Raw genomic sequence first — 72,089 nt, 5'->3', positions numbered from 1 at the left:
GATCGCACTGCTTTTGGGAGGTTCGTGGTTTTGGCAGAGGGTCACGCGATGCCACAAATTGAATGACATGTAGCATCGGCAAAAAGTCAAAACAACTTGTATCGGGTGGTTAACGTTCGACCAAAAGGCCCGCGCGATATGAGCAAGAGTCGTTGGATGAGGGAAGGCAGATCGAACGACAGTCGACAGCAGAAAGTGTTAGGGAGTTAATGGAGGGGGCCTAATGGCATAATCAACATAATTAAAATGACTTTAATTATATCAGGGATGATTGTATTGGCAGAGAGGCTATTAATTAATCCAGATGACTAATTAATCCATTTTTAACACGTCGGGGGTTTTGGCTCTTAATTAATCGTGGCTCGATTAATTAATCCAACTTAATTAACTTTATTATGGTTTATTTTCCAAACCATCAGGACAGGATATTTATTTATTTTGGGACTTTTATTAATAATACGGGAAAGGGTAATTTGTTCCGGGAGTTAAATAGATAATAAGAATTAAAAGTTAATATGACCATGGAAAATAAAATGCGCTAAGTAAATGTTTCCGAAAATACATTCATCAACCAACATTATGACTTAGGCTAAAATGTGTTTGGGGGAGTTTTTATGAAGAACCATTTATTTTTCCTAAGTAAAAGAGTGATTTTATCCTGGGAAAAAGATTTGAAGGGAATGAATGAATTATGGAGGGGTGAATTTTGATGAAGGAGCTTTAGCACTTAGGCATTACAAGTTATTGGGCCAAGGGTCCGGTCCCTCCAGAAGTCAGAGAAAAGCTATGAGCCCCTTTAACTTTCAGGTTGTTGGTGCCTTTAGTACTTATGGGAAATTAGTAAAATTTAGGGAAAAAATAAGTGAGGAGGTTAATTAGTTTGACTTTTGTCTATGATGTAAATGTCTTCATTGTCATCCATATCTTTAAGTGCTTTTGATTATGAAAGTATATGGCTTGATATTTGGATAATCATTCATCATACATAATTCTGCAACCATTCATTTACTTACCCTACCTACTTATCCTACCATTTTTTCTTCTTTTATTAGGGTGCACTTAAACTAGCAAACCCTTTTCAAAACCTTTTCTTTTCTTTTACAATGGAAATCTGTATAAGTCTATCCTTATTACATCCAAGGGCTCAGATTAAACTGTTGAGCTCCTTTTATTCACTCTACCTATCTACTTATCTGCCAAGATTAAATAGTTGGTCAGATTTTATTCTCTATCTCTAAGCATGAAATTGAAAACATGGAATAACCAAGATTAAACTGTTTGGTTACCATGGATTGTGGCATAGATAACAAGTTGCACACAATCATTATTGTACAAAAATAAAATAGTAGTGGCATTTGGACTTGCACACTTTCCTAGTCTTTTTATTTTTCTTTTTCTTTGGGGTTCATTTTCATCTTTTTGTCCTTTTATTCTTTTTCTAGGACATAACCTCTTTACATTTTTTAATTTTTTATTTTGAATATGGAAAACATTTGCAACAAGCAAAGGTATGTACATATTTCAGAGCTAAACCAAGTCAATCATGATATATGACACCTATTGGTATAGGAACATAACAGTGGCTCCACTTGGGGATGGATTTTCCTGGTGGAAAGTCAAGAACTGTAGATCAATGGCCTTTGAAAGACTTTGATTATGCTCTGCAAATCTCCTTTTCCCTGCTGCTTTATTTGTATGTATAACAATAATACTTCTGAAGCTTAGGGCCTTCTCTTTGGGCTTCAACTTCAAAACTTTTACCATCCAATCAACACTGAATTGTAAAAGGATATAATATATATAGTTTAAAAACCTAGTAAGATTAGAAACTAGGATCAATGTAGTGTTTTAACATTCGACCATTGACTGGTCCTCCTTCGATCTCTGCACCATCTAATTCTTTAAGAAAATATGAATTATTTCCTCTGAAGGCATATATTATGTATGGACCTTTCCATAGGAATTCAAACTTCCCATGTTTCCCTTTGTCCTCTCTTCTTGAATCCCACTTTAACACTTTGTCTCCCAGATAGAAGTCTTCTACTTTGGTCCTTTTGTCAAAAATCTTCTTAAGTTTTTCTTGCAGTACTTGGGTTCTGTTGTATACTTCCTCTCTGGTTTGCTATAAATGGATAGTCTGGTTAATTCTCCTTTGTATATCATTTGGTTCCACTTGGGCTTCTTGAAGTAATTTCATGACTAGAACTCCTAAAGATGAGGGGAAAACTGCCTCCATTCCATATACTAGCTCATAGGGACTGGTTCCAATGGATTTCTTAGTTGTAAGCCTATCTTCCCACAAAGAATTGGTTAATTTCTTGTTCCAAGTTTTCTTATTGTCTTCCAATAGTTTTTTGATAATATTCATTAGACTTTTATTGGAGGATTCTGCAAGTCCATTCCCTTGAGGATAATAGGTTGTGGAATGACCGAGTGTTATATGATACCTGTGACAGAAATCAATCATTTTCTTTGACTTGAAGGCTGCAGCATTATCTGTGATGATTTTGTTAGGACAACCAAACCTAGACAGAATATTGGCCTCTAGAAAGCCTATTATTACAGTATCAGTGGCTTATCTAGAGGGAATAGCTTCTATCCATTTGGTAAAGTAATCAGTTGCAGTGAGTATCCATTTATGCTGAGCAGAAGAGGGTGGATGGATTTCTCCAATGAAGTCAAGACCCCATTGTTGAAAAGGTTTTTCTGTGGAAATAGGTTTCAAAGGCCAGGGTAAAAGTTTTCTTTTGCCTTCGAAGATTTGGCATTTATGGCAGGAAGTTACAAATTTTTTAACATCAGAAAACGAGGTTGACCAGTAAAATCCTACACTTAGAATTTTGTCAGCAGTTGATTTCCAGTAAAGATGTCCATCACAATCCCCTGCATGAAATTCTTGGAGTACTTTGTCAGATTCTTCTTTTAATAAACAGTTCAACAAAATACCTTCATGATTTTTCCAAAACAAATTATTATCCATAATGCAAAATTTTGAAGCTTTCATTTTCAAAAACCTACTCTCAGTTCTAGATAACCCTAGAGGAGCCCGCAGGTTTTGTAGAACATATATAATATCAGCATACCGGGGAGAATCTAGAAAGGGTTGGCTGATCTGTGGAGACGCCATCTCCTGCTCGTTATCCAATTTTGCAATAAAATTTATGTCTAGGGCTTGGCAATTTGTTTCTGCCATAAGTTTGGCCAACCCCTGACCTTTAATTAACTTGTTAGGTTTTATCTCTATATCATATTCTAAAATAGTAGCTATCCATTTTCCCCTCTTGCCATCCACTCCATCCTGTGTCAAGATATCTTTGACTACAACACTGGGAACATAAGCTATTACATGAGAATACAAAATATACACTCTAAAATCCTTAATAGCTTTTACCAAAGCAAAGCTTGTTTCTCCATTATTTTATACTTTAATGGGGCATCTATAAGAGCTTTACTAAAAAAGGGTATTGGTTTTTCACATCCTTGATCATCCTTTTGTAGTAAAACTGCAACTATGGTGTGTTCTGATACAAAGGAAAAGATCATGAAGTCTTTGTCAAATTTTGGGCTTGTAAGGACTGGTGTTCGAGTTAAGGCTAATTTTATTTCTTCGAATGATTTTTTAGCCTCTACTGTCCACTTAATAGCCAAATCTTTTTTCGACATATTATTCAATAATCTAATTAGTTCAGCTAAAGTAGAGATGAATCTTCTTTAAAAAATTATTTTCCATAAAAATGCCTAAAGTTCTTTAATGTTTCTTGGGTGAGGTATTTGCAAGATAGCTTCAATCCTGGTTGGGTCAATCCGGATTCCATCTTTAGAGATAACTTGGCCTAACATTTTTCCTTCTTCCAATCCAAATAAAGATTTCTTTGGGTTCAGAGAGATGCCATATTTTCTACATTTAAGAAAGACTTGCCTAAGATGATCTAGGTGTTGTTGATCTGACTTAGAAAACACTGTAATATCATCAAGGTATATAACCAGGAAGTCATGGATTTCCTTTGCAAAGGCAATATCCATTTCCCTTTGAAAGGTGGCTCTTGCATTTTTTAGTCCAAAAGGCATTTTAACATACATGAAGGTGCCCCATGGGGTTGTGAATGCAGTTTTTGCTTGGTCATCAGGATGGACTAAAATTTGGTTGTAACCCGAGAATCCATCTAAAAGTGAAATCCTTGTAGAACCTACTACCCTTTGCAGTATGTGATCCATTTTAGGTAAGGGATAGTTGTCTTTGAGTGAGACTTTGTTCAAATTTCTGAGGTCAACACACAGTCTGATTTCTCCTATTTTCTTTCTTGTAGGGACAATATTAGACACCCAATCTGAAAACCTAATGGGGGCAATGATTCTTGCTTCATACATTCGTTTGATTTCTTTTTCAATGGAAGGTAATAAAACAGGATTGATTCTTATTAACTTTTTCCTAAAAGGTTTATGATCTTCTTTCAAAGGGATAGTGTGTTGTATAATGCTAGTATCATAGGCTTTTAAGTCTTCATAACTCTAGGCAAAAACATCTTGGAATTCTTTTATTAGCTCAATATATTTCATCTTTTCATCAAGGGGTAATTATTTAGACAATTTTATTAGCTTAGGATTATCTTGAGTTCCTATGTTGCATTCTTCAATGTCTGCTTTAAAGGGCTCCATCTTAGGCTTTTTGGGGATATCATTTGAGTCGAACAAGAAATTATCTTTGAGGTTTATGACTTCAGTTTTATCATCAATTATTTCATCAATTTCCATTTGTTTTAAATCTTGAATCTCTGTTTTTGTGAATTTTGTAGGATGAAGTCTATCTTTTATTTGATCTCCTTCTAGCTCATTTATTTCTGTTTCATTAGAGTAATTAAAATCTACTGCTATGTCAGTATCTATGTTTGTATTTACAAATTCATTATCTAAAGTTAAAAAATTATTGATTTGCTGATCATTCTCAAATACTTTCCAGTTCTTTAAATTGTCAGGAATTGCAGGTCTATGCCTGACCTCAGCAGTATACTGATGATTAGGCTCGAAAGGCAACTTACAAGTACTAGCAAACATGGCTAGGCTATGAGCCTACATGTTGTGTTTTCTGGGGATAACAACAAGTTTGGTTTCTAAAAAGGTATTTAGTATTTCTATGACTGTTCCTCTATAAATTCCTAATCTAGGATCCTTGGTCATATAAATAGCTTTAATTTGTTTGATCACTAACTCAGAATCTCCCATGATAGAAACTTTGATGGCTCCTAACCTTTTAACCAGTTTCAGTCCTAACAGAAGTGCTTCATATTCGGCTATATTGTTTGTACATTTGAAGTTTAACCTATAGGCATGACCTTCTGCATGATCATTCTCTAAATTGTAAACCCATATGCCTACTCCTGCACCTAGCTTGTTTATCGAACCATCAAATTCCAGATGCCATAGGATTTCATGTTCATAATTTTCATCTGGGGTAGTGGAATCTTTCTTAACTAGGGCATCTAGATTTTCTTTGTTATCTGATATCTCATGAATTTGGACATTTGAATTTTCTTTTGCAATTTCTTTTGGTTCTGCTGTTATATCAATTGGAGTATCTTCTAGATTGGTTTCTGCATTATAGAGAATAAAAGAATCCATATCAAAATGCACTAAATAAATAAGAAAGTTTTGAGGCTTTTCCTGACTACTCACTACATACTTCATCAAAGTTTCTCTATACAATTTCTTGGGATGTCTGAAGACTGAAATGGTAGCATAAGACATATCTAATTGCAGAGATCCTTGGAGTTTAGCACCCCAAGATCTGGATAATAGCATGCCATACTTGGGTGGTATATCAGCAACAACAATGTCCATGAGTATAGTTTTGGCAGGATACTAAACTAGAGAGACACACAAATATTTTATGAGACCTAAGCATTTAACCTGGCTTGAATCAAAGGAAAAAAGATCTTTATAAGGTTTGGTGATATCCAAGTTGAGTTTTTCCATTACAAATTTTGGCATAAGATTCTGTGAGGTTCTAGAGTCTAGCATGGCATTGTGTAGGGTTTTATTGTGGATGTTAAGGCTGATATAGAAGGGTGGTACCCCTCCTTCAACTGGCTTTCCATTAACATCTGAACCAAAAAGTAACTTAGGTTGATCATCAAATAGATTTACAGAATCTTCATTTTTAACAAGGTTCAAAGATTTACTAATTTGAGATTTGTAAGTTTCATTTTTTACCAATTCTATCAAAGGAACTGATATTTTAAGCTTGGCCACCTTTGCTCCAAGATTAAAGGGTAGGATTACTTTGTCTGTTTGAACTTTTGGATTTCTGGCAGCAGTGTTTTCATATTTTTCAGGATTTGGGACATCCTTTGCTGATTTTTCTAATTCGATCTTTGAAGACTCTTCTATTGTTTCCTTGGAGGGAAGTGAAGTGGAAGGTTGTTCATTGTTGTGTTGATTATCAGACACATATTCTATGGTGGGGCTAGAGGGATTTTGATTAGTTGTTGAAAGGATCTGAAGTATTTTTGTCACTAGAACTATTTTACCCTTTTTAGGTTGATTAGAACCTATTTTCTGGTTTGGTTCTGGGGTATCAGTACTTTTTCCGCTTCTTAAATTATATTGCTTATGTACCTCAAAAATAGCATAGTCATATCCCTGTCTGAAATCAAATGACTCTCCTATTTGGGTTTGGAATTGTTGCAGCACATGGGACTCTTGGTCGTCCTGAGTTAGGAAGACATCTTCCTCATCATCTAGACCCATTAAATTTATCTGAGTGTCTTGTTCAGGGTCTTTTGAGTGGGAGGCCTATGCATAGTTTTCTTGGAAAGGTGGTCTAATGTTCTGGTCAGGAATATTCTTTCCAGCATTTTGGTTTTGATTTTTTCTAAAATTAGGATTTCTCCCTGAATTAGCCTGTTGGCCATCCCAAGGAGATTTTCTTTCAATTATTTCAACTCTTTCTAACAACCTATCCATTCCTTTAACTATAGCATCCATCTTTTGTTCAAAGGGTGTATTCTTTTGTTTGCAGGTATTCTTCTCTCGTTCCTAGCTTTGGCTCTTTTGGAAAGTAGGTTAGCCTCAACACTTACTGCTACACTCTGCATTTCTTCCAGAGTGGGGGGGTTCCTTTCCCTTAACTGGAAAGCCATATCTTAATCAAATCCATCAGGAAATTTGATCAAGGCTAAACCAGGTGGGGGTCTAAGGTCGAGTGGAATGGCACTATAAAAACTATTGAACCTAGTACAATAGTCCTGAACGGTTTCATGAGGTCCCCTCTTGAGGTTCTCATATTCAGATAAAATCTGCAGGGGTCCTTCCTTTTCTCCCACCTATTCAAGAATTGTTGGTAGAGAACTCTTAAGCTATCTATACTTTGGGGGGTGTTAGCACCTAAATCTTCCTTAGGCTGAAGAAGGCAAAAATTAGGGTAACCACAAACCACACTCAGTCTCGTAGCTAGCCCTACGAGAGCAGGAGAGGGCTCTCTCCGAGTCACACTCAGCAAATGGATATGCAAAATGGTCTGAGATGATTTACAATACTATGTTTACCTTAGGCTAGTAAGTGAAAAAGGATTTTGGAAAATATTTTTGAAAGTGACTGAACTTCTGAGATGTATATGGGACTGGCGCTTAGCAAAGAACAGAGAATTGAGAATGAAGGCACAGATTATTCCATGAGGCAAGGTAGGCGGGAAGCGCAGCAATTTTAACTTAAGGTGGCGTGGAATGGAAAGATCGCCGAAGATAGTGAAAAGGGCATGGTCGCGTGAATCCTTTTCAACAGAAGAATAACATTGCACATGAAATTTTCCCACAGGCAGAGCAATATAAATTGAATTCTACCTAATATCACTTAGAAAATTTCACTGAAATGAAACATGAAATGAATTATGAAACATAACAAGATACATATGGAACATAAGAACACATTTGCTACACTCACAACCACAAGAATCTCATGAAACAGAGCCGCTGCCTTTCATTAAACTCTCTGTCAAAAATACACAGTGCAGAAACAGAGTTTCTTTCCCACAGTCTCTTAGAAGTTACAAGCCAGATAACCCTTTGCAAATAAAAATGCATACAATATATAGAATGTGTGGAGAAGAGATGGAATGCCCAGGGGTTGGGAAGTTACTCAAATCATTTTGAAATGGAAATGGAGAGCCAACCATCAGCTACAGGTGCAGCGCTCTCAAGCATGACATTTGGCGTGTGGTGACCCTTTGCATTCTTTGCCACTTGGATAGATGCCCACCTGGAGAGGAAACTCTTTAAAAGTCGCCTTTGGTGCCAAAAAACCGAAGAGTGGATGACCGGGCCCACTTGGAGAAGTTGCGACCCGAAATTTCGCGAAACAGGAGCAAACTGGGCAAAATTTCCTCTGTGCATCGTGCTACTTTGGGGCTTGTTGGAAAGCTTAGTCTATCTACTTTCTAACCCCACTAGAATTTCTCAATTTGGTGCTCATTTTCCCCTTCAAATCTTCATTCTCCCAAGACTGCTTTCTGTGTGTCCAAAAAGTGGCAGAGAGGCCATTTTTGGATGTTTTTTGACCTTTAGGAGACCCAAAACTTGCCAAAATTTCTTTCCCGGACACCAGTAGACGTATTTTTTGATGCTGAATCCAAATATGCAAACCTTTTCTCAATTGGAGTGCTAGAATTTTAGCACCGCGCAGGGTGCACGGCGCACAGGGAGAAAATCCCTGTTTTTCACCCAAAAAATTTCCCTGTGACCAAAATTTGCCCAAAATTTTTGAGATTTGGGCTGGAAGTTCTCTATGGGGTGCCTTGCTAAGCCAAGGAAGCCTCAGCCAAGATTCTGAGCCTATCTTTATCTTTTTCCCTTTTTGCCCTTTTTGTGGCTTTCCTCAGTTTTGCTTTCAAACTCCTTATTTGGGCTCTCAAACTCAAGTTTCGTGCCCTATAATGACGAGCCATGTGTCTCAGCAGTGTGTTGTCTTCATCGGCCTTGTTCAACATGTTGTCCAGGTGCATGTTGACCCTCTCGAGAACAGACTCACGATCATCCATAACCTGTCGCTCTAATGAAGTGAATTCAATCCTCCTCTGTTGGGCAGTTAGGCGATCCTCACGGATGTTCTGCAGCTCCATGATCACATGCTGGTCTTCCAGCTGTTTGTTCCTCTGCTCCAAATACCTGATGTTCCACTTGGCCATCTCCAACTTGAGTGTCAAGGAGTGAATCTCTATCTCTTGCTCCTGGAAGATCTCTTTCAGCTGTGCATTTTGTGGACGTGTATCTGTATCATCATCATCACGAAGGAGAATGAGTCCGGTCTTTCATTCACCTGGTGGCACACCTGAAGGCCCCTCCTCATGCTTGGGCATCTTGCCCTTGTCCCGTACCTGTATTGCCGATGTAGGAAGCAAGGCCCCTTCCACCCCAGGTGGAGATAACACTCGCTTTGCTGCTGCAAACAAAGGCCTGGTGCCTTTCGGATAGCCTCTCTGATATGTGATGGAAAATGGCACCACAATGGTCTCATGGCCCTCATGCTGATGAGAAGGACCACCTACCTCATGCTTGACCTCCGATACTACCTGTGGAGCGCTGAAGAAGTCACGGGAGATGAAGTCCTCCCAAGCAATGCCCTGCAATCCCAACTGATGATCCACCAAAATCTGGATAAGAGCAAAGTGATATACACTGTTGAGCTACTGCCGAGGGGTCTTGTGCTGCATGAACTTTCTCATCCTCTCTATGTTTCCACAAATGAAAAATGGGAGGTTCATCATACGCACCCTGGTGAAGTGCATGAGTAACCTGATGTGATAGGCATAAAGGCGAGAAAACCTCCCCTCACAACTGAAGTATTTCATGATCAATCTCATGAGCGGAGCATAATCATCTCTCAGAAATCTGAATGGGAAAACTCTTGTGAGCTGACTCAAACAACTGGCCTTTATGTAAGGCTCATAAAGTTCCCTCTCCACCTTCATCTTCTTGTGCCACTGTTCTCCAACATTCGGTATGCCTGTTGCCACTGATATGGTTTCGGGTGTCAATGTGAAAGTGACCCCTGCCAAGATAGACTGTCCTCCATGTAGGTGAAGTGCAAAAAGGTGGGCCAACTCATGATGAATTCTGACATTTGCCACCCTCTGACAAAATTCGAAACATGCCAAGTGCTGGAAACAAGACATAGCGAGAGGGCATGCCTGCAACTCAGTGAGGGTGTTTGGTTCATCCCTGACATGTCTGCCACTCCTAGGTCTCCGGGGAGCCTATTCTCCTGAGGCTGTGTCACTGTGAGTTTCCCCCTCATAATCTGATGAAACTTCTGATGCCATTTCTGCCGCTTGTACCCTGAATTTCTTCGCTGCCCTCTGAATCCAATGACACTAATGAGTGCTCTGAAAATCTATTACCAAGGGGACAATAAAACAAGGGAGTGTTAGGAGGGGAATGATGAAAAGGGGAATAGGGGTTTAAAGGGGAAATTTATCAGGGATTTGGGAGTGTTTGGGGTGTGATTTTGATGGGGTAGGGTTAAGGAACTTTTGAGCTATATGAGTAAAGGGGACAAAGGGATAGGACCGCACTGTAGCTAGGGTAGCTATTAGGAAAACTTGCTCCAGGAGAGTTTGACAGATAGAGATAGGATAGGAGTATGTCAAGCCATTATGTTACTGTAGCAAAACCCTAGCTCCTTGTCCCTCTTTGTGTCATTTTGTGTTTGCTTAAAAAAAAATTGCTTTTCGATTTCATGGCCAACATAACATGTTTCTCTTTGAATTAAATGACAATGATGAAGGTATTAGAGCCACTTCTCCAAATATGAGGGCCATACATAAGAATTTGGGCGATTTGGTGGTTTTTTAGGCTTACAAGCCTGTGCACCGCGCGCTTTGCCCAGTGCGCCGCGCGCTGGGTATGCGTCGCGCCAGTGTAAATTTAACACTGTGGTCGGGATGCTAGTGTGCCGCGTGCCCTGAGTGCACCGCGCACGGTCAAACAACACAATCTGCTTGGAAAAATAGGGGATGGGTCTTAGTGGAGGTTTTTAAGGGGTTTTCTTAGGAGATATGGGGGATATGGAGGTGAAAACGATGAGGAGTGAGAGGAAAAGGAGAGGGGAAACAAAACCTTAGTGGATTCTTCAGATTTACAAACCCCCATTATCATTTTTTCTTTGAGGATGATTGGAATGAATGGCCAATATGTTTTGGATCTCATTCAACCTCTTCACAAATAGCATATTCTTGACAAAAATTTGATGGGCGGGGATGTCACAAGGCCTACCTATCGATTTGGTCGCTTTCCCCAACTGTTGAAGCGTTTTGGCACCGTTTTTGGGCCGCTGGACTGTGTGCACCGCGCGCTCTTCCCAATGCGCCGCGTGCCTTATATGCATCACGCCCTTGCAAATTTTCCACTATAGGCTGGCTGCCAGTGTGCCGCACGTTGTGTGTGCGCCGAGCCACCTGGTGTATGCGCCGCGCTCACTGAAACCGGCTCTCCCTCACTCAAATTCTCCCAATATCAACTTCGCCTTTGCAAATGTAATTCTCCATGTCATGCAAGAGCTCAATGCCATTTGATTTGGGCAAAAACAAGTATATATAGGCTTGGAGGAGATGGATTTGATTTTCTCTTCCTTGTAAACCCATTTTCTAATGTTTTGTGTTCTGCACTATTTCATTGACCTTTAAACACATTGATTTTCACTTTTTCCTTGAAATTTTGGCTCAAATGATGAAATATTTGGCACATCTTTGCAGGGACTATATGACGGAGCATCTGGCTTTGAAATCCTTGACTACATCTGAAAATGTCAACTGTCAATTTTTGGAAAATTTTGTCATAGTTGACCTTGTTTGACTTTTCTTCAAAACTGAGTTTTGAAGAGGAGTTGATGTCTCTTGCGGTGATGATGAAGCTTTCTGCACTATAGGTGTATAAGGTCTCCCTCTGGCCTACATGGCTTGTTTTGGACATGTTTCCAGAGACCAAACTGATGAGTTTCTAGACCCAAACCATAAAAAAATGACTCTGTCCTGTAACGGGACCACACCTTAACTATCATGACTTTGATTGATTTTGGACCAAGACCTGAACCAACAGAGGCCAGACATGAGGGAAAATGAGTAGCATGACTTCCTCCGTCAGATCATGACATGTCCCTAACGAAATGCAGCTGAGTGGATGAAGCGGGACACCTAAAATTGAAATGCACAAAGAGCTTTGATCTCTGACGGAGGGTTGACCAAACCGACTCTAACATTGGCTCCAATGGGGGATGGTAGCTCCTTGGAGGTGCCAAGAACAGCAGATCTCTGGAGGAGCTAGACAGTGCCTCTTGGTCCATTGGGCTATGGAGTCATCATTTTGATAAACAACACAAGACTCTGACTTATTTACAAAACAGGAGTAACCAAAAAATTGACTCAAACTTGACAATTGGAATAACAAAAACTGACTGTACATACTGAAACCAAACTGAAATAGAAATGGTATTTACAATGACAATGGAAGCAGCGTTAATAGATCAACAATGATACCGCTTGAGCAATCGACCATTGATCAGCCCTCCAGGACAGTCTTCCCCGTTCATTTCCTTCAAAAGAAAGGCATTTTGACCTCTATATGCTGCGATTTTGAAAGGACCTTTCCACAAGTTTTTGAACTTTCCATGCTTGCCTTTCTCTTCATTCCTTGCATCCCACTTCAGCACCAAATCATCCAACTGAAATTTGTTTGCTTTAGCTTTTCTGTCATAGATTTTCTTTATCTTCTCCTGCAACTTGGATGTATTTTGGAAAACTTCTTCTCTTGTTTGCTGCAAGTGGATCATTTGATTCAGCCTTCTCTGCATGGGATCTTCCTCACTGCCGCCCTCCTGAAGAAGTTTGACCACCGGGGCAGCAAGGGAAGTGGGAAATACTGTGTCCACACCATAAACCAGCTCAAACGGTGACATGCCAATAGACTTTTTCTGACTGATTCGATCTGCCCAAAGTGCATGAACCAGCCTCTTGTTCCTGCTCTTCTTATTAATTTCCAACAGCTTCTTGATGATGTTGACCAAAGATTTATTCGAAGATTCCGCCAATCCATTTCCTTGTGGATGATAGGCAGTTGAATGCCCCAAAATTATATGATATCTATGACAAAATTCTACCATCCTTTTCGATTTGAAAGCTGTGCATTATCAGTGATTATTTTGTTTGGACAAGCAAAGCGAGACAAGATGTTATTTTCGAGAAATGAGATGATTACCGTGTCCGTTGCTTGTCTGGTAGGTGCTGCCTCAATCCATTTTGTGAAGTAGTTCGTGGCTGTAAGGATCCATCTATGATGTCCAGAAGATGCGGGATGAATTTCCCCAATGAAATCCAACCCCCACTGCTGGAATGGAGTGCTCACTTCGATAGGCTTGAGTGGCAAAGGATGTAATTTCTGTTTTCCTTCGAAAATTTGACACTTATGACAACGCTTCACCATCTTATGCACATCAGCAAACAAAGTAGGCCAGTAGTACCCTGCTCTTAAAATTTTGTTAGCTGTTGATTTCCAAAAAAGATGACCACCACACTCTCCTCCGTGGAAATCTTCCATGGCTTTCTTTGCCTCCTCTTCCACCAGACAGTTTAACAAAATGCCACCTAGATCTTTCCAATACAATGCAGAATTCAAAATGCAAAATTTGGCAGCTTTCAATTTAAGTGTTCTCGCTTTGTTCCTAGCCATGTCGGGCGGTGGTGATAGATTTTTCAGCACATATATTATATCAAAATACGATGGGGACAAAGCAAACATTTTGGATACCTGAACTGAATTTCCTTCCTCATTCTCATCGGACATGGCAGCGATCAGATTTATGTCCAATGCATGCAAATTTGATTCAGCCATTAGTTTCGCCAACCCCTGTCCTTTGACCAGCTTTGTAGGCTTTATCTCCACATCGTATTCTAGCAAGGTTGTGATCCATTAGCCTCTTCTCCCTTTCGGATCAGTCTGCACCAAAACATCTTTTACAACAGTATTAGGAACATAGGCCAGAATGTGAGAGTGTAGAATGTATACCCAGAAATCCTTCAATGCTTTCACTAATGCTAGAGCTTGCTTCGTAATGATGTTGTTCTTTAACGTTGCATCTCTTATAGCTCTGCTAAAGAATGCAATGGGTCTTTCATGATCATCTCTTTTCTGCAATAATACTGCTGCCATAGTGTGTTCAGAAGCGAATGAAAACAAGATGAAATCTTGAGTGTAATCCGGGCTGACTAGAACTGGAGCTGAAGAAAGGGCCAATTTGACCAAGTTGAAAGATTTTATAGCCTCATCCATCCATTTCATCTGGCTGTCCTTCTTAAGCATGTTGGTCATTTCTTTCAAGTGTTCCGCAAGATTAGGTACAAAGCGACGCAGAAAATTCATCTTACCGTTGAATGACTGTATCTCCTTTTTGTTCCTAGGCAGATCGATTTGCTGAATTTCTTGGACACGTGCTGGATCTATGCGGATTCCATCTTTTGAAATGATATGCCCATGTAATTTGCCTTCCTCCATGGCAAACAAGCTCTTCTGTGGATTCAGCGATAAACCATATTTCCTGCATTTTTGAAAGACAATTTTTAGGTGATGCATGTGCTCTTCATTTGATTTGAAAACACCGTCAAGTCATCCAAGTACACCACCAAAAATAAATCCTTCTCATTTGCAAACGCCAAGTCCATTGCACGCTGAAATGTGGCACCTGCATTCTTCAAACCGAATGGCATTTTGGCATAGTGAAATGTTCCCCATGGAGTTGTGAACGCTGTCTTATCTCTATCATCTTCATGGATAGAAATTTGGTTATATCCGGAATAACCAACAAGCAGCGACATACGAGATGCCCCCACTACTCACTGAAGTATATGGTCCATCTTGGGCAGTGGATAGTTGTCCTTCAATGAGACCTTGTTTAGATTTCTGAAATCAATGCATAGTCGGATCTCACCGGTCTTCTTTCTTACGGGTACCAAATTAGAAATCCAATCTAAAAATATGATGGGCACAATGATACCTGATTTGTACAACCTATTTACCTCTTTTTCAATGGATGGCAGCAACTTTGGATTGATCCTTCTCAGCTTTTGTCTAAATGGTTTTTGATTGGGCTTGATAGGTATGGTGTGCTGAATGATATTTGTATCATAGGTCTTCAAATCAAAATAATCCCAAGCAAATACATCTGCAAATGAAGCCATCAAACTAATATATTTGTCCTTGATTTTTGGCGGCAATGCTTTGGACAATTTCACCAATTTTGGATTTGCAGCTGTACCAATGTTGACTTCTTCCACTCCTTTCTCTGTCAGCTGCAATGTTGGCTTGCGGGTTACATCATCCTGATCAAAAAGTTCCTCTAGGGGTATCAAGCCTTTAGGAATGATGTTATTCTTCAACTGTAATACGTCCATTTGATTGATCTGCACTTCTTCTGTACCATTCCCTTTTCTTTCATCATTTTCCACATTGATTAAGGTTTCTTTGAACTTGCCTTGGTTAAGCAGAAAGTCCTTAATCTCTTCATCATCTTGGAACACTTGCCAATGTCACTGATTGTCAGGAATGGTTGGACGGTGCTTGACATGGATTTCAAATTTGTTGCTGGAGTTCATGGGGATCTTCAAGCTGCTCGCTGCCTTGGCAAGAGCATCAGCAATACTATTTTGGATTCTTGGCACACATGTCAAGGTGTATTTGGAAAATAGTTTCAAGATGTCCAAAACTGCATTTCGATAGGCCCGCATCCTAGGATGTTTTGCTTGATATTCACCTCTGACCTGTTTTATTACCAACTCGGAGTCGCCATATACTGAAATCCTCTTTGCATTCAGCTTTCTAAGAATTTTTAGGCCAGCAATCAAAGCTTCATATTCAACCTCATTATTGGAACATTCGAAGGCCAGCTTGTAGGAGCAAACTCTCACGCTGCTAGGTACTTTGTTTGGGGCAGAGAAAGGACTGCATACCCAAATGCCAATACCAGCTCCATCATTCCCTACTGCTCCATCAAAATCCATGGTCCATAAGCCTTCTTCTTCTTCTTGCAAGTGTTGAAAATCCTTTTGTTGTCCATTGTTTGTTTGTTGTCCATTGTTTTCAACTGATTGCCCAATCTCTTGTTGCTTTTCTTGTCTTTCTTTCTTCAAAATCTCTCTAAAATTTTCTGTTATCTCTGGAATGTCATCTGCTTCTACTATCTGACTATCTATTTCATTTAAACTATCTGAAAACAAAACAAAAGACTCTAAATCTGTATGTACATAGTTTACAGGATGATTGATCGGTTTCTCCTTGCTTGTGATCATATACTTCATCTTTTGTTCCCAATATAGCTTCCTCATTTGTCCAAACACCGGGATTGTCTCATAGGAGAAATCCAGCTGTAGTGTCCCTTTCAATTTTTCCACCCAAGACCTGGAAAGAAGCATGCCAAACCTTGGAGGAATGTCTGCTAACACTACATCCATCAGAACATTTTTCATAGGACGCTGATCTAAACTCACAACTAAGTCTTTAATGAGCCCTATACACCTTACTCTGCTAGAATCGAATGAATAGAGATCATGATATTGCCGGGTGATGTCCAGACCAAGCTTATCCATGATAGACTTGGGCATGAGATTGTGAGAGGCTCCCGAATCGAACATGGCGTTGTGTAGCACAAAGTCATGTAATCGTAAACTGATGTAGAAGGGTGGCACCTCACTCTCGGGAGACTCGCCATTCGTTTTTGGCCCAAAAATCATTTCAAGTTGATCATCTTCCACATTTACCATGTCAGATGTTGGGTCCAAGTTCAACATTTTGGAAATCTGTCCTCTATAACTGTTGTTTTTCATGATTTCAGTCAAAGGGATGGATACCTTTAGCTTAGAAATCTCATTCTCTAGGCTGAAAGCGGGAGTTTTTTCTACCTCTTTGACCGGGATCTCTTTTCTTTCCTTCTCTTTTGATGTGGCTGATGGCTGTGATTGTTCTGCTGATTTCGATTTGCTGCTCTCCGGGACCACTGCCTCCTTTCCCTTTCTTTGTGTAGCTGATGGATCCTTCTTTGTTGTTTCATCCTCCTTCTTTTTCTGAATTGTTTTGACTGGCACATCTCTATTCCTCAGTGAATATCGCTGCTGTTGGGTGGATAGAGCATTCATATAGCCTCTTTGGTATTCTTCTGACTCTTCTTCCAACACGGTTTCATTAGCTAGAATAAAATTAGTGTCTCGGTGTGTAGCTGAATTTACTGCACATTCTTCTTCTTCGGTGATGTAAGTAGGCAACTCATCTGGAGTGAAGAGGTGATTTTCCTCGCCTATTACATTCCCTTCCTCATCTGATTCCGGTCCATGCACAAAATTCTGCTGCAAAGGTGTCTGTATGGGCTGCTGCGCTGCCTGCTCTTGGTTTCGCTGATCTCCTTGTCTTATCCTATATTGTGGCTGCTGCTGTTGACTGCGATAGTTAGGATTCCTAACTTGTGGCTCAGGCTTGTCAATTTTCACTCTTTCCAGCATCTGTTCTACCTTCTTGAGCAGCTGATCCATGGAAGAAGATTCTTCTTTCACCATGGTTTTCTTCTCTGCTTTCGCTCTTGCTCTTTTGGACAGCAGGTTAGCCTCAACGCTGACTGCAATTTTCTGCATATCTTCGATTGTAGCCCGTTCTCTCTCTCTCAATTGGTACGCCATGTTAGCATCGAAACCATCTGGAAACTTCATCATTGCTAGTCCCACAGGTGGCTTTAGATGATCTGGGATGTCGTTGTAGACTACATTAAATCTAACACAGTAATCTTGGACCGACTCACCTGCATTCCTTTTGATTTGCTCATACTCGGCCAGAATTTGAAGGGGATTCTTTTTCACTTCCCATCCGTTCAAAAATTGTCTCTGTAGCTCAGCTAAGGTGGTGATACTTGCAGCTGTCAAACCTCTTAACCATTTCCTCACATCACTTGCAAATGTTTGTACAAAGAGCCTCATTGCCACGTTCTCCACATCGATCTCATGAAGTTCATAGAAGTCTGCCATTTTGTCTACATGTTGTTGAGTTGTAACACCGTTAGGAGTGCCATCGAAAAACAGAATCTTACTTTGATAATCATTTGGCATGCCATCTAGGACTTGGGGGAGAACAAGAGGAGCAAAACGGGTAGCCATCATTCTGGGTGGATTTGGCCTTGGAGGTGTTGGAGGAGTGTGCACAGTCTACAAGGGGCTTGCACTTGGAGTTTGGGGCTGTGTGGCAATGTAATTATCAATTAATCTATTAGCTCTTTCTGTCTCAAGGTCTACAAGAAATTTAGGATCGGGGACGATGTAATCAACAGCCCTTTCGGATTTAGATTCAAACAAAGATATCTCAAATCGTTCGTCAAACTCAAACTCTTCAAGGTATTCAAAAATGTCGGGACATGAAGGGAATTTGAATACGGGAGTGAAGGTGCTTTCTTGACGAAGGATTTTTGGGATCAAATTGGGATTTTCGTAAATGTGAGGAGGATCTGGATCCGGATTCGCTCTAGTATATCGTCTTGAAGCCAGCGTGCTATTGAGAAGAATTACGGGACACAACCAACTTATTCAGCCTTTCCAATCCTAAGCCCATCATCTGGGAGCCTAGAATTCTTATGAAACAAGGGGATTTGATTTTCAACTTGTAGCTCTCCAACGGAGTCGCCACTATGTTAGCACCTAAATCTACCTTAGGCTGAAGAAGGCAAAAATTAGGGTAATCACAAACCACGCTCAGTCTCGTAGCTAGCCCTACGAGAGCAGGAGAGGGCTCTCTCCGAGTCACACTCAGCAAATGGATATGCAAAATGGTCTGAGATGACTTACAATACTATGTTTACCTTAGGCTAGTAAGTGAAAAAGGATTTTGGAAAATATTTTTGAAAGTGACTGAACTTCTGAGATGTATATGGGAATGGCGCTTAGCAAAGAACAGAGAATTGAGAATGAAGGCACAGATTATTCTGTGAGGCAAGGTAGGCGGGAAGCACAGCAATTTTAACTTAAGGTGGCATGGAATGGAAATATCGTCGAAGATAGTGAAAAGGGCATGGTCGCATGAATCCTTTTCAACAGAAGAATAACACTGCACATGAAATTTTCCAACAGGCAGAGCAATATAAATTGAATTCTACCTAATCTCACTTAGAAAATTTCACTGAATGAAACATGAAATGAATTATAAAACATAACAAGATACATATGGAACATAAGAACACATTTTCTACACTCACAACCACAAGAATCTCATGAAACAGAGCCGCTACCTTTCATTAAATTCTCTGTCAAAAATACACAGTGCAGAAACAGAGTTTCTTTCCCACAGTCTCTCAGAAGTTACAAGCCAGCCAACCCTTTGCAAATAAAAATGCATAAAATATATAGAATGTTTGGAAAAGAGATGGAACACCCAGGGGTTGGGAAGTTACTCAAATCATTTTGAAATGGAAATGGAGAGCCAACCATCAGCTACAGGTGCAGCGCTCTCAAGCATGACATTTGGCGTGTGGTGACCCTTTGCATTCTTTGCCACTTGGATAGATGCCCACCTGGAGAGGAAACTCTTTAAAAGCCGCCTTTGGTGCCAAAAAACCAAAGAGTGGATGACCGGGCCCACTTGGAGAAGTCGCGACCCGAAATTTCGCGAAACAGGAGCAAACTGGGCAAAATTTCCTCTGTGCGCCGCGCGCTTTTCTCTGTGCGTCGCGCTACTTTGGGGCCTGTTTTGGGGCACTTGAAGGTGTCCAAAATGTGCCCAAGTTGGATTGTTGGAAAGCTTGGCCTGACTACTTTCTAACACCACTAGAATTTCTCAATTTGGTGCTCATTTGCCCCTTCAAATCTTCATTCTCCTAAGACTGCTTTCTGTGTGTCCAAAACGTGGCAGAGAGGCAATTTTTGGATTTTTTTGACCTTTAGGAGACCCAAAACTTGTCAAAATTTCTTACCCAGACACCAATAGACGTATTTTTCGATGCTGAATCCAAATATGCAAACCTTTTCTCGATTGGAGTGCTAGAATTTTAGCGGGAGAAAATCCCTGTTTTTCGCCCAAAAAATTTCCCTGTGACCAAAATTTGCCCAAACTTTTTGAGATTTGGGCTAGAAGTTCTCTATGGGGCGCCTTGCTGAGCCAAGGAAGCCTCAACCAAGATTCTGAGCCTATCTTGCTCTTTTGCCCTTTTTGCCCTTTTTGTGGCTTTCCTCAATTTTTCTTTCAAACTCCTTATTCAGGCTCAAACTCAAGTTCTGTGCCTTGTAATGACGAGCCATGTGTCTCAGCAGTTTGTTGTCTTCATCGGCCTTGTTCAACATGTTTTCCAGGTGCATGTTGACCCTCTCGAGAATAGACTCACGATCATCCATAACCTGTCGTTCTAATGAAGTGAATTCAATCCTCCTCTGTTGGGTAGTTAGGCGATCCTCATGGATGTTCTGTAGCTCCATGATCACATGCTGGTCTTCCAGCTGTTTGTTCCTCTGTGCCAAATACCTGATGTTCCACTTGGCCATCTCCAACTTGAGTGTCAAGGAGTGAATCTCTATCTCTTGCTCCTGGAAGATCTCTTTCAGCTGTGCATTTTGTGGACGTGTATCTGTATCATCATCATCATGAAGGAGAATGAGTCCGGTCTTTCATTCACCTGGTGACACACCTGAAGGCCCCTCCTCATGCTTGGGCTTCTTTCCCTTGTCCCATACCTGTATTGCCGATGTAGGAAGCAAGGCCCCTTCCACCCCGGGTGGAGATAACACTTGCTTTGCTGCTGCAAATAAAGGCCTGGTGCCTTTCGGATAGCCTCTCTGATATGTGATGGAAAATGGCACCACAATGGTCTCATGGCCCTCATGCTAATGAGAAGGACCACCTACCTCATGCTTGACCTTCGTTACTACCTGTGGAGCGCTGAAGAAGTCACGGGAGATGAAGTCCTCCCAAGCAATGCCCTGCAATCCCAACTGATGATCCACCAAAATCTGGATGAGAGCAAAGTGATATACACTGTTGAGCTGCTGCCGAGGGGTCTTGTGCTGCATGAACTTTCTCATCCTCTCTATGTTTCCGCAAATGAAAAATTGGAGGTTCATCATACGCACCTTGGTGAAGTGCATGAGTAACCTGATGTAATAGGCATAAAGGCGAGAAAACCTACCCTCACAACTGAAGTATTTCATGATCAATCTCATGAGTGGAGCATAATCATCTCTCAGAAATCTGAATGGGAAAACTCTCGTGATCTGACTCAAACAACTGGCCTTTATGTAAGGCTCATAAAGTTCCCTCTCCACCTTCATCTTCTTGTTTCACTGTTCTCCAACATTCAGTATGCCTGTTGCCACTGATATGGTTTCGGGTGTCAATGTGAAAGTGACCCCTGCCAAGATAGAATGTCCTCCATGTAGGTGAAGTGCAAAAAGGTGGGCCAACTCATGATGAATTCTGACATTTGCCACCCTCTAACAAAATTCGAAATATGCCAAGTGCTGGAAACAAGACATAGCGAGAGGGCATGCCTGCAACTCAGTGAGGGTGTTTGGTTCATCCCTGACATGTTTGCCACTCCTAGGTCTCTGGGGAGCCTGTTCTCCTGAGGCTGTGTCACTGTGAGTTTCCCCCTCATAATCTGATGAAATTTCTGATGCCATTTCTGCCGCTTGTACCCTGAATTTCTTCGCTGCCCTCTGAATCCAATGACACTGATGAGTGCTCCGAAAATCTGTTACCAAGGGGACAATAAAACAGGGGAGTGTTAGGAGGGGAATGATGAAAAGGGGAATAGGGATTTAAAGGGGAAATTTATCAAGGATTTGGGAGTGTTTGGGGTGTGATTTTGATGGGGTAGGGTTAAGGAACTTTTGAGCTATATGAGTAAAGGGGACAAAGGGATAGGACCGCACTGTAGCTAGGGTAGCTATTAGGAAAACTTGCTCCAGGAGAATTTGGCAGATAGAGATAGGATAGGAGTATGTCAAGCCATTATGTTACTGTAGCAAAACCCTAGCTCCTTGTCCCTCTTTGTGTCATTTTGTGTTTGCTTAAAAAAAATTTGCTTTTCGATTTCATGGCCAACATAACATGTTTCTCTTTGAATTAAATGCCAATGATGAAGGTATTAGGGCCACTTCTCCAAATATGAGGGCCATACATAAGAATTTGGGTGATTTGGTGGTTTTTTAGGCTCACAGGCCTGTGCGTCGCGCGCTTTGCCCAGTGCGCCACGCGCCGGGTATGCGCCGCGCCAGTGTAAAGTTAACACTGTGGCCGGGCTCCCAGTGCGCCGCGCGCCCTGAGTGCGTCGCGCCACCTTGTGTGTGCGCCGCGCGCGGTCAAACAACACAATCTGCTTGGAAAAACAGGGGATGGGTCTTAGTGGAGGTTTTTAAGGGGTTTTCTTAGGAGATATGGGGGATATGGAGGTGAAAACGATGAGGAGTGAGAGGAAAAGGAGAGGGGAAACAAAACCTTGGTGGATTCTTCAAATTTACAAACCCCCATTATCATTTTTGCTTTGAGGATGATTGGCATGGATGGCCAATATGTTTTGGATCTCATTCAACCTCTTCACAAATAGCATATTCTTGACAAAAATTTGATGGGCGGGGATGTCACAAGGCCTACCTGTCGATTTGGTCGCTTTTCCCAACTGTTGAAGTGTTTTGGCACCGTTTTTGGGCCGCTGGACTGTGTGCGCTGCGCGCTCTTCCCAGTGCGCCACGCGCCTTATATGCGTCGCGCCCTTGCAAATTTTCCACTGCAGGCTGGCTGCCAGTGCGCCGCGCGCTGTGTGTGCGCCGCGCGACCTGGTGTATGCGCCGCGCTCACTGAAACCGGCTCTCCCTCACTCAAATTCTCCCAATATCAACTTCGCCTTTGCAAATGTAATTCTCCAAGTCATGCAAGAGCTCAATGCCATTTGATTTGGGCAAAAACAAGTATATATAGGCTTGGAGGAGATGGATTTGATTTTTTCTTCCTTGTAAACCCATTTTCTAATGTTTTGTGTTTTGCACTTTTTCATTGACCTTTAAACACACTGATTTTCACTTTTTCCTTGAAATTTTGGCTCAAATGATGAAATCTTTGGCACATATTTGCGGGGACTGTATGACGGAGCATCTGGCTTTGAAATCATTGACTGCACCTGAAAATGTCAACTGTCGATTTTTGGAAAAAAATTTCATAGTTGACCTTGTTTGACTTTTCTTCAAAACAGTGTTTTGAAGAAGAGTCGATGTCTCTTGCGGTGATGATGAAGCTTTCTGCACTGTAGGTGTATAAGGTCTCCCTCTGGCCTACATGGCTTGTTTTGGAGATGTTTCCAGAGACCAAACTGATGAGTTTCTAGACCCAAACCATAAAAAAATGACTATGTCCTGTAACAGGACCAGATCTTGACTATCATGACTTTGATTGATTTTGGACCAAGACCTAAACCAGCAGAGGCCAGACATGAGGGAAAATGAGTAGCATGACTTCCTCCGTCAGATCATGACATGTCCCTAGCAAAATGCAGCTGAGTGGATGAAGCGGGACACCTAAAATTGAAATGCACAAAGAGCTTTGATCTCTGACGGAGGGCTGACCAGACCGACTCTAACAGGGGGCTAAAGATCTAAACCAATTTCTAACTTCCCCAGTCAGACTCTGAAAAAAAATTCTTATTTGAATGTCAACTGTGTCAATTTCATATATCTCAAAATAGTCGGTCATTTTCTTAGTGTACTATTGAGCTGTGTAGGTTCCAATGCCATCAAAAGTAGTAATTTTACTCTGATAGTCCTGAGGCATGGCACCTAAAGGAGCAAGCATCACAAGGGGAGCATATCTATTGGCCATGATTCTAGTTTGGGTAGTAGTATGAATGGGAGTTGGGGTAACAAGAGGTGTTTGGATTGTGGAGGAAAAACTGAAGGTACTAGTGGGTTTTTGGGTGATGATTGGTGGGAGAGGAAGTGAAGGGATGAATGGAGGGGTTGGATGGATTTCAGGAGAGTGAGGAAATAGTGATGAACTAGCAGAAAGAGAAGTAGTTTCAGAAATTTAAGGGGTTCTATCAGTGGTAAGAGATGACTGAGTGGAATTCTGCATATATTGATCAATTGACAAATTGGCTCGTTGGGTTTCAAGTTCTCTGAGGAATTCTGGATCTTGGACTTGGTCCAATAGTTCACTGTCAGATGTGGTTCTAAACAAATAGAGTTCAAAATTTTTGTCAAAAGGAAGATCTTCTAGGAAAAGCCACTCAACTGGACATGATTGTGATCTGAACAAAGGCCTGGGGCTCAATGATCTTTCTTGTCTTCTAAGGATTCTTGGAATCAGGTTGGGATTTTCAAACACAGGGGGAGGATTTGGATCAGGATTAGCCCTAGTGTAATGAGTTCTCCTTGAAGCCAGATTTCAAGTCTTTTAAATGCTATTCTTTTATGGATTTTTCAAAATAACTTCTAATAATCCTTTAAGATGCTTTGAATTAAATTTCTAGGTTTCTCAAAGGTTTGTTTCAACTGAGGATTTGTTCTTCCCCAGTATGGTTGCCACTATGTTATCACTCAGATTTTCCTTAGAAGTTATCAAAAGAAGGAAAGGATCCAAGGTAACTACAAACAAACTTTTAGACTCAGGTGCTAGCCCACCCAAATCCAGAGAGGGCTCTCTCTTTATGATTTAGCTATGCTTTGATATGATATTAGGCTAGTTATAAAATGCTCAAGGGATTTGTTTTGTTTGAGAGTGGTGGAGTTCTAAAACAATTGGGAAAACTAGGCTTTTAGGCCATTGGGCTATGGAGTCAATCAGGGAGAATTCACTAGATCAAGTCAAATTGCTGAGGTATGAGTTCAATAGGCAGGATAACAGAATAGAAACAAACTTTGGGCTTGAATGGATGATAGTTCTTCTCAAAACTAGAGGGCAATCAAGAATCCTCAAGTTGGGATCAGAAAGAGGAAAGGAAAATAGGTCAACTAGAAGAGGGCACTCAAGAATCCTATACCAGGGACTTATTAGAGAAAAACTACAGGGATAGAGGAGCAGTTAAGAATTCCTTTATCGAGATAGTTTAGAAGAAAACATAGAAATGGTAGACTGTTGATAGCAGAGAGCAATAAAGCTAATTCTGATATACTTTGACTATTTTACCATTTAGATTTAAGATGCATGAAACATTGAAACATATAGAAAGCACATAAAATCACAAGGATAGAATACTTATTTGTAATTATATTGCACGGGAATCTGATGAAATGTCCTCAACTTTCATTCCTTTTCCAACAAAAATCCAAATTTGAGTACAAAAGCTTTCTCAGCTTGATAGCATAGATTTACAGAGATGTTATAGAATCCACCCACAATACTTCGAATGGAGAAGTATTTATACAAAAATTACATCAAAAATATCTCATAACCACATGAGATTTATTATAGGGAATAAAAAATATCTTTTACAAAAAGATAGAGACAGATGGAAAATTGATTGTTGTTGTCCCTTTATTTATGAATGAGCTGGAGGTTGAAACTCGGATTTGCCTCTTGCTGTTGCTTTAGTAATTGTGTGTTGGATCTTTGCTTACTTTTCCCTACTGATACTCTTTACCTGTTTCTGATACTCTTTACCTGTTTACCAAACATTACCTCAGTAAATATTTTCTATTTACCTCAGAGTTACCACAATAAATTATAGGATATCAGTCATATTGGTCCACTATTCTTCATTTGGTGTCTTCATCCTGATCAATTTTCTGTACACTTCGTTAGCTTCAGTGTATTTTGCAAAATTGTGTTGGACTGTGAATAGGTGTTTCACTTCATGTTCAATATAAAAAAGATTTTCTAAACCATCATAAAGCACTTTTCCTGTAGGTAGTGCTTTCACTGTGGAAGAGCTGGCTTGATTTCTAGATTGTTTGTGTAGTTTCTCAATGTAGTCCTCATGAGTCATTAGCTTGTCATTTATGACTAGTGGGCTTGGAATTATCCCTTAGAATGTCATATTTTAACATAAAATCATCTATGTCCTCTTGAATACTTTGACATCTTTTTTCGAGGTTAAGCATTAAGTTCTTGTTAGTAAGAAATTTCTTAATTTCAAGGATAGTACCAGTTCGATCCTCGATATCCCATTGTTCCAGCTGGTGCTTGCTTTTTCTATTCAAGAAGTTGATTAATTGGGTTGCCTCTTCAGGTTTTTCTACCAATTATTCCCTAGTCTTCTGTATAGCCTCTATAGCTAGTTTAACTAACTCAGTGTGTTAAAAAATTATCTGGATAGAAGACCAAATATCGTTTATGGAATCAATGATATTGGTCCATAAAATCTCTCTAATATCTCTCAAAGGATTTTCCAATGTTAAGTCCGTCTCTAATGTCTTGATTCTTTCAGTCATCCTTTTATTTTTTTCTCTCTTCTTTAGTGTAATTAATCTGTGATAGCTCATACTTGTTTTCCAAGCCGGTAACCACTTCTTTTAGTTTCTTTATTTCAGTTGCTTGGATTTTCATTTCCTCCATGGACTTTATTAAATCCTTTGTTTGCTTTGTTGAAGTTACTACTGCTTCTGATGTACTTATTGTTGTTGTTACTGGCAGAGTTGTTGCTAGGGGAATGTTGGGTGCTAAAGATGTTGCAATAGTAGATGGCACTTACGTAGAAATTATGGGTATTATAGTCTGAGGCATGGTGGTTGGCTCACCCTGTTTGGACTGCAAATCTTTTTCTAGTTCTTGCTCTGCTTCTTTCAACTACTCATTCAACTTAAGGACTAAGTCCATAAGTTCTTCCTCGTTTTGTTTCTCAATTACTTCTACAGTTTGTGGATGTATGAGGGGAGGGAGTTTGAGTTGTTTCCTGATTGCAGCAATGTCCTCGTTCTTTTTCTTTATCAATCTTTCAGCTACTTTAACATATTTGGGATCATGTCCCAACTCAATCACCAGGTCTTCTAATGATTTTATCCTGTTGTCCTTAGCCTGAGAAGAGGCTTTTTCCAACTGTAACTGTGCAGTAGTATTACTCAGAGAATTCTGCAACTGATGTGCAGTGATGGCTTTACTGGTCGATGTGGAATAGACCATCTCACCCATTTTCTTATGGAGCTTGATCTGATCAATTGTGTGTATGTCTCTGGCAAGAACTTCAAAATTTGTTTTTATGTAATCAGCCATGGACTTTGGCTGTTGTACTGTTGGCTTCAAAAATCTCATCTGCATCTTTCCCTCTTTGATGTCAAAGGCTGACATCAACCTTCTCTGATTTGTAGGAGCCATTTTCAGATATTTGGCATAGGTTTGAGATTTGAGCTTCTCATTCCTAGCCTTAATATCTTTGTATTTTTCTTTCAAATCCTGGCTGTCATTATTGATGACACTTCTACACTTTTCTGCCTGCTTAATGCCTATGTTTGGGAGGTAGATGGTGTCTCCCCTGCTAATGTTGTCTGCACTATGTCACTTCTTGTCCCTTCATATTCCTGCTCGGACAGAGGATTCAATCTCTGCCTCTTTACATATACTTGCTCCAATGGCACTGTAGAGGGGCTAGCCTCATTCCAACTTCTTTTTTGAATTCGTTCCTCATTAATAGGGGTCTGCAATACTGGAGGGTTGCCCATGTTTGTATCAGTCTGGGTCAACTCCTCAAAAATACTCAGTGACCCCGAATATTTTCCCTGCCCTGAAGTCTCTAGTTGTCCTGATGTTTGTGCACTATGCTCCTATTTTGGTCTCTGGGAAGATTCTTCAGGAACCTATACAAAGGAATCCAAATCAAGTCTTCTTTCCAAATCTTTCATAACATTTTCTACTTCAACTTGTGTACTATCTTTTTCTATAAGTGTTCCCTCCACCTATTCATTTTGATTTGCATACTGTTCTATCTCTGGAATTCTATGATGGATGTAGGGGGATAGTTTATATTTCTACCTTTTGTCACAGATGAAGCTATGAGGATCATAAGGCCAGATGAAACTCTTTTTCAATCTCAATCTCTCAAGGATTTCCTCTGCCTCTTTCCCTACTTTTCTGTTGTTGCAAATAAATGGGCCTAGGTGATCCTTTATCCTTAGCTGAGATTTCTTCTTAGTCTTTATAAAGTGGATTTCATCATAATTGATCATTTGCTTGTAGTACCCCAGGGCAAATAATCTCATGGGGAGGTATTGGGGCAATTTAAAGGGAGGCAGCTCACACCCATAAATTCTGATCTCGATATGGTTCTGTTATAAGTACTAGTCCCTAATCTTGTATTGCTTGGATAACTGAAGAATTCTCTTAATATCATCACTAATTCTGGGAGGGGGACTTCCTCTCAACATGGTAGTAACTAGATGCACAAATTGATCAATAAAATTTATATAAGGATGGAGAGAAGAAGGCGAATAATGAAAAATGGATGTCCAGAAGATGACTGACCTAGGGTTCCCTTTGGTGTCAAGCTTTTATACAGAGAAAGGGAATTTATTAGTTTGGTAATAGAGGAAAAGATGATACAGGACTGAAGAATATTTAAATACTCTCTCGTTCTCTAATCTCATGAATTGGTCATGCATCTTATCAGCAATGAATGTAGCATAGTCAAATTTGGCTGCAGGGGGTTGGCCAGGGGTGAAAATATACATCTAGGCAAAGGTAATTTCATCTACATACTCACTAGTGGTAAAACCCATAATGCAATCAAACATGGTGACAATATCCCTACCCAAACCAGTAAAGGCACATGAAATGTAAGGAGGCAGATCTTTTGATCTGTATTTTTCTTCAATGAAAGTTTGACTGACTTGGTTAATTTCGGAACTGGACATCCTTGAAGATTTTTCAAGTAAATTGGCAATGGAAAGGGGAGTGAGGTCCTGGCCAGGCTGTAATTGAAAAATTTCATTTATAGACTCAGTGGTAATGGTGAAAAGGACTTTCTGGTCAGGGGACATTACAGCTCTCATATTGGGGTTGTAGTTTTCATGGCATTGGTGGACAATATCTTAGAAAATATGGACAGTGGGGAATTGATATTTGGGTAGGTTTGATTCCCAAAGACCTATTTTATTAGCATTGTTCAAATAGTTGTCCCGATACTTGCAGTATAGCTTCAAGGGGGTTTCCTCAAAAGTAAGGTCCTTGATTTCAAAATCTCTATCGGCCAAGGGAAGGTAGTCCAAATCCCTGTGGGTAGTAGTGATTGGTGTGACATTTAGGGCGAGAGGAGCTTCCATCCTTGGTTCTTGTGTATTCAAGGAAGAAAGTTGGGGCTTTTAAGGATTTCAGATCAAACAGGTGCTTGGGGAAACCTTGGGGCTAAGAAATAGTTGAATTGTACTGGATTACTTGAGTTTAGAATATTTTGATGGAGGTTCCAGTACAAAAACAGGGTTTCTGAGAAAGAAATGCGGTAAATACCTGGTTATGATTGACTGAAGGGACAAAAGGATGTGGTGAATGCTTTGATGGGTGCGCACAGTAGCCTGCAGTGGCCTGGAGTTCAGCGACTGATGGTGGTTGACGGTTGGGAGTAAGTTGTTGGTCTGGACGTATTTTGTGCATGCATGGAAAGCAGAAGCTTCCTTTTCTCAGTAAAAAGGGAAAACAATGAATATTTTTGTTTTTAAAGTAATGGCTTTTGGTAGGTGAATGGGAAAACAACAGTTGGTGTTAACTAACCGATGGGACACTTTGTCGTTTAGTGGAGGCGGTAAGCGGGAACGATCGCACTGCTTTTGGGAGGTTGGTGGTTTTGGCAAAGGGTCGCATGATGCCACAAATTGAATGACATGTAGCATCGGCGAAAATTCAAAACAACTTGTATTGGGTGGTTAACGTTCGACCAAAAGGCCCGCGCAATATGAGTGAGAGTCGTTGGATGAGGGAAGGCAGATCGAATGATAATCGACAATGGAAAGTGTTAGGTAGTTAATGGAGGGGGCCCAATGGCATAATCAACATAATTAAAATGACTTTAATTATATCGGGGATGATTGTATTGGCGGAGAGGCTATTAATTTATCCATATGACTAATTAATCCCTTTTTAACACGCCAGGGATTTTGGCTCTTAATTAATCGCATTTCGATTAATTAATCCAACTTAATTAACTTTATTATGGTTTATTTTCCAAACCATTGGGACGGGATATTTATTTATTTTGGGATTTTTATTAATAATACGGGAAAGGGTAATTTGTTTTGGGAGTTAAATAAATAATAATAATTAAGAGTTAATATGACCATGGAAAAGAAAATGCGCTAAGTAAATGTTTCCGAAAATACATTCATCATCCAACATTATGACTTAGGCTAAAATGTGTTTGGGGGGGTTTTTATGAAGAACCATTTATTTTTCCTAAGTAAAAGAGTGATTTTACCCTGGGAAAAAGATTTGAAGGGAATGAATAAATTATGGAGGGGTGAATTTTGATGAAGTAGCTTTAGCACTTAGGCCTTACAAGTTATTAGGCCGAGGGTCTGGTCCCTCCAGAAGTCAGAGAAATTCTCTGAGCCCCTTTAACTTTCAGGTTGTTGGTGCCTTTAGTACTTATGGGAAATTAGTAAAATTTAGGGAAAAAATGAGTGAGGAGGTTAATTAGTTTGACTTTTGTCTATGATGTAAATGTCTTCATTGTCATCCATATCTTTAAGTGCTTTTGATGATGAAAGTATATGACTTGATATTTGGATAATCATTCATCATACATAATTCTGCAACCATTCATCTACTTACCCTACCTACTTATCCTACCATTTTTTCTTCTTTTATTAGGGTGCACTTAAACTGGCAAACCCTTATCAAAACCTTTTCTTTTCTTTTACAATGGAAATCTGTCTAAGTCTATCCTTATTACATCCAAGGGCTCAAATTAAACTGTTGAGCTCCTTTTATTCACTCTACCTATCTACTTATCTGCCAAGATTAAACAGTTTGGTCAAATTTTATTCTCTATCTCTAAGCATGAAATTGAAAACATGGAATAACCAAGATTAAACTGTTTGGTTACCATGGATTGTGGCATAGATAACAAGTTGCACACAATCATTATTGTACAAAAATAAAATAGTAGTGGCATTTGGACTTGCACACTTTCCTGGTCTTTTTCTTTGGGGTTCATTTTCATCTTTTTTTTTTCCTTTTATTATTTTTCTAGGACATACCCTCTTTACATTTTTTAATTTTTTATTTTGAATATGGAAAACATTTGCAACAAGAAAAGGTATGTACATATTTCAGAGCTAAACCAAGTCAATCATGATATATGACACCTATTGGTATAGGAACATAACAGTCCCGATATGAGAAAATGGACTGTGGGATCCCAAAGTGCACCCACACTCACTTAAAGAAGAGATTAGCAGTGGCCTCTGTTGTGATACTCTTCTTGCAGGCCTCCATGATGGCCATCTTAGAGAATCTGTCGACAACCACAAAAACGCAGTCGTTTTCGTGCTTAGTAGAAGGAAGGCCCGACATGTAATCCATGGAGATGGATTCCCAAGACTGGCTAGGAGTAGGTAGAGTAGTATACAGGCCTTGCTTCTTGATGGTTGGTTTGGAAATGACACAGACAGTGCACGATCTAAAGTACTTCGCAATGTCCTGACGAAATTTTGGCCAATAAAAATACTTCTGCAATACCGCCATTGTTTTCTCTACTCCGAAATGTCCAATGACCCGACTGTAGTGTGCCTCCCAAATCATCTTGGCATGCTCGCTTGAAAGAACACATATGTTTCCTAGGTGGCATAATAGTGCATCCTAAAGGTGAAATTTTGGAACTTTCTTCCCTTCCAAGAGTGTTTGGTATGTGCTGTCGAATTCTGGATCGTTCTTGTAAAGATGCGGCCACCCCGATGTCTCTTGCCCACAGGAGTCGAGCACAATGATCAGTTCCATGAATGGTGGTCGGCTAAGGCAATCAACGACATTATTGGGGAACTATTGTAGGTAGGTGGACCATTTCTGATTGCAATCGTTTTGCAACTTCCCTTGTGTCTATATAAATTGTGGAGATCGGTGGTCTATGTGGATGATCATTTCCTTCCCCGGAATGTAATGCTTCCATTGACGGCGGACTTGCACCATGGAATATATTTCCTTGTCATAAGTGGGGTACTTTTGCACTGTGTCTAAAAGTGTCTCACTGTGTTAAGTCACTGGATGCCCATGCTGAGTAAGAACCACACCAATAACATAGTTGAAGGAATCTGTCTCAATCTGAAATGGTTGTTGCAGGTATGGTAATGTGAGCACTGGTGCAGAACAGAGGAGATTCTTCAACTCGAAGAAAGCTTGTTGTTGGGTTTTAGACCAAAAAAGTTGCCCTTGGTGACTCGAATTAAAGGCCAAGTGATATGACAGAACCCCAAGACAAACCTATGGTAGAATTTGGCAAGACCCAAAAAGTTGTGGAGCTCTGTTAGAGTGGTCGGAGCTGGCCCATCCCAAGTGACTTGTATCTTGGATGGGTCCACATGTACACCCTTCTCATCAATTATGTACCCCATATATTGAACCTGGTTTAGGCCAAAGTTGCATTTCTCTAAGTTAGCACACAACTTGTGTTATCGCAGGATTTGAAGGACCTGTTGAATATGGTGGAGGTGCTCGTCCCAACTCTAGCTGAAGATCAAGATGTCATCTAAATACACCACCATGAATGCATTGGTGAAGGGTCACAAGATGTCTTCCATCAGTCTCATGAAGGTTGTAAGGGCGTTCGTCAATCCGAATGGCATGACCGAACATTCGAAAAGGCCCTCCTTGGATTTGAAGGTAGTCTTCCACACATCAGAGGGTTCGATAAGAACCTGGTGATAACTTGAATTCAAGTCAATCTTGTTGAAATATTTGGCCCCCTTGAGCTAGTTAAGAAGGTCATCAATCCACGGGATTGGGTACCTATTCTGGACAGTGATCTTCTTCAACGCCCGGTATTCAATACAGAGCCTTCAGGTCCCATCCTTCTTTTGTACCAATACAATCGGGCTCCCACAAGGTGATGAGCTTGGCTTGATGTGCCCTTTCTGCAATAGTTCCTGAATCTATCTCCTGATCTCATCGTTCTCTAGAACAAAGTGGCAATAGATCATCCCATTGAGAAGTGGCGCACCTGGGGTCTGATAGATGGAGTGCTTGACCTGACAGTGCAGAGGTACCCCTGTAGGTGAGGTGAAAATATCCCTATACTCCTCCACAACCTTGTCCATCTGCTACTCTTGTGCAGAGGAGACCTACCTAGAAGTCATGGCCATATCTTTCTTATTTCCCTGAGGGTGAATCATAAGGAAAACAAAGGGAAATGATCTTACTGCATTGCTTTGCAGTGATTTGTTATGAAACCAGCTCAAGAAAAGATAGAAAAGATATATCAACGCCTTAGAATTTAGCCTCTTCAAGGGAGCAACCTCCTTTACATTACATAAATGAACAATTCTTGGATGATTCAAATGAAAAAACCTCCTTTCTATATATAGGAGTCTAAGGAGTCACAATATAACCCAGCCAACCTAACAATAATAATATAAAGCCGCAAAAATAACAATAGAGGGATTCTATGGGGCACAGTAATAACAATATGGGGACAATAGGGGCACAACAATATTAATAAGGGATGCAACTACAATAGTAATGGGGTAATCACTAGTATTATAGGGACCCAACATGCCCCTCTCCTTCAAAAAAGTGTTGTCCTCAATGCTTGAGTAGTTCTGGATGCTTCTGTATAAAATTCTCATCCTCCCATGTGGAATCTTCAGCGGATAAGTTCTTCCACTTGATAAGATACTCTGAAATTGATTGATTTCGTAGCTGTCAAGTTCTTGTTTCTGTGATTGCTTCCAGTTCCATTATAATTTTTCCTTCCTCGTCAAGTTCTGGAAATATTGTTTGAACTGGGAGCTTGTGGCCTATAACCTTCTTTAAACATGAAACATGGAAAACTGGGTGCAATCAAGAAGCTTCAGGAAGCTCCAATTTGTATGCCATAGTACCAATCTTTTGCAACACCTTGTACGGACCATAATACTTTGGTGATAATTTATTGTCCTTCTTAGCTTGCTTGAGGGACATTTACTTATATGGTTGTAGCCGTAGGAATACCCAATCACCTACATCAAAACTTCTTTCGCTGCGATGTTGATATGCCTGTTGTTTCATTCTATTCTGTGCCAACACGAGGTTATCCTTTAAGAGTTGGAGGACTTGTTGTTGATGTTCAATGTGATGTTCCACTGCTTGAACCTTAGAATTTTCTCTTAAATATGATGTGATGGATGGTGGCTGATTTCCATAAAGTGCCATAAATGGGGTCATTTTTGTTGTTGTATGGAAGGAAGTGTTATACCACCATTCAGCGAAAGGCAACCATTTGACCCATTGTGTCTGTTTATCAGATACAAAGCAATGAAGATATCCTTCCAAACATTTGTTTACTATCTCAGTTTTCCCATCAGATTGAGGATGATAAGATGAGCTCTGAGCTAACTGAATACCAAGACAAGAAAATAATTATGTCCAAAAATTTCTAGTGAAAATGGGATCTCTGTCACTTACAATAATCTTTGGGTTTCCATTTAGGTTTTGAATTGTTTCCTTAAATGCAGTAGAAACTATACTGGCTTTAAATGGATGTGATAATGCACAAAAGTGTGCATACTCTACCACCATGATGACACTCTTTCCCTCAGACTTGGGTAAACCTGTGATAAAATCCATTGAAACCTCCTCCCAACGTTGGCTTGGAATGGATAAAGGTTGTAATAGACCCGGTGTCTTAATTGTTTCAACTTTATTTTGTTGGAAAACCAAACATTCCGCCACAAATTTTCAAATATCCAATTTAAGGCAATCCCAAAAAAATTCCTTCTTAACCCTGTGGTAAGTTTTTAAAAATCCTGAGTGCCCTCCTAAGGGAGAAGTGTTCCATTCCATAAGAATCTATTGTTTTAGTTGGGAATTCTTACAAAGGTATAAGCGATCTTTGTACCATAACGAATCATTTTTCCAGCTAAATGTATCAGACGTACTAGAATCTTGTTGCAACTTTCGAATAAGTGCCCACACTTCTTCGTCATTCTTCCATTCCTCCCTTGCTTCGTTTATCCAATCTGGTTGGATAATAGAAATGGCGCACAACAATGCTTCCACATCCTCATCCTTTCTTGAGAGTGCATCTGCCACCACATTTTTCTTCCCTTTTTTGTAGATGATTTCAAAGTCATAACCCAACATCTTTGTGACCCACTTTTGTTGCTCTTCAGAGGATAATCTTTGTTCTAAAAAGTATTTAAGGCTATCATGATCCGTTTTTACCTTGAAGTGTCTTCCCATTAGGTAGGGTCGCCATTTCTTAAGTGAATGGAGTATTGCCAACATTTCCTTCTCATAAATAGCTTTGTGTAAAAACTTTCCCTTGATTGGACAACTTTCAAAAGAAATGGGTCTTTCATCTTGCATTAAAACAGCACCAATTCCATTTCCTGAAGCATCACATTCCACAATAAAGGTTTTTGTGAATTCTGGTGTAGCTAAGACCGGTGCTTGGCACATTGCCTCTTTAAGATGTTCGAAGGCCTTTGTTGCTTTTGGAGTCCATGAAAATGCATCTTTCTTCAATAATGTTGTTAGAGGTGCTGCTATTCTCCCATAATTCTTAACAAACTTGCGATAATACCCTGTCAACCTGAGAAATCCTCGCAGATGCTTTATGGATGTAGGGATTTTCCATTCCTTAATGGATTTAATTTTGCTAGGGTCTACCTTAACTCCTTCATGAGATACAATATGACCCAGATATTCCACCTCTTGTACTCCAAAGAAACATTTGGATCTTTTTGCATATAATTGTTTCTTCTCCAATAGTTGTCGCACCCTGTCAACATGTTCAACATGATCCTTCCAAGACTTGCTGTAGATTAGTATATCATCAAAAAATACTAACACAAATTTTCTAAGGAATGGTTTGAAAATGGAATTCATCAAACCTTGAAATGTTGAAGGTGCATTGGTAAGGCCAAAAGGCATGACCAAAAATTCATAATGACCCTCATGAGTTCTAAATGTTGTTTTCGGAATGTCTTCAGTCTTCATTCTAATTTGATGATATCCTGAATGAAGATCCAACTTGGTGAAGTAAATTGATCCATGCAATTCATCTAGTAATTCATCAATGACAGGAATGGGAAACTTATCTTTAATAGTGAGCTTGTTGAGCTCCCTATAATCCGGACACGTGTGCCATGATCCATCCTTCTTGTGCACTAATACTACTAGAGCAGAGAAATAACTTCGAATCGGTTGAATTATACCAGCCTCTAGCATTTCTGCAACCATACATTCAATTTCACTCTTTTGGGCATAGGGATATCTATACAGCCTGATGTTTGGAGGAACACTTCCTAGAATCAGATGAATAGCATGATCATGATCATGAATAGGTGGGAGACCTTTGGGAGTCTCAAATACCTTGGAATGATTGTCCAAGACTTTTTGGAGATCTGGAGAAATAGATGATTCCAATGTGGAAACATCTAGCGAACATAATTGTGCAATTACACCTCTTTGTTCCTTTTTTAGAAGCTTTGTCATACCGTTAGAGCTTATTATCTTTCCCGGTTTCCCTGCAATACCCCTTAATTCAACTTCCTTTCTTTCCATAGAAAATTTCATGAAAATTTCTTGAAAATTAAAAGGTATTGTACCCAAGTATTGCAGCCATTGGACTCCTAGTACAACATCAGCACCTCCCATTGGAATGGAAAGCATTGGGCTAGTCAATACATATTCTCCCATCGATAGCTTGATATTATGGCACTTTCCAGACCAATTTATTGTTCCTCCATTTCCAACCATTACTTGACACTCTGGTGCTGGATATAAGAAGCAATTCAATTCTTTTGCTACCTTACAATGAATAAAATTGTGGGTACTTCCTGAATCAATCAACACTATTACCTTTTTCTTCTTGATTTGTCCTTCTATCTTGATGGTTTGAGGAGTGGTAATTCCTGCCAATGCATTACAAGATATGGTCGGATTCATTTCTTCTTTATCTAGGCTTTGTTCCTGGAGTATATCCTCTTCTTTTGACCTTTCTTGCTCCTTTTCTTCTTCCTCTTCGCAATCTATGTAGAATAATTTCTTCTTAGCACACTTATGACCTTTAGTGTATTTGCTATCACAACTGTAACAAAGCCCTTTTGCTCTTTTTTCTTCCAATTTTTGTGGTGTCAACCTTATAGGTTGTGGAAGACTAGGGGCAACAACACTTCCATCTTTATAGTTGTGAGTGGTATGCTTCCTGGTTGCCATAATTTTGCTTTCCATTTTTCTTGCTAACCTGAATGCCTTCTCTAATGAATCAGGTTCCCAAAGGCAAACATCATGTTGGATATTATCCTTTAAAGTCCCTATGAACACATCAGTCTTATGCTCCTCTGGAATATTTTTTACCCTTGTGTTCAATTTTTGGAACTCCTCAATGTGATCCATTATTGAACCCTTTTGTTTGAAACTTATCAATTGGCTAAAAAAAGTGTTGCTTTTTGTATCCTCATAATGTGCTATCAATTCTTACGTAAAAATTGCCCAAGTGATAATTCTTTTACGAGAGCAAAGCCTTTGATACCATACAAACTGATTTGGTTCCAAATATAAAGTTGCAATACGTACCTTTTGTGTGTTTTGCACATTATTGAGATCGAAAAATTGCTCCATCTATAATATCCATGTTGCGGGATCCTTGCCATCAAACTTCCTCATATCGATTTTTGGAATATGGTGGGTCTTTGATCCCACATTAGAGTCTATGAAATCATGATTAACATTTCTTTTGTTCGCATCATGAGTTTCCTTTGCCACATTTTCACCATTAGCAAGTATTTCTTGTAGAAAATTTGTCATGTCTGTCTTCAAATCTGCCATGTCTGTCTTCAAATCTACCATGTCTGTCTTCAAATCTATCTTCAAATCATCCATCTTAGCTTCCATGTCCTTTATCTTAGATTCCATGCCATTTATCTTAGCTTCTGTTAGCTTTTGTGAGAGTGACATTTGTTGCACTTGCCCTTGTAATTTTGATATATCATGTAGCATTTCTTCCTCTTCTTCATGAGTCATGCTAGAGCTTTAAGGTTGCTTACTAGGTGTTTGCATTTTCTTTCCTTGGGGCATCAGTTACTGATAATAATTCTCTACTATGCCCTTTGAATTCCTTCAAAATAAATTTTCAAACCAAGCTTAAGCAAAAATTTAAAAGAATCTACACACCTTTTTTTTACTTTGTAGGAGCTTGATATTTCCTCTGATATATCTCTGTACTTTCGGATCATCCAATTCTGAAATTGCGACTTGTAGTATCCCTTTGTGTCCTCTTTCCAATGCCACCAGTCTGATCCAAATTGGATTCTCCAAGGAAGAGTTATACGAAATCTCCCACAGTGACCTGATTATAGACTAGTTCAGTAGATCGAACTTGTACGACGTGCCACAAGTCACTGTTTTGACCTTTGGATTTGAAAAATATATACAAGAAAATACAGTTCGTCCTCTTTCTGTACCTTCTTACAAAATTTCAATCCGATGCTCAGAGAGAAAGTTATGACGATTTTCCCCAGGTCACCTGTTTTGAATGTAATTCAGGAGTTTGCAAAAAGACCATCTTCTTCAAATCATATCTCCGCAAATATAGCGCAAAAAGCTCTGAAATTCGGACCTAAGGATCAGCGCAATTTCTTCTCAAATGGGTTATTTTTAGCTTCCGAAACGTCGTAGAAAAAAAATTATAGCGAAAATGCCATTATGACCTATTTGGAGCAACAAAACCCTAGAATCCAAAGCTCTGGTACCAAATGTTATGAAACTAGCTCAAGAAAAGATAGAAAAGATAGATCAACGCCTTAGAATTCAGCCTCTTCAAGGGGGCAACCTCCTTTACATTACATAAATGAACAATTCTTGGATGATTCAAATGACAAAACCTCCTTTCTATATATAGGAGTCTAAGGAGTCACAATATAACCCAGCCGACCTAACAATAATAATATAAAGCCACAAAAATAACAATAGAGGGATTCTATGGGGCACAGTAATAACAATATGGGGACAATAGGGGCACAACAATATTAATAAGGGATGCAACTACAATAGTAATGGGGTAATGACTAGTATTATAGGGACCCAACATGATCAAAGAGATGGCGGTAGGCGGGGCTACCTCTGGTATCCTATACAAATTGTTGGCCAAGGTAATAATCACAGAGCGAGGTCTAGACTCATATACAACATGTCGCTTCCACAAGTATGGTTGTCCTAAAAATACATAAAAAATTTCAAGAGGAGAAACATCACACAGTACCTCATCGGTGAAGGGCTTGATGCTATAGTGAAGGCGACACTATTGGCTGATGCTAAGATCTCGTCCTTGGTGAAGCCACCTGATGGTGTAGAGTTGTGTTGACGGTGCTGGACCCTCCAATATGTCAAGGGGATCTCCCTGGTAAGAAGTCCCAATTAGACGTCAGACCGTTTGGTGTAGGAGTCCCGACAGTGGGTCGTAAGGTAATGCCTTAACCACAATGTCACACAGAGGCAAGTAAGATAACTCTGTCAGTAACAAGGGTGTGATCGCTTCAATGAGTAAAGGAAGGTGTATGAGAGGTTCTAACACATAAGAGGGGAGATAAAGGTGAAGGTTAGTTCCACATTGAAAGGGATCAATCCCAACTCGGCTAGGAACACACAACACAAAAGAACATACACAACTTCCGGTGGAGCAGTCCACTGAGATGCGGTAGTCACAACATACAAGGTAAGATAACACGTACATCACTCACAGATCAGTCTGAACAAGTGCAATGGTTGTTACAGCAATATTCATGTGAAAGGTATGTCTGGTGTCCAGAAGAGCAATCGACACAGATGGGACAACATTAACAGCATATACAACACATTTGCAACAAGATTCATATAATTGCATATGAATCAGTTCATACACAAATACGTAAGTTAAACAACATATATCATTAAGGCAACTAGAGCAGTCCAACTACAATAACAACATATGCATGAAAATGTGTTGGCTCTTATTATATAAAAGTGTAAGTTCCAATCATACAATACATCCATGTAAACCTGCTAGCCCCATTAGTGGAACATTACAGCCACATTTTCCTACTCCTCCAAAGAGATGTACTAGCTCCGTGCAGTGGAGAAGCTAAGGCACGTTATAATATTGTCCAAGCTTTCTTCAAGATAGTCTTAATAGAAGCTTGCCTGACCAAAAGCCTCTACAATGAGTTATGAGGGACTATTTATAGCAAAGGGTGGGGTGACCCTTGACATTCCCCTTTGTGACCATCCAACTACCCTCATGACTCTTCATCTACTCTATGACTGTTACACACACTATTAAGACTTGACTTACAATTTACATGACTCAACATTACAATGCACATGTACCCATGTGAACAATGGCTTGAACAAGCCAAACTAGACATCATTCTGACTTAGAAAACTATAGAAGTCCAACTACTCGACATCCTCATGTTGATCAACAGTAACATATTGATGCCAAGATTGGTAGTCCTTGATAGTATCCATGTGTTATGCTATGACATCCATCTGAAACCTGAACCTTGCCTCCACAGTATTCGGGTACATTTCTTAGGCTCCTCTGTCCAACTCGTTTTAAAGCATGCACATCATTGTCTTCAATGTGGCCAGACCAGCAACATACTTGCGCATGATGTCTGTACTGATAGACAAGTCTGGACTGGTGGTGGTGCGCATCAACTTGTTGAAGTACGTGTCAAATTCTTGTCAGACCTGCTCCTTTGTCTTCGCCTAGGTGAGAGTCCCAAGTGATGGGATTGCATGAGTGTGCACTATAACATCCATGCTCTTAAATACTTGTGCATGGGAAGCCTGTATGCCAGTGATGAGCTGTGGTAGGTCTTCATAGTTCCATATCTGACTCTGGATACGTGCTTGCAGCTCGACCGCATTGGCCCTCATCATCTTTGGAAAGTGAAGTGGGGGTCCCTTGTATTTTATCGTCCATGCTTGCATGTTATCAACAACAGCATGTATTTTCTTCAATATGCGTGCTCTTATTACACATCACAAACTTGGAGTACAATGCTCAGATAATTGTGTCAAGGGACAATACCTCATCTAGTATTGCCTTCTTCAATTCAGCTCAGGCAAAAATTGTCACCAAGTCTCCTCCTTGCTTGGCCACCTGTAGTTCCTTCACCATTCACTCATTCTTAGCTATGAGGAAACAAACACTTGAGCTAGTGGCTTTGACATACACTCTAGTTGCATTAGCCAAAGCAGCTAGATGCTTGTGCACATCAGTCACGATCACTTGTTCTTCAACTTGCACAGGAGATGTTTGGTCCTCCGGAGTCGATACTTTGTGAGACTGCACAACTCTGTGATGAGATTCGTCAAAGGAGATGTTGTGCACCTCTTCTTCCGGCTGACCACCAAGGATCTCAGTGCCTCCTTGGTCATTCAAGACTTTCTCATCATCTGGATGCATTGAAGCGGGTGAGTCGACCTCTTTGTGGTGAGGCATGAGGTCAGTGTCCTATTCCAACTGCTGTTGTTCCATGTTTGCATCCAACTGTTCAAGCACCTGTTCTATCTCATGAGAAAAGTCTTTCCCCTGTGATGGCTCACCCTATTCACTTGATGCCATCTGTTCAAATGAATCAACTACTTGTACGGGCACTGCTTCATCTATTTGCACATGATGCGCCCCCTGTTGTATCTGTTGTTGCTGCGCTTCCTTTTATTATTGGTGCAACTCTTGTTCTTTCCGAAGTTTCTCCCTCAGCTCATGCAATTCCTTCTCTACTTCTTCCATTCTCTTCTTATCCCTCTACCTTCGCGTGATGTGCTTGTCGCGTTGCTGCCTCTTTGCCTGAATAACCATAGCTGCTTGTTCTACAAGTGGATCTGCTCAAAACTTGTAGCTTTTCTCCTCCTCCATGCAGTCGACAATCTTCCTCTTCCCTTTGTTGTGCACATATATGCTTGGCTCTACTACCTCTGTTGCTACTGCTACTGCTGATACTGCTGGTGCTCTCCATGATGCTGCTTCATGCTGCTTTGCTAACCACTCTACGACAAATCCGACCTGTTCATTGGGTGCAGAGGAATTGTAGCAATACCTCCATGAGTCTTCCTCAGCCCAATGAAATGCCCCATGGATCCAGTTGAACTGAACTCTCATACAGTGATCCTTCACAATGCAATGTGGGTCATACGGGTTGAAGCTTCGGAGGTCGAACGATATTTCTTCATCTGTTCTACTTGGACATCTACTTGCTTGATACTCTGGATCTCATATAACCCAATTTGCAACGAAAGAGTGGGCCAAGGTTCCTTCTTCTTCCGCTATAGTCTAGTTGTCAAACCTCCTGAGATGTGATAGACTACTTCCTACATGACAAGTATGTCCAAGGCAAATTTTGGTAGAACATGCGGAGGCTTCTCCACACTGAACATTCAGATGAAAGTGTCAGACGGCGAGGCATACCAATATACAATGCATAACAATGCCTCCATTGCTTCCTTTGACATCAGGGTGCATCCTATTTGAATATCAACCTATATATTGGGGTGACAAAATACAACTTCGTATCTTCATAGATTAGTAGACTAGAGGACACCTGCTCAACTGTTGCTCCAACTATGACTCCATCAGTGTCCTGTGATCCTATTCTCTTGGAAGCCATTGAGACATATGAACACATGAAAGATCTAGAGACAAGCAGCATACGTGGCAAGAAATATGTCAGTGGCAACAAAGAAAATTCGGGGAAGGACATAACACATACTTGTGAGAGTGATGAGAAAGATTGTGCAAATTTTACTGGGAGGCTGGGTGACTGGCTGCTAGAAAATTGCAGAAGGTAGTCTGGGCTGTCTGGGAGGCAAGAGTCGTTAATGCGCAATCCAGTCAGGTAACTCGTTGCTGGGATTGCGCAATGCACAATTCTAGCTGGGAAGAACTACTGGCCCAGGGACAAATTTGTGTAATTTCTTGGGCCATGCAGCCACTGTCCTCCATAAATGCACAAAACAGTCCTGAAGGCCAATGTTGGGTAGTAATGCGTAAATCTAGAGAGGAAGGTGAGCATTCCTTCCCCAGATTGTGCAATGCAGCGTTGGTGAAGGTAGAGCCTGGGCCAAGGTTGGCCCGACTCGCCGACGGGAAACTGATAGCAAATAAGGCAGTGAATGCATGGCAACATTAAGTGACAGCAGAAGTGATTGACAGTGCATGCAAAACATGAATGAAAGATTCAACAAACATATCAACATGCATGTGAGTGAGGCAGTTCATCGATTCGGCGAACGTCCGTGCAAAACAGTTTCATGCATGCGACAACAATGAGATAGCAACAAAAACTGAAATAGAGCTAGGACAATCTATTATACATGTAAACGATAGCAAGCGTTCAAAGAAATCAAGAAAACAACACTCACACAAGCGAATACACAAAAAGTGACAAAAATGTTGAAAAAGACAAGTTGAGGTCACTTACCCGTGAATAGTTGAGCCGGATGTGTCGAAGAGTCTTGGATGTGTTGTGGGATGTCAGAGCTCCAAGATCGATGTGAATGAATGAGCTCTGATGTGATGAATAAATAAGTTTTGTGTCATGATGCGCATGCCACAAATCTAGGAAAAAGCGACACTTGGAGGGAAACTTCTAAAACAACTTTGCATGTAACCCCCGATTGCTAATAATAGCTACTTGAATCATGGGATTCCTTTTTCATGTTGTCTCTTTCTATTCTAGGAAGAGCAAGCCATGCATGCATGCAAGTCAAGTCTCCTTGATCCCGGGTGGAACTGGTCAACCATAATTTTCATGCATGCAATTGCTCAACTACTTGGGAAAAATGCACATTCCTGGCAGGGAGGTGGGCTGACTGCCCAGAAAGATTGTGCAATTTCTGGGTAGAACAACTAACTGTTGCCCAAATTTGTGCAAATTCTGGGCTAAGCAACCCTGTTGTGGAAATTTGCGCAAATCCTGCTGGGAGTGTTAGCTAGTAGGATTGCGTAATATTGGAGCTCAGTAGGTTGCCAGAGAGGATTGTGCAATTTCTGGAGGGAAGGTTGGTTACACTCTAGAAATGCGTAATTTTCAAGGGGAAGTTGCTCAGCCTACAACTGGACCAAGTCCGGGTGAACAGCCTGTGAGGGGAATGGATCCACTGTGATCAATAGGTTGCCTTTGTGTGAGGAAAACACTTAAGCTTACGTACTTGATGAAGCAAAACAAAGTGATGTGAAAGGCTGGTAGGGAGGCTCCAAAACAAGCTAAGGCAATATTTTTGAGGATGGTTTTAGCTACTACAATAGGTTGTGGATGTGTTGTAGTCTTTAGGCCCAGCCGCTTCACAACCTCTGCTGAAATGAGGCTCTTTTGGCTCCCGTTGTCGACAATGAACTGCAACGGAAAACCCTTCACCCACATCTATGAGTGGAAGAGGCGTTCCCCCTCCTCTGGATATTTAGGCTCAATCTTCTGGATCTTGGTGGTGGCCACGGTGGCACTAGGCTCCACATCAATGATCTGCTTCCTTTTGTCAGCTCCCTTATCAGGTTCTGATTCAAAGTTGGAACGTGCGTCTAATTCAGAAGCCTTTAGCTTTGCCACCAGTGACTACTTGGCCCAACACTCACTTGTATTGTGAGTGGAGCTCTTATGGAATTCACATTATTTTCTCGTGTCCTTCTTTGTCTTTGTGGTGTTGTTTTTTGCTTGCAGCCTCAGCGGGTTGTCTTAGGTAGCCCCACCTTAGCTTGGTCCATTGTTATTTGGTTTGGGGGTGCCTTTTCCTTGCTTTGGATTTGCAAATCCAAAGCCCCACTTCTTTTGTTTAAACTTCTACTCAATCTTGACAGCGTACAGTATGCCGTGTCGAGCGAGGAAATGTCCAAGAACTCCATCTCGTCCTGGACGTACTTGTGTAGATAGTCACAGTACTTGAGCACCAAATGCCATTTAGTATCCTTGATACCCAGCTTCGTGCAAAGGGTATGGAAAATATTTGTGAACTCTGACACATCTTGGTCCCTTCCCTGCCATAGCATGGTCCACTTTATGTATTTATCTTCATAGCTCCCGACAAGGTAATATTGTTCCTTGATGGCGTCTCGGAAAGAATCCCAAGTGGTTGTGGCTGAAAACAGCGAGGGTTCACTCTCGTCCTTTTGTTCACAATAAGTTTCCCACCAGTCCTTGACGTGTGGGGCGCTTTGAGAAGTGCAAAATTAATCTTTTCCCGATTGGAAAAGTCATGAAATGAAAAATATCATTCCAACAGATTTAACCATTTATCTACAGCGTCTGTGTCTATCAAGCCTTCAAATATGGGAATATCGAAGTTAACTTGTACCTCAAAAGAAGTGGCACCTCCAGAGTGGCTACTAGATGAAGATTCATCGCCTATGGGTAGTGGTCGAAGGATTTGGGCAAAGTTATCCATCATTGCGTCCCTTTGTCACTTGAGGGCTTCCTTGAGCAACATTTTGAAAGGATCTACTGCCCCCTCATCTTTCTTTTCTTCTGTCATAGGAGGTCGTCAGGTTTTGCGAGGCTAATCTTGCAATGGTTCAACCAGATCAAGCCCTAACTCCTTATACCCTGACCTCGTTGGGGACATGCAAAGAAAAACAAAGAAAGAAGCACACCCCGTTGATACCACTGATTCAAACTTAAACAGGAATGCAACAACTTACATATATAATCATAAATATAGTGACGCAGAAGAAAAACACTTCATTTCATCAATAGAAAATATTACAAACAGAATGGAATGAAAATAAGATAGCTCGGGCGATGGTAGCTTATCTCTGAGAAGAGATGTGGCGATGACATGCCTTTGAACTATGTTACAATGAGGCTCAAAGGCCTATTTATTATTAAGAAACAATGGGAAACCCTAAACATCCAAAAACCTAACCCTAGGAGATGAAGCGCCAAACTGTGGGCCCCGTTTGGGTAAATTGGTACATTAACTTCCTGGGGTTGTAACTTTAGCATATGATCTTCGTTTGGCTATCATAAGACCTCGTTTTGAAGATCTGGGAGAGAATGTTGAAAAAAACGACATACTCATTTGTGATGTTTTCAGTCTCTCCATTTTCCCTAAAAACTTTGTTTAGGGCCTCAAAACAGCTCCGGAAGTTCAGGGCCTAAAAAACTACCAAAAATAGTAAATTGTGCTACAATTAAGGAAACCGAAAAATTGAAAGAGATAGTGTTGGGGATCCAAGTGGAATAGGCAGGTGGCCACCAATATCCTCCTAGATCAGAGCATGACATTGACTCTTTGACATTAAGGCTCTCAATGGGAGCCATCTATAAAATAAACCTCTTTCTCATGAAACCATGCAACAAGGAATAATAATAAATTCATTTTCTTGTTTTACAAAAATCATAATTACAATGTCATGAAGACCGATCCTAGTTACACTTTCTTTAACAGATTCTCCCACTGGCATCAAACCCATTGGTTGTAAATGGGTTTATAAAGTTAAGTATAAAGGAGATGGTTCACTTGACAAATACAAGGCCATACTTGTAGCTAAAGACTATGCTCAGAAGGAAGATGTTGATTATATAGAAACTTTTGCTCCTACAACAAAATGAGGTACAATCAAAACTTAGTTTTCTCTTGCATCACAAAAAGGATGGAAGATACATCATATGGATGTGAAAACATCATTTTTTAATGGAGATTTGAAAGAGGATGTCTACGTGTTTATGCTTGAGGGTTTGTTGTCAAAGGCAAAGAAAATAAGGTTTGCAAATTAGTAAAGGCATTATATGGATTGAAACAAACATCCTATGCTTGGTATGAAAAATTAATTGAACACATCCTTAAGTTGACTTACAATTTTTTTGACCTAGATGATGCAACTTTATTTGTCGATTGGAAAAATTTTTGTATATCTAATTGTCTATGTTGATGATTTGATGATTACAGGGAACAATGATAGTTATATAACGTCTGTTAAAAGGGCGTTGTAGAACATATTTGACATGACATATTTGGGCGGAGCAGAATTTGAAACTTACTTCCACTGAAGGAAGTGCATTTGATGATCCAACAAAGTACAGGCAACTTATTGGAAGTTTAAATTTTTTAGCCACTACTAGACTTGACATTACTTTTGTTGTAGGAATACTTTCCAGGTTCATGCATCAACCCTGTGAAGGTCATTGGAATGCAACAAAGAGGGTGTTGAAATAGTTGAAGGGCACTCAAACATTTGGCATCAAATACTCCAAAGTTGTGGATTTCCATCTGACTGGATATTAAGATCTGACTTTAATGGTGATAAAGAGAATGGGGTCTCTACTTTTGGTTTTTTGATGAATCTTGGATCAATAACTATTAGTTGAAGGTCACGCAAGAAATCTGTACATGTTGATTCTACCATCGAAGCCGAATATGTTGCAGTAGCTCAAGCCACAAAATAAATCATTTGGCTTCGCAAGATAATTGAAGACTTGCAGGGGAAGCAGAAAGATTCAACCCCTTTATTTGTCGATAATTCTTCTGCAATTCAGTTGGCCAAGAATCCAAAATTTCATGATTGAAACAAGCACATTAACACAAAGTATCACTTGATTCGACATTATGTAGAGGCCAAAGTTATTCATCTAACACATTCTCCTACTTTAGAACATATAGCAGATATATTCGTTTGAAAAGTTCACAATGTTGCTTGGTATGTTAGATGTCCCTTTGGATTAAGGAGGGAATGTTAACTAACCCTTCAGGATATTGTACATTATTAGTTTAGAGTTGATTAGCTGAGAAATCTATGTTTTACAGTTAGCAAAACCACTAAACGGTTGTGATTTGGTAACTTTCCTCGGTTTGTATAAATGCTAAATAATTTCACTTAATGATATAACGATTTTATTGTGGAATGTAATGGGCTTGTACAAGAAGAACTCTCCAACATTTCTAATACCACTAGTCTAGTTTCTCCTCATGATAAGCCTCGACAACAAAAATAATATTTTATATATTTCAACTATAAAATAATAAAAGAAAAAATATATATATATATATATAATTTAAAAAAAAAAAATTAATTAAATAAAAAATATTTTAAATTATATATTTTAGTATTAATAATTTTAATAAAACTTATTTAATTCCACATTTGTAAAAGATATTTTTTTTAATATATAAAACATTTTTTCAATATTTTAAACATAAAAACACGAAATATATATATATATAATCAACTGACAAAAACTTAAATTTTAAATTCTAAACCATGAAAACATTTACACCTATATACTAGACATAAGCCAAGAAAAGTCAGTGAGAAAGGGGAACATTGGGAGCCAGGGAAGAAGACAACGCCCTTGCCCTACCCTCTTCCACGTCTCCATGAAATTCTCTATTATTAGTTGGGTTTCACCTCTCCATGAAATTCTCTATTATTAGTTGGGTTTCAAAATGGATGCTTCGTGAGACCTCAACCTAAATTTTAAATTCTAAAGCATGAAAACATTTACACCTATATACTAGAAAGACATAAGCGAAGAAAACTGAGTAAGAAAGGGGAACGTTGGGAGCCTGGTAAGAAGACAACGCCCTTGCCATATCCTCTTCCACCTACCATCAGCTGGGTTTCAAAATGGATGCTTCGTGAGACCTCAACACGGCTGCAGGTAATATAGATAATCACGTACATATTCAACAATTCATAAAGTCTCTTGTGTTTATCTACATTTTCAAACGGAGTCTTCTTACAAGGCGGAGGAATTGCTTCGACGGCTAAAAATGGTCAGAATCCGGGTAAAAAATTTCAAAAAATTTTGTAGAGGGAGTGCTTGAATAGTGTTTTTGATGATGGAAATAGATTCAGCACCAGACACCTAAAATTTTGAAGTTTAACAACTATAACTTGGATTTACAAAAATCCTCGCTGGATTTTCTCTAAATATAACCGGAATTTCCATAACTTTCCAAGCAATTCCTCCACCTCATTAACTACGCATTTTCAAACTGGTTCAATATGTACGGGTAATATAGATAATCACGTACATATTCAACAAATCATAAAGTCTCTTGTGTTTATCTACATTTTCAAAGAAGATGGTTCAATTTGAGGGTATGTGGAACTCTTGCTTTTATGTACATATATATATACGTACAAAGAAGGATGAACCCCGGTGATCAATCCACGTTTATCGGAACCATGTGATTATTTACCACACATTTTGACCAAGGGGATAAATATAATGAGACTCGATTTGGATCTCGCATTCTTTAGCCGCCCCGGGAGACGTGCCGTATTACACCCGGAAAACTCTTGACTGGATCTCGCATTCTTTAGCCGCCCCAGGAGACGTGCCGTATTACACCTGGAAAACTCTTTACTCCAGTCTTCCCTGCCAGTCTTCCCTGCCGTGTTAGACGGGCATCTTTATCTCCATTGCTGACTCACAGAATATTCGGCTATCAAACGGACATGGCGCGGTAAATTATTTGACCCATGTCCGTCCTAGACGGGCATCTTTATCTCCATTGCTGACTCACAGAATATTCGGCTATCAAACGGACATGGCGCGGTAAATTATTTGACCCATGTCCGTCCGATTGCCGGGAATCAGCAATCGAGATAAGCTCAGGGATTTTGGACCGGTAAAGTCTATATCCGCTCAGACCGAGTAGAAAAATCTTACATTATTGCTTGAATTTTCGCAGCGTCTTGTATATATAAATACATCTCTCAGGCCTTAAAATGCCATACCAATCCCAAACTCCGCAGAGTCCATATATTTTTTCATATAGCAGGCGTTAAATTTTCTCTTTTAGAACTTCATATTATATCCATGGCTTCCAAACTTGCGGGATGGATAAGCGTTCTAGCACTATGCAGTCTGCTTGTTGCTGTGTTTCAGGTGGCGGGCGTTTCAGCACAAACGCAGAGTAACACGTACACAACGTACAATGACTACAACCCGTCGGCCAATAATTACGCCCTGGACGGCCTCTACTGCGCAACATATGACTCTGGTCAGTCCCTGCAGTGGCGCAGCCAGTACAAATGGACTGCCTTCTGTGGTCAAGCTGGCGGTCCCATGGGGCCTTCGTTGTGCGGGAAGTGCTTAAGTGTAAGTGACCGAGTTAATTACTATATTTGAGATTTGTAATCATGTGTTGAAGAATTGATGTTTAGATATGGAAATGTTGATATCAGGTGACCAATCCTTCAACTCAACAAAGCGTAACAGTGCGTATTTTGGACCAGTGCTCAAACGGAGGGTTGGATCTTGAAACCGATGCTTTTAATGCAATTGACAGTAACCGAGCAGGATATAATGCTGGGCATCTGTATACTACATACACCTTTGTCAATTGTTGAGTAATTCCTCTACTGATCATCATCCTTATATGCACTATATATTGTTTAGAATAAAAAGCGAGGTCGCTAATGTGCTCTAGGCGTAAGCACTCTCTCGCTAAGGTCAGTAATATGGCTTCGCCTGAAAAGGTCAGTAATATGGCTAACGTGGAATAAATGTTCGGTTGTGGTATTAAGTTCAAATAAATGATATAATATAGGTCTCTAATGAATTTTTATGAATTTTGTTTTTCTACCTTTGGCATCTGTATACCACATACACCTTTGTCGATTGTTAAGTAATTCATCCTTTTATGCACTATATATTGTTTAGAATAAGCTAATGTGCTCTAGGCGTAAGCACTCTCTCGCTAAGGTCAGTAATATGGCTGAGGTGGAATAAATGTTTGGTTGTGGTATTAAGTTCAAATAAATGTCTAATATAGGTCTCTAATGCATATATAGTTACATCACATTATTGAAAAGTGTGGTACATAATATGCATATACAATATAAAGCGATGAAGCAAGGATTTCTTTTGCCATGTTTTATGAGTTTTGGTGGGTTTTTTTTTTTTTTCAATAAAACCATTTTCATTAAATAAAATTAAATACCATTTATGTAAAAAACATTTTGATATTTCAAATATTTTTATTAAAAATAATGGTATAATATTAATATTTTCTATTTTATCAATTTAAAATATTTTAAAAAAATCAAAGAAATCATTTTTTTTTATTTTTTTTTAAATAAACAAATAATAAATTAAAATGAATTTGAGAAATAATTCAAATAAAAATTTGTGCTTAGATCCAAGATAAATGAGATTTATACTAATATGAACTTTCGCTCCCACTTTCCTCATTTTTCAAAGTTATTTAAATCCAAAATAAAATGGATTCGTAATAATATGCACATTTTTTCTCGCACTTTTTTTTATTTGGAAATTTATTTTAGATATTTATTTGGCATTGCGAGACAAATTATTTTAAAATGTGAAAAAGGTTAATTTTGTAAATAGTCATTGGGAGTGAGTGCACTAACACTAACACACTTAATCTTAACTCTGCTAATGCACTAACACTAACACACTTAATCTTAACTCTACTAGTGCTCTACTCAAATCCTTTATATAAGCCCTGGGCATAAGGCATCCGTAATCATGGTCAGTTATCCCTGGGTTATATTATTTCATTATAAACATTTTACCTCTCATTTCATTTTAAACTTTTACACATTTAGTTGTGAGGAAGAACAAGTATATGAAGCAATAGATGTGTGTGGAATAAAGGATGTGTAGAAGAAGGTGTATGTGCGTGAGAAGTGTGCAGTGAAAACTTTCTTCACATGAATTTATAACTTTAAGTGGAAACTTCTCATGGTTACTTAATAAATGAATCTTTCATCTATGTCCTTACAATATTCTATTCGCCCCTATGTTATGATATCACTTTCATCGTATAAAAGAAATGACTGTGAGAATAAATAACCACACAAATAATTGAGAAATCAAAAAAAAAATACAACAATTAACATGATAAACAATTCACAGTTTGGAAAAAAACTCAAAAGAACCCAATGGTCAATCAAGCGACACCACATAATCCAAATAGTAAACCTGTATTTCACATCAGTTAACTTGACATAGTTAAATTTGTTTTTACTTTATGGCCCAATGTGCCTTGCCCACCCTTTGACCACTTTGGGTTCCTTTCGATTCTGCCACTTGCTCCTCACTTATCTCAATTATAAAACCTACCATGGCTACTACTAGCATTACAATGGGCTATTACAATGGGCTATTACCTTATTAATATTTTATTCAACATGTAAAAGTTGTAAATTAAGCTTTTACGACCAAACCACTTTCTTATAAATTAGATGGAATGGTAATAGATTGGGAATTTTAACATAACGCTTCTTTGGACCCTAATGAGATCGAGAATAATAAAAATAGTTAATTATTGTTAAATAATAAATAAATCCATGGTTACAAAGAGATGTGGTGATGGGATTACAGGCAACTAGTTTCTTTTTTGTTATAATCTTTTGTATGGCACTGACATCCTACCGTGCCTTACGCACAATAATCACAAATTTCTAGATGGACAATGGATGATGTGGATGTTCGGAAGAGGGGTATATGTGGGAGAATGAGTGTCTATAGGAAAATTTCTTCTACACACATGAAATTAAACATTTTAATTTCAAGTAAAAATTTCAGATCATTGTTGTTCATGGCTGCTCAACAAATAAATATTCGATCTACGTCCTCACTATATTATATTGGTCCTCGTTTCTAATATCACTTTCATCATATAAAAACAATGGAAATGAAAATAAAAAATCACATAAATATTTGGGAAATCAAAAGCTGGTGTAACAATTAACATGATAGATCCTTCATGATTTGGCATGATTGGGCAAAAACTCAAAAGAACCTGATGGCCAATCATGTGATGCCACATAATCCAAGTAGAGGACCATTTTCACATTGAGTAACTTGATAGAGTCAATTTCATTCTTACCTTAAGACCCGATGTTATTTATCCAACACTTGGTCACTTTTGGGGGCTTTGCACTTGGGCACGTGCTCCTTATCTCAACTATAAAACCTTGTGTGGTTACCTTTCCACATTACAACGGGTTATTACTTTATTAATATTTTATTCAATACTTATAAATCGTAAATTAAGCTTTTATGAGCAAACCACTTTCTTATAAATTAGATGAAAACGGTAATTGATTGAGAATTTTACTGTAATGTTTCTTTGGACCGTAGGGAGATTGGGAATAATAAAGTTAGTTAATTGTTGTTGAGTAAGATCAAATTATGTGGTTATGAAGAGATGTGTTGAAAAAAAGAAAGAAATTATTTTAATGTCCACGAGACTAAAGATAGCATATGGAACATATTGCTTCTTCATCTGTTTGATGTATTCAGCCTTTTTTCTACGAAGATTCACAATAAATGCTCCCAGCTTCTCGACAAACCCCTCGCTAAATAGATTATCCCAAGAGCTCACTGCCAACATATCGGCATAACTTTCCCTATTGTCTTTGAAGGCCTCACATTCTAAAATGAAATGTTTTTTTGTTTCCACTTTTCCGGAAGAACAAAAAATGCATACCTTTTCCTCCCACACTTCCTTTGGCCTTTTCCAGTGCCCTGTTTCACAACGAAGTTGATGAGAATTAGTCCTTAATTGAGCAATAAAAATTTTGGCTCTCCAAGAGATATTGGCCTCTATGTATGCTTTTGGTTGATGATTATGAGTGGGATTAAACACTTCAATATAGTAATTTTTCTTTCTTCCTAGCTCCTTATCCCAAGTACATTGTGAAACTTTTCCATAACAAAAGCTTTTATCTCTTTGTTGTTTATGGGACACATGTTCAAGCAAATACCCCATTTACTAAACCATTTGTTATTTTGCTGCATCCAAGTTTTTTTGCTCTTGCACAATCTATCATTAAAGACAACCTTAGGCCATCTACCATCTTCCATTTGCTCAATTTTTTTTAAATACCTTATGACTCACACCATAGCAATTGCTTCAATAGGAGCAGTCCCCGTTTCACTTAACAAGAGATCATAAGGAACTACACTTTTCATGTTAAATTTGTTTGTAATCAAACGCTTCTGAATTTTCTCAATTTCTCTCCATTGCATGTCGGAGGTACTTCTAGCTCACAGTTCACAACCATAGAGAATCACTGGAATCACTAGAAGCCCAAAAGAGTTTGAGTGGTCTTCCAGTCCCATAACTCTGCCTCTCTACACCTATTTTGAAAAGCATAAAATGCTTTCCAACCCCCCAAAGTTCTTTTCTTTCTACAACCATTCCAGCTTAGATTTTTGTTGAAGTCAATCCCGAGGTATTTGTAATCCGCAATTTCTTCCAGAATGTTGCCTTCAAAGTAGAATTGATGTTGGTTATGTTTTCTTTTCTTAGAGAAGACCACTACTTTCGTTTTGTTGATATTAACTTGCATCCCCACACTTCTACAAAAATACTTAAGGGATAGTAAGCGCTCTTGCAAATCAAGAGCCGATTTAGCAATCAAAATAAGGTCATTTGCATACAAAAGAAGCCTTATAACAAACTTTCACAAAGAGATACCATCACCCCCTTGCGAATTTAACCACTCCTCAAGCTTGTCGATATATAAACCAAAAAGGGTAGGAGACAGTGGGCAACCTTGCTTGACCCCGATATCGCTTCTAAAACTTTCAGAAATGCCTACTGAAGTTCTAATTTTGACTTTCACATCTTCATACAACCTATGCACAACTACTCTCAAATGTTTAGGAACCCCAAGTTCCTCCATTCTCTGCCAAAGTTTATCCCTAGGAACCAAGTCAAATGCTTTTCTGAAATCAACAAAGCAACAAAAGGCTTCTTCCTTTTTCTCCCAAACTTTTTCAATGATGTGCCTTAAAGTTATGCAATGATCAACTGTGGAATGTTTAGGTCTAAAACCTGCTTGCCCTTTAGCACGCTTATCTCTTTCTTCTGCCCACTTGCTAATTCTGTTTTCTAGCATGCTTCCAAATAGCTTTGCAAACAAAGGGTTTACCATGATCGTCCTATAATTGGAGGGATTATTAATGTCACCGCTCTTGAAAAGAGGTATTGCCAGACTATTTGACCAATCTGTGGGGAGCCCTTGTTGGATGATGTTGTTGAAGATTTTTGTAATGTGAGGTGCAAGAATCTTTGAGCCCCACTTTAGATATTCTGCTTGGAGTTTAGCTAAGTCTTTTGCTTTTCCAACGCCCAGCTTCTTGATACCCATCTATACCTCTTGTACCATGAAGAGTGCAGTATCAATGTTGACCAAGGGGGGAGGGTCAACCTTGGGAACCTGCTCATAGAGTTGTCTTGCATAATCAAACCATTTAGAAGTTGTAATATTATTTCCAATTTGTATCTTTTCCGGTTGGAGCTCCTTCCAAAATAATTTGGGATTATTTTTCCCAAGGAAGATTAGTTCTTGATGGGATTACACCTTGTTAGTTTCTTTTTTTATTATAAACTTTTGTGTGGCAATGACATGTTATAGTTCCCCATGTGCAATAAACAGATTTCCACATACACAATGGATGATGTGGATGCTTGACGTGGCATAGAATTCTCATGCGAGGCTAGGAAAACTGTGGGATGATGTAAAACGTGTCCCCAAGGGTCGAATTAAGTAGAGTTGGTGCAACTCTATCTACACTTCTCTAGCAATTTACTCTATGTCCACCAGAACGTGGCCATCTTTGAAGGTTACTATGAAAAACAGGTGTTTCACAATAGCTTCATACGTAGATTGGAGGCAACAGAACTTTGACTCCTATATTTATTTCTTGAAGATTTGAACAAGTTTTTATGGGTCAAATGTGGTCTTGATTTTTTAGAGTTGTTTTTTAAGTGTAAGGGATTTTGTTTAGACAAGTTCTAAGCACTATGTATTTTTGTTCTAGAAGTGTTATGCAAGAGGTGCAAAAGTGTGAATGTCTCTTTTGCATGTTCCTCTCTTTTCACACATTTAACTATCTAAATTAACAATGGACAATGTATATCGGGTGTGAAATAAGGGTGGGTGATTACTTGATGAGTGGGTTGATCCCCACCACTATGTCGACGCGGGCTCATTTTATTTTACATCAGGTTCCAAAGGAGTTGTGTCGAAACTTCTTTGTGGATGATCTGATACATGGTTTTGAAAATTGTGGTGGAACATTAGGTGTCTAAATGTGTTGAGCCCGGTTGAGATGAGTTTGTATTGTTTCACTAGATGTGATATGCGCGAGATAATTGATTTATGGATACAAAGGGATATAGTTGCAAAAGACGTAGATTTGGGTTGAAACTTTGCGGAACCAGAACAAGGGATGAATTTTGGTAACAAAGGTTCTAATTTGGAGGTTCCTATGCATAGAGAAATGAACATGACAATTTGCTTGAAATAAAAAATCTCAGATATGGATCCACCATTCACCAATTATTACAAATTACTTCTATGTGTCCTTTGTCAACCATATTTTGTTCATGCTTAGAAATAAGCAATGTATTACTAGCTTACTCAACACTACTTACTCTTAGAGAGTGGGTATTCTTCCAAGTGATTATAGTGATTTCTTGTGTGTTCAAAGACTCTGATAATCCCATTGTAATCAATGGATGACATTGAGAGTGGGGTCCCTCCCATTGTGACGTTAACAGAGGAGGGGATGGGTGTCCACACTTCACATTCCGCTCTTAGTTTTGTCAAAATAATTATATGGAAAAAATCATTTCATGTTTGATCTGTGGCTATTTCTAATTGTCGGTAGGGTTCCCCTACAACATCATACGAGAACCAGAGTGGTGGGGGGGGCCTGCGATCACGGCTCCGTCCTTATTTGAAAACTTATGTTTCCCAAAGTCCAAGGGGTGATTGAATTCCATGGTCAATGAATTAAGTTGACTTATATGCCATTGTGCACCTTGTTTGTATTTCTTTGACACAATATCTATCAGCAACCATTATACGATGGTTATGAAAAAAACTTTCATTCTCCAGTTTTCAAAAATGGTGTCGGGCTTCTCACATGGTGGTTTTTGAAGACCCCCTTTAGAGTTTGACTTCCAATGAGCCGTGAACACATAAGCGAGTTCATGGGGCCATATAATAGATCTGGTGCCTCGAGGGATGATCTAGGTCTAGGTATGGCAAAGGACCCTTCCAAGAACTTTTACTTTTGTGATGTGTTAAATTGCATTTTTAAAAGAACATAAATGAATACATGTACATGTTGTAAAGAAGAGGAACATGACATTCATCAACACATGAAAAACATGACATTCATCAACACATGAAAACATAAGTAGTTGATAATGGAGTTCGTCCAAGAGGGACTACATCTTCGGGCCTCGGTGTCAAGATGGTGTAGGCCGCTGCATTAAGTGATGTCAATAGTCATGATGTACATAAGAGGTGATGTCACTATCATACAAGGAAAATTCCCTCACGCAGGAGTGGCTCCAAGAGATGTTCCACTACAGGAACTCTCAGTCAAAAAGGACTCCTATCAGTATGACAAAAACTCATGCATGATGATAATGAACATCCCACCAACATGGCATAAAAGGGATCTCAATGCAAACATGCATGGCGACACATGAGTATCCCATCAACATACAACAAAGGGATCTCAAACAAAACATGACGAATCATGACAACAAGTACATCACACAGCTGATTCCGCATCACATCAAGCAGGAATCATGAGACAAGTAAGAAATAGGATCCCACATCAAACATCAAAAAGGGATCTGTGTAGCATAATGCATAGCAAAAGAAGTACATGAACACACTTCATATACGTCACATCCAAGGGCCATCTGAAGAAAAGGATGTCAAATTGCTGAAGTTGTTCGTACCATCGATCTCATGGCATCGAATCGCATGGAAACGACTGCTCGCACATGAATGCTGACACCTTCACTCCACTTTGAAAAGTGGTTAGAAAATGAAATGAGAAAATGAAAAATCTGAATGCACCATCAGATTTGTGGCATCGAATAGTGCAAAATCGACTGTCAAATTTCTGAATTCTGAGAAAGTGAAAATCTATGGCTCAAGGAATCTTTTAGATTCCCCCTAGATTCCTCAAAGATTCCCTCCTCCGGATCCTCTGCAAATTGGCTACTCAGATCAGGAAACTGACCACACCATCAGGTTCGTGTTGCTGAGAGGTGTAAGATCGACATAAAATTTGTCCAATTTGGACACTGCAAAAATTTCACCCTCCTGGAAATTTCGCTCAGTCATGGTTCCACTTGCAATAAATTAATTAAAAATTCGCCTCGATTTCCATGCCCGCTCCTGGTCCTCCATGCTTCCCAAGCGCACTGTGCAAATGAGTTTTATATCAATTCTGTGGCGAATTAATCAATGAATTCCGTTGGGTGAAGTTGGTTTAAGATACATTTGTTACAGAGGAGGTTGGGCAGTCAAACCCCGCCTCCTCCTTTTTTTTACATAACAAATTTTTTTTAATGGGAAGTGAGGTCCGCCTTGGGTGGCCGGCCCACCTCACCTATCCCCTCTCCAAGTGTCATATCCTTATTAATATGCAGAGGGTTGAGGTTGGGTCCGCACCCCAAGGGCCGGCCCACCATATGCGCACAATCCCGTGGCATGGGGGGAGGGGCCAAGGATTGTGGCCCACCCCTCCATAAATAAATGTTGAAGGATTGGGGTGGTGGGTTTGGTGGCTTGCCACCTTTTTTTTTATAATTTTTTTTGTTATAAAAAAACAACATGCCATTTTTTAAAATCCCAATTTTGGCCAAAGGAGTCATTTTAACCAGGCAACAATTTCACCCGGAATCTAGCTGGAGTTGGCCGGATTCCATCCGCCAGAAAAAGTCCAAATTGTATCTTCATTAATCTTGCCGAGTTAGCAAAATTCAACCCAACTTTGACTGCCTCTATCTTCGTCATCTGGACTCAGATTGGAGTGGCATTCGCATCGTTGGAATCAGGGCAACGAGCGCTTCGATCTGATGTCAAGTTAGTCATCTTTCTAACACTTTGAATTTTGAGCCTTTTCCATGCCACTGGTGTCTGGAGATCCACCTAGATCAATCCTCTCCACTGAGGAGCTTTTGGTCCTCCAAAAGCATGAAAAATACTCTGCAACTTCTCTGTACCTTGTCTGCATCACAAGTGTCCTGAAAGGTCTCACTTCCATCTCCTTCACCTTTGCTCTTCGGAGCCTTAAGCGATGAGCCTACACCTACAACCTCTAGTACATTATTTTTGCAAATTACATGCTTGACTTTCATGACCAACTAATGACCCAAGCGTCGCATACTTTCCACAAGTTTATAACACATACTCGGTGGTCAAGTTTACATCGAAATGGAAACAATACCCCAGCTACGAAAACAAGGCCAACATATCATTGTTTCTCCAACAAGTGATGGAAAACACATCATCACTGCAACACATGATTTACAAAGATAAGGCAAAACACTATTTGCTTTGACAAGTGATGGAAACACGACATCACTTTCACAGTTTATCATGCAACTCAAAATATGACCAAACATCATTGTTGCTGAACAAGTGATGGAAAACACATCATCACTTTTACATTTTAAAATGCAACAAATGATTTACAAAACAATAACCGTGACAAGCTAACATATCTAGAAACCATTTTTCACTTATCAAGGTGAATGGGTCGCCTCCCTATGGTGGTTTTGCTTGTCGAACTATTGTTTCACCTGATTCATGCATCGACACTTTGTCTTTAAGGTGCTACTATGGATGGAGCCTCCAACATGTGGCTCTTTGATGGCCACTTATGTCGCAATGACTGCAATAGGTTTTCTTCTTCCAGATCTGTTTAACCTATTTCTTTACTTGCTGTTGAGAGGGTATTTCACGCCTCATCCTTTTGTGTGTTGTCATTCTTTTCCAACACTTAGAAAATGTATGGTTATGTAATCCACAAAAGGTACATGTTTTTCGATTCCATGTTTTACATTCTTCTCTAACAACATGATTATAATTGAAATGAACATTCGAATATCAAGAGTGGTTATACCTTTCCTTGTTGTCTCTAGTGTAAGCATGGCGATGAGAGCTTGCCTCATCTCTTTCCCTACCATGGGATGATGGGTATGTGTTCCCATCATTCTCTTTCTTCGATGATTTTTGACGATGTCTCGGAAGCATATGACACCTTCGAGCATTCTCCCTCGGTGTATCTCAAGCCTGCAAAACGATATTTATGCAAAACCTCCAAAGGTTGAGGTATGCCTTAGTTATTAACACCAAGTTCTTTTTCCTCCTCAAACCTCGTCCTGGTAAGGAGCCTCTTGTTCGTCCCTGTAATTGGGATCTCCACATCTCCAAAAGAAATCATACTATGTGACGAAGAAACTAAAAGGAAATCAACATCTTTTACCTCCTTTGTTAATTTGGAAAGAACTAATGAGGGATTCTCATCATCTGTTGTTGGTGGTTCACTAGCTGTCTCGACACATTCCCCAACTTCCTTTCTGATATACCCAAGTCCTATTCGACAAAGTAATTATTCTACTTTGATGGGGTTGACAATGCCTTGGCCATTAACGCCTAAGCCTTTTCCTTCATACCCCATTTTCCTCAACAATTTGGAGCCAATTTCTGTGGTATGATTTTCAAAAACAGTGAAACCATCATTAGGAAACATACATGAAGATGGAGAACTACTTTTTACCTCACATGGGTCACGTTGTAGCTTTTCCAAGGCCTCGTCCTTAACTTGCAGATGTTGTAGCAAACTATGTTTCTCCTCTTTCTCTTCATGTAGATGCATCTTCAATTTATTGTTCCATGTTTGAAGATTTTGGTTGTTGTGCTTCAATTCTTCTAGGGCCTCTTCTGTGGCTCGTAACTGAAGTTGTAATCACTCCTTTTCCTCTGTCTCATTTTGTAGAGTTTCATACATTATTTCCACTCTTTTGGAAATTTTGAGCATGTTCTCGTACATCGTTTTTTCATCCTTTGTCGTTGCACGTTCCATTGTTCACGCTTACAATACACATCCACACAAAGACCACTCCGATACCACTTGATCCAGGTCCGAGTGTGACAAAGGACCCTTCCAAGACCTTTTACTTTCGTGATGTGTTAAATTGCATTTTTAAAAGAACATAAATGAATACATGTGCATGCTGAAAAGAAGAGGAACATGACATTCATCAACACATGAAAACATAAGCCGTTGATAACGGAGTTCGTTCAGGAGGGACTACGTCTCTGGGCCTCGGTGTCAAGATGGTGTAGGTTGCTGCATTAAGTGTTGTCAATAGTGATGATGTACATAAGAGGTGATGTCTCTATCATACAAGGAAAATTCCCTCATGCAGGAGTGGATCCAAGAGATGTTCCGCTATAGGAACTCTCAGTAAAAAAGGACTCCTATCAGTATGACACAAAATCATGCATGATGATAATGAACATCCCGCCAAGATGGCATAAAATGGATCTCAATGCAAACATGCATGGCGAAACATGAGTATCCCATCAACATACAACAAAGAGATCTCAAACAAAACATGAAGAATCATGACAACAAGTACATCACACAGCTAATTCCGCATCACATCAAGCAGGAATCATGAGACAAGTAAGAAATAGGATCCCACATCAAACATCAAATAGGGATCTATGCAGCATAATGCATAGCAAAATAAGTACATGAACACACTGCATATACCTCACATCCAGGGGCCATCTGAAGAAAAGGATGTCAAACTGCTGAAGTTGTTCGTACCATCGATCTCACGGCATCGAATCGCATGGAAATGACTGCTCGCTCATGAATGATGACACCTAAACTCCACTTTGAAAAGTGGCGGGAAAAAGAAATGAGCAAATGAAAAATATAAACGCACCATCAAATTTGTGGCGTCAAATAGTGCAAAATTAACTATCAAATTTTTGAATTCTGAGAAAGTGGAAATCTGGGGCTCAAGGAATCTTTTAGATTCCCCCTAGATTCCTCAAAGATCCCCTCCTTTGGGTCCTCTGCAAACCGTCTGCTCAAATTAGGAAACTGACTGCGTCATTGGGTTCGTGTCGCTGAGAGGTGTAAGATCGACATAAAATTTGTCCAATTTGGACACTGCAAAAATTTCATCCTCTTAGAAATTTCGCTCAGTCATGGTTCCCCCTGCAAATAAATTAATTAAAAATTTGCCTCGATTTCCATGCATGCTCCTGGTCATCCATGCTAACCAGGCACACTATGAAAATGAGGTTTATATCAATTCGTGGCGGATTTACCAATGACTTCCATTGGGTGGAGTTGGTTTAAGATCTGTTTGTTACGGAGGATGGTACTATCAAAAGAATTGGGTTTCGATCCTTGGTTTGAGATCAGAGTGAACACAAAATCCTACCATTCTAGTCTCTAAGGAATAGGTATACTTTCCAAAGCTTCACTTTATTACATTAATAGTATCTTATAAAATCTATGGGTTTGGAATGGTTACTGAAGACGAGAATGAGGTTTTCATTAATACGCTAGGGAAAATATGTGACACCCATGTATAGAACATTGACGTGGATGCCCTTAGAGCTCAATTAGAGATAAATGGTAAATTAGATCAATTAGAAAGTTATATGTTAAATATTGGTTTACTTAGAGCTACATTGTTGGGTGTTCATTGCGACCCTAATATAATTGTTCTTTTAGCTAGTCATTATGAATTGTTAACTCGAACTATTATTCATCCTACAAATATACGTAGTTTCTTATAAGTGTCTAAGGAAACTATCCCAAAAATGTTGAAGCTACCTGTGACAGGAAGGAATATTAGCGATGCAGTGAAAATTAATTACCAATGGCTAGTAGGATATTGAAGCCACAATTTAAGGCGATGGTCTCTTTGTTGATTGGTTTTTTAGAATATCATAATGACTTGGTTATGGATGAAGTTGTTCTTATGTGCTTAAGGGAAGTAATGACAAATCCCAATGAAATTATGATTAATTTTCTAACTTATCTAGCTCAGAGTATACCTTTGCACTTGAGCACTATGACATTTTTGCAATTATTTAGACATGCCGCATAGCTCATACACGTAGTCCTATTTTTCTATTCAGAATATTTTGTTAATAAAGGACTATTCTCAAACATTAAAGATATGCATGGAAGAGTGAAGGAGGTTGAAAAGTGGACTGAAGTATTATACCCATGGGGGAAACATGGTGGTTATGTCAAATTTGTAGAATGTTTCCTATTTCACATTCAAGAAAAATGTAACACCCCACCCCACATTTACCTGCTTTTACAAGCTCACTAGGGTAAACATGAGATGAGAGTTACTATGCATGACCCAACTACCAAATTCCAATGATGGAAGTGGGGTCTACCATTTTGAAACTTATTGCAACCTTCCAGTGACACATGATCACCCAAATATTAGACAACTGAAATTTCATTGGTGACCATTCCCTGAGTTGGAACCACCTTTTTCACCTACTCTTCCTCCCAACCACGCTCATGCAAGCTAGTGCATGTAGCTAGAAGGCTCCAACCATACTCATAAAACTCTCTCCATGCGGCTACAATGAAAATTATCAAGTTAAGAGGGTGCAGCCAAAAGCCCTATCCATATTTTTTGGGTTAGTCTTTAGGCCAACTACCTAGATCTACCTAGAACCTTCCATAACTCTGTCAATAATGTTTGTGAGTCTGTATACTTAATCCCAGGCTCTACTCTTGTTCCAAACTTGGCAAATACATGATGATCATTTCTGTAAACACTTGGAAAACATAACACCTACAAGTCTTGAATGCATGTATGTTCACTTTAACATTAATTTCATCATAGAATCATCAAGAAGGCTTACTGCCCTCTCTAGCTACCTGAAACAACAAATATTAGCTCATGAATTCAAATATATAACCAAGAGCCTGTCAAACCATGGAATGGATCCATAACAAGAGCGCATCATAAATGAAAAATATACCATGCATGTAACCAACATATAATGAGAATAGAACCATGGAAAACCAGTCATAAAGCCATACATAAAATCATAACTTGTGCTCATTAATCTTAATAAGAATTAAGTCATAATAACATATGCAAATTCCAACCAGGCCAGGGAATTCTATGTACCACTTGACCATAGATTGGGCTGAACCAAATCTTTATTTCATCCAATCACCCCCGTGCCATATTCCAAGCATGATCACATGGGATAAACCAAAACATAACAAACCAAGGATATCAAAGGCTAAACCACTTCAACCATAGTGATTTCACCTAAATCGGTCCAGAAATCACCAAAACCAGATAAGCTTGGATGCCTCAGACTTTGTTCACCATACCCAAAGGAATTTTCCTGTCTCCACCCACTTATCAAGAGTTCTAGGACAAAACCATCTCCACCCTCAACCCTTGGAAATTTTCTTGATACCACCTTAACCAGGATCAGAAATCTACCGACAATCGAAAGCTTAACCAAAACAGAGAACCCACTATATCAAAGTTATCTAGGAAATGAAAAATCAAGGTTGTAAACTGTCAATCCAAGAAAATCCCATGCCAATGATAGCAAACATAAACAATAAACCAATGCATAGACCATGCATCAAATCCAAGGAAAATTTTAAGGATGGAAAATTTTATTTGAAGTTTAAAAACATTGGCGAATCTCACTAATCCCTAATATGCAAACTATAAAATGCTTATTGATATATTTGTAAAATTATTCAAATTTATAATCATTTTATATATAGTCTCTATATAATGTTGGGGATTTTTAAGGTAAAATAATTTTATATTCTAAAATTTGGGTGAATCATCTTTTATAAAAATTGGAAATTGGTGAATCATTTTTGTGGAAAAATCATGGAAAATTAGCCCATTGGGCAAACATTAGCCCCTAAAATTTTCCATGATCAAATCCCTGCATACTAAATCACACTTGCACATTATTACCTGCAAATGCAAAACTAGTTTTTGCCCTTGTTGTTGTCCAAATTTCCTCTTGCGCTCCATTTCTTTCCTTGCTTGCTTTCTCCCTTGCTTGTTCTCTCTCTTGGAGTTTGATTTCTTCCTCAGAAAAACTAAAGTTGTCAAAGCTAAAAATTGATCAAAAATTGTCCACTGTTTCTCAAATACCCTTTTATCCTTGATGTTTGGTGTCTTTTCCTTTCATTTTCCTTTATTTTCTCTTTAATTTCCCTTGTATGCATATTCTTGTTTCTTCGTCTTCCTTTTCTCTTATTTTCCTTTATTTCTTGAATTAATTGCCATTTATGACGAACATATATATATACTTATGCACATTTGCTTCAACTAGCAAATAAACATATTGTTTATGGATCTTCATAAACACAACTCGATACAATATTTATAATAATACACACACACACACACACACACACACACACACATATATATATGCACATTTTCTCAACCAACAAATAAAAGCATACAATGTACGCATCAATCAACAAGGGAGTCCTGAGGTTCACACCTCCACCCTAAAAAAGTAGTACCAGGGATTCACCTCCTTCCCAGAAAGTCCAAAATCTGCTGCTAAAATCAAAGCCTACCTCCAATGTCCATCGCTACAATCTTTGCGCTACTCATTATCTCAGTGAACAATTATCGACTCATTGTTTCCGGGCACACTCCCAATGTCCCAATCTACTTTTGATTCCAACCAGCAATGCTATTAACAAAAACAAATTTATTCCCTGACCTTCCCTTCTCTGCTTCCCAGTCCATTGGGCAATCGATCACCCCCTTCCATGTAGTCACTCGCTTTCCACGTTTAGGTTCCCCTTCTTTGCTTCTAAGTCCCTCGTTTGATCCATTCATTGGCAAGGTTTCCTTGCATTGAAAGGTCTCAAAAGCCAAGGCATACCTCTGCCTCAAAACCATCATACTGGTCATAGCATGCTTATGGCAATCAATGGACACTCTTGGGTATCAGCGTCCCACAATGGCTTTGCTTCTAAATTCCTTTACAAACATATTGTTACATCTAATTCCTTTTGTTGTTGTTGCTAACTTTCTTGTAACCAATTCCAGCGACCCAAACCAAGTGTTTTCCATGTTTACCTATACCAAGCACATAATTTCCATTAGACTCCAAATCAATTGTAATAAATTCAAATCATACCTCATTGGTATCTCATCAATAAGGTGACATTTGCAATGCTATTTACTTCAAGTCACAACAAGTCAAATTATCTCCTTGATCAAATCATCATATATAAAAATATCACATCCGATTAGCTCAAAACTCAACCATCATAAACTAGAATCTTAGACTATGTTCATAATTTTGAAATTAAAACTGAAATAAAACATTGATACTTATATTTCAAATTGTTCTTTGCTTTTTCCTTTGTTCTTTGTCTTTTTCGTACACACACTGAATCGGTTTCCAAACCCGACAAGCACTCAATGTCTTCTCTTCTCTTGACCATGTACACACACTGGATTGGTTTCCAAACCCGGCAAGCACCCAATGTTCTCTCTTCTCTTCTCTTCCAAAGCAACAAGGGAATCTGGAGACTATATCGTCTGATCCCTCAAATATATCAACAAAAAGGGAATCCAAAGACTATACCGCCTCCTCCCTCAATATCAATAACAAGAGCGTCTAGAGAATATATGGCCTCTACCCTTAATATCAACAATAAGGGCATATAGAGACTATACCGCCTCTAACCTTAATATCAGCAACAAAGGCATCCAGACAGTCCCATACCTACCTGTCCCAACACATTATACAACACATACACCTACACATGGTGTACCGCAACACTTTCACATATACACATGATACAATACAACACATACACAATACACATGGCACAATACAACATGTACACAACACAACATGTACAACAACAACATTACTGCACATCTAGAGATCACACTGTCTCTGCTAGGCAACCTTGCCTTTAGTGTCTTCCCCATGCCTTACTGTGTGCATCTGCATTTGCAATACATTTCAAAAAAATTGAATTGAATAGAAGGAATTTTAATGACGTCCATGAGACCAAGGGGTATAAGGGACGCGGGCTTTAAACAAAAAATATCACATTTTCAAGTTTCTTTCTATTACAACTTTATTGCCATGAATTTTGATTAAGAAGTTAGTTTTGTGCATCTGCAATACATTTCAAAAAAATTGAGTTGAATTGAAGGAATTTTAATGACGTCCATGAGACCAAGGGGTATAAGGGACGTGGGCTTTAAACAAAAAATATCACATTTTCAAGTTTCTTTCTATTACAACTTTATTGCCATGAATTTTGATTAAGAAGTCAGTTTTCTGAAGTCTTACCTCCTCAAACAACGCGTTCAAATTGAGCACCTTCATATTGCTTTCAAATTGATTATAAATATTCGATTTCAACTGCTCCTTTCTTGCAAAAGATTAAATTCTTTTTCCTCAATTTTCCTTGTGACTTATCCGTCTACCCATGTTACATCTAAGATGGTGTGAGATCCAGTCATTAAAATTTTAACCTTAATTGGAACATTCAAATAAATATTTTCATCATGTAACTACATTAAACTAAAAATTTTGGCATATAATGTTTTTTTCGGCAAATACATTTTTCTGACATCATAATGAAATTCCCCTCTTCTCACCATCAACAATGAAAAATCACTAGGCCTCTCTACAATAAAAGAGTTATGAAATTCCCCTCTTCTCATCATCAACAATGAAAGATCACTTGGCACCGCTAGAGTCATAGAGTTATCAAAAAACTTTTAGTTGGCCGGACCTTTTCAAATTAAAAAAAAAAAACAAGTTACACCAACAAAACCTTAGACCTGTGTTTCCACTTCACTCGTTCTCATCGATATTTAAACAAAAATAAAAAATAAAAATTGATACACCAGCAAATGCCTGGATTTGCAGCGCAAGATATACAAGTGAACACGTTAATCAGACTTTGCTTGACTTGGGACAACGTTTATCAACGCGTGAATTAGACTTTGCTGGTATTTAGGGAAAGCTCCGTAGTTTCGTTTGTCAACACGGCAATTAGACTTCGCCCCAGATTCGACAAAGGTCTGATCGATGCGACTGTTTCTTTAAAACTTTGAAAAATGCAACGTCCTTTATCACGAAAGATGTCTATTCGGAATAACGCCTTTGACCAAGTGAAGTAATACAATGAGGCAGATGTAAAAATCATTAAATTAAATTAAATATCATTCATGTAAAAACATTTTGATATTTCAAATATTTTTATTAAAAATAATTATATAGTATTAATATTTTTTATTTTATCAATTTAAAACATTTTTTTTTTAATTTCAAATAAAACCAACTCAACGAACTCAAAATCTTTTTTATTTTATTTTAAATAAACAAATAATAAATTAAAATTAAAATGAATTTGAAAAATAATTCAAATAAAAATTTGTCAATGCTAAGACCGAAGATAAATGGGATTTATACTAATATGGATTTTCACTCCCACTTTCTTCATTTGCGAAATTTATTTAAATCCAAAATAAAATGGATTCATAATAATATGCATATTCTTTCTCACACTTTCCTCATTCAGAAAATTATTTTAGATATTTATTTTGGCTGATTTTTTATTCGTTGAGTGAGCTTTGATTCCCTTGGTGGAAGGTGATTTAATTTTGGCATTTGGCAATGCGAGACAAATTATTTTAAAATGAAAAAAGGCTAATATTGTAAATGGTCATTGTCGCAGTGAGTGCACTAACACTAACACACTTAATCCTAACTTTGCTAATGCTCTGCTCAGGTCCTTTATATAAGCCCAGGGCGTAAGGCATTCGTAGTCATGGTCAGTTGTCCCTAGGTTATATTATTTCATTATAAACATTTTACCTCTGATTTCATTTTAAACTTTTACACATTTAGTTGTGAGGAAGAACAAGTATATGAAGCAAGAGATGAGTGTGGAATAAAGGATGTGTGGAAGAGGGTGTATGTGTGGGCGAACAAGTGCATAGTGGGAACTTTCTTCACATGAAATTATAACTTTAAGTGGGAACTTCAAATCATGGATTCTCATGGTTTCTTAACAAATGAATCTTCGATCTATGCCCTCCTTACAATATTCTATTCCCCCTATGTTTTGATATCAATTTCATCATATAAAAGAAATGAATGTGAGAATAAATAACCACACAAATAATTGAGAAATCAAAAGTTGTTGCAACAATTAACATGATAAATAATTCACAGTTTGGAAAAAACTCAAAAGAACCCAATGGTCAATCAAGTGACACCACATAATCCAAGTAGTGGACCTATATTTCACATCGGTTAACTTGACATAGTTAAATTAGTTTTTACTTTATGGCCCAATGTGCATTTTTTTCTAGTTGTCTTACAACATATCTACAACCTTTTAGAAGTTCCTAGCACCCTATAGGTAAGTACTTCACTTGGGACTTCATATAATGGTTCTGCATTAAAATATATTATTTATCTTGTTGTTAGAGAGCCAAATAATAAGTATTTCAAGCTTTCCTTTAAGTAAATCATTTGGTATAAATTTTATGGGCATAGTTCCTAAGGGATTACCATGAGATCTCACAAATTCAATTTCCAACTTGGTAGAAATTTTAATTGTTATTGTTCAAAGTATTGGAGGTGATGTATTAAGGTCAATCTAACCATTTTTAACTTCTCCACCCATATATCTTTGATCTAAAGTGCCTTGGCACTAATCAAGTGGTATTTGAAGGGAAATTTGGTTGTTGTTATTGTACTTTTCTGTAGATCTTATAGTCTATAGTTACATGATAATAAACCGATTTGTACTAGAACCCCTCCAACCACTTATCTAAACTAAGAAATAACTTTAGAATTGGTTAGTGATCCATAAACTACCATGAATATTCCATTGGACAGTTTGTCACAATAGATCTACTAAAATATATTTGAAAATCTAAAACATAAATATGAAGGTTCATTTTTCCATAGAATTTTGGATTTATTAGTTATTGTATTATGATTTGCATGTAGTAGATAAAATATGGAAAATATGATGATGAAATTAAACTCACAAACCATAATGAACAAAAGATATGATTTGGGAAACCCTTACAAGAGAAGGTGAGGCTACTCCACTCTTTTTGTGAATAGAAATGACTACAATTACAAATAGGTGAGACCTATGGCACATGGGATGCTACAGTACACAAACCCTCTTTTTTTTCTCTCTCTTTCTCCACTATTCACTAATCTTATCATCTATGGAACAAAATGCACTCAAATAGAATGGAACCCCTTTTTCTCCTAGTGGCATGGTTATAACACAACCTAATAGCCTACTAGTGGTTAAATTTGACTCCAACTCTTAACTAGATTTACAAGATTGTCTCTTCTAGAATTTTCTTCATCATAATCATGTGGGTAGCCCCTTCCCCATAAATAATGGAGGCTGACATGGCATCCTTTCAAATCATGGTAGTCAAAATAGGAAGGCTAACTTTTGGGTGGCATGACTTTATCATACATACTTGGTTTGAGGTACCCTGTGTGTGCCAATCTTAGTAGTTTGCATGGACCTTTGTAACCCTACTTAAAATATTGATAACAAGTCCTAGTGGTAACACACAATATTATTACTAGTAAGTCCTAGGGGTAACACACTATATTATTAGTAGTAAGTCCTAGGGTTAACACACAATATTATTAATAGTAAGTCCTAGAGGTAACACACTATATTATTAGTAGTAAGTCCTAGGGATACCATGACATCTTATTACTATGTTTCATAACAAGCTCATGACATGGTCACTTATGTCCCTCCTACTTAGAAAATGAGAACTAAAGCACTTGCACCTCCTCCTCGTGGTAGCAATTGAGGGCCCTTTGAGGACATAATTAGGTGGGTATGTAGCTATGGCCATCATCTCTGGAATCCTCTTTTTTAATAAAATAAAATGAATGTTTTATGTTTGGACTTTAATTTTTATGTTTATTCCCATTTCTTTGCCTTCATCATCGACTAATCCCCAGAGGCTTGATTATTATAGGGTTTTTATTTGTTTATGTTTTGGGACACTGTTTGCAGCCAGTGCTAGAATAGTTGTAGTCCATTTTTAAGTGGATGAATTTAAAATTGTTGTTTGCATATAAGCTCGTGGCATCATTTTCTAAGAATACAAAATGCCCAATGCTACATTCGTATTAGGACATGCATGTCATAGCTTTGTCATTGTATTTTTCAACATGATTACATTAGATGGAGTGGTCTTGTGGAATCAAATATAATTAGAGTTTCATGTCTTTTCATAACGAACATTAATTAGCATGCAATATATGAAATCAATGATTCACTTATCCCAAATAAGTAACTAACAGTCCCAGAATTCATCAAGAAACTGATTAGTAGCAATAATGCTAACTATTTCATTATTATCAAATGTAACATTCTTGTAATAAACATATGTGATGAATAGAGTTTAAATTAGTACGATTAAATATCATGTGTTATCTTCTTTATTGGTAGACATTGTTTCAAAGATTATTTTGGATGAAACCCCTTTTACAACAATAGTTTATTTTTGGTTGGTTTAATTTTGAGCTATGAGAATATGAAATATCATTTCTTGGTTAATATGATGGAGATAAATCTTTTATCTTAGTAACGTGACAACCTTCACCGATTAAGCTTAGCTAGAAACTTGAAGTTTTAAATTAGCACATATCCATCTTAACCTTAGATAATTATGCTCCAAATTGAGTTACCATGGTACTTGGGTTCATTGATAGTAACACGTACAACACTTTTGGAAAAGGGATCACTACTAGGTCTTAAATTGTATAAACTCCAACTTGATATACTTCTTGTAATGACTTTCCTACCATATTTTCCACAATTGAAACATCATAAGAGGACAAAACCTTTCTCTAATTAACATTAGCACATGGAACTTATTTTTTGATTCAACAATGAAAAGATATGTGAAAGCGATTGAACAAAATTCCCCACCCATTTCAATTATGTGTCTGTGAGTTAGATTAAGAGATATTCCCCTCCAACACTACTTCTTTAATATGCCTATTACAATTATATAGTCCTTTATAGAGATGTTAATAATTATTTCCATTTGTAATGAATTAGTTAGGCTTCTATTAGTGCATTGACAACCTTAAGC

General features: G+C 38.8%; 1 protein-coding gene across 1 annotated transcript; it reads left to right on the top strand.

Annotated features, from left to right (window-relative positions):
- Nucleotides 1–49,802: 49,802 nt before the first annotated feature.
- LOC149225366 (pathogenesis-related protein PR-4-like) lies at nt 49,803–50,652 on the top strand. Its single transcript, XM_089377069.1, has 2 exons — nt 49,803–50,179; nt 50,266–50,652. The coding sequence occupies exons 1-2, from the start codon at nt 49,898–49,900 to the stop codon at nt 50,428–50,430; spliced, it is 447 nt and encodes a 148-aa protein (XP_089233195.1). The 5' UTR covers nt 49,803–49,897; the 3' UTR covers nt 50,431–50,652.
- Nucleotides 50,653–72,089: the final 21,437 nt, after the last annotated feature.

Source organism: Pinus tabuliformis, chromosome J (genome assembly GCF_031772625.1).
Source record: "Pinus tabuliformis cultivar Carrire ecotype Pingquan chromosome J, CPIR1, whole genome shotgun sequence".
Classification (NCBI taxonomy): domain Eukaryota; kingdom Viridiplantae; phylum Streptophyta; class Pinopsida; order Pinales; family Pinaceae; genus Pinus; species Pinus tabuliformis.
Note: the sequence above shows the minus strand (reverse complement) of the source record. Positions and strands in the feature narration are given on the sequence as shown.

Coding starts and splice junctions, on each gene's coding strand:
- LOC149225366 (XM_089377069.1), top strand. CDS start 49,898: ATGGCTTCCAAACTTGCGGGATGGATAAGCGTTCTAGCACTATGCAGT. Junction 50,180..50,265: donor TGTGCGGGAAGTGCTTAAGT/GTAAGTGACCGA, acceptor TGTTGATATCAG/GTGACCAATCCTTCAACTCA.